Source organism: Mus caroli, unplaced genomic scaffold (assembly GCF_978045245.1).
Source record: "Mus caroli unplaced genomic scaffold, Mus_caroli_1 scaffold_2, whole genome shotgun sequence".
Taxonomy (NCBI): Eukaryota; Metazoa; Chordata; class Mammalia; order Rodentia; family Muridae; genus Mus; species Mus caroli.
Window position 1 is genome coordinate 5,335,886 of NW_028227257.1, and position 71,325 is coordinate 5,407,210.

General features: G+C 47.2%; 2 protein-coding genes across 5 annotated transcripts in view; both read right to left on the reverse strand.

The window, feature by feature from the left end:
- Npepl1 (aminopeptidase like 1) overlaps window positions 1–5,753 on the reverse strand; it is a 12,470-nt gene extending 6,717 nt beyond the window's left edge. The window contains exons 1-5 of the mRNA XM_021153411.2: window positions 5,521–5,753; window positions 4,827–5,012; window positions 4,306–4,476; window positions 1,987–2,076; window positions 1,500–1,581 (exon numbers count right to left, since the gene is read on the reverse strand). Coding sequence (XP_021009070.1) covers window positions 1,500–1,581; window positions 1,987–2,076; window positions 4,306–4,476; window positions 4,827–5,012; window positions 5,521–5,670 — 679 coding nt within the window. The 5' untranslated portion in view covers window positions 5,671–5,753. The remainder of the gene's footprint in view (window positions 1–1,499; window positions 1,582–1,986; window positions 2,077–4,305; window positions 4,477–4,826; window positions 5,013–5,520) is intronic.
- A 10,509-nt stretch (window positions 5,754–16,262) lies between these two features.
- Window positions 16,263–39,517, reverse strand: Stx16 (syntaxin 16). 4 transcript variants are annotated; one of them, XM_029473550.2, is made up of 9 exons: window positions 39,436–39,487; window positions 38,632–38,697; window positions 25,098–25,205; window positions 24,202–24,342; window positions 23,203–23,368; window positions 22,248–22,339; window positions 21,698–21,841; window positions 20,665–20,745; window positions 16,263–18,914 (listed from the first exon to the last, which is right to left on the reverse strand). In XM_029473550.2, the coding sequence occupies exons 3-9, from the start codon at window positions 25,188–25,190 to the stop codon at window positions 18,810–18,812; spliced, it is 822 nt and encodes a 273-aa protein (XP_029329410.1). In that variant the 5' UTR covers window positions 25,191–25,205; window positions 38,632–38,697; window positions 39,436–39,487; the 3' UTR covers window positions 16,263–18,809. The 4 variants fall into 4 exon arrangements, with proteins under 4 accessions (XP_029329410.1, XP_021009184.1, XP_021009199.1 ...); XM_021153525.3 differs by having other exon boundaries at window positions 38,632–39,517; XM_021153540.3 differs by having other exon boundaries at window positions 38,683–39,516.
- Between the last annotated feature and the right edge of the window lie 31,808 nt (window positions 39,518–71,325).

A 71,325-nucleotide genomic window follows, 5' to 3' on the forward strand; every position in this document is an offset into this window, starting at 1 on the left:
CTCTCCTGCATAGCAACCTCAATAGATCTCCCTTCCCACTCCTGCTAGGAGCCAGTGTGGGATGGGAGAACACAGATCCATTCCAACATCTATGACTGCAAAGAATTGTTAGGCAACAAAACTCGCTGAGGGGAAAAAATATGGCACGGTGCCTATGGGGAACAGAGGAGGTCTTACCCAGTGAAGCAATTAGTGGACGATGCTTCAAGGCCTCTCCCGCCCACAAGAGGCCCCTGCCCTTAGCTCAGAGCCTTCCTTCTCCTGCAGCTCCCATGGCCTTTGTCCCATCACTTCCCTCCCTTTTTGCTTACATGCTCCATCTTCCCAAAGAAAGAGGTGCCTGCCTGAGCACAGACGCTATGCATGCATCAAGGTGCCCTGCCCAACCACGAGGAGGGAGAAAATGCTTGTCTGACAAACTCTACTCATCCTGCCCAGGACTGCCACCTCCTCAGAGAAACGCCCCAACAAAAATGGCCGCTGCCATGGCGTGTTTTTCTGGTTAGTGTGTAGGGGGTTGGCATGGCTCTGACAGCTGTTCCAGGGATACAGTGATGAAAGTGCCCTTCCCATAATTCTCCTTCCCTTAATCGAGGAGCTCCTGCGAGGGTCTTATCTATAAAAGGACTTGGCACAAGTGACACGGCCTTCTGAAGACTAGATGAACATCTTGCTTAGTCATGCTTCCCAACTCTGTCCTCAGACACCTTACTCTGAGGTGGACATTGGCCACATACCATTGAGTTGTCTTTTGGAGAGGACCCACTGGAGGGACCCAGTCTGAGCAGGATTACCCCCGTCCCCAGCCCCAAGGCCAGGCAGCAGCCTACACAAGCTTCCTCCACCAGTCTTCACACTGCTGTGGCAGGTGAAAGCCCAAGTCAGCAGAGGGGTGTAAGACAGAGAGTGCTGTTGCCTGAGCCCAGAACCTTGGAAGGAACTTATTTCGTAATCACTGAAAACTGCGGCAGTGACCTTTGCCTGCTCAGTCTAGAAAGCGCCCGAGACAGCCCAGCTTCCCCCTCTAATTCCTAGTTATGTAGAGATCAGGGAAGGAGGTAGCTTTACGAGAGACATGTAGGCCAGGACAGCCCCCACTGCATGACTGTTACAGGAAACATGTTCGGTATGAGAACACTATCCACTGGGACCCTGAAAGTGGCCATGAACATGTGCAATCGAGGAATGGAAGGTCTCACTGAGCTGGCTCTGAGCAAGCGCATGGGAGGCCAGAGACAGAAGACGGGAAGGAGGTGGGTCCAGTGACTCCCAGGATCAGCAGCAGAACCTGGAAGGCTGCCCCTGCCTCCCCCAGGGATGCTCTGTCTCCTAAGCTCTGGTCTTGGCCTGGGACCCAGGCTGATTCCATTCCCTTCACATCCCCAGCAGGACGAGACTGAGGACCCTGTGCCAAACGCTCCCAAAGCTCCCCCTGCCGCTCGGGTTCCCCCTGCCGCTCCTGACAGTGAGAACTGTGGCGGGGAGGAAGCTCTACACACCTCCAAATCCTTTGGTCTTTAGCTGCTCATCGCGGATGATGGTGGGGGTGATACCCAGCTCCTTTCCAACTTGGATAATCTCCTGGACAGATTCATGGAAAAATCAACAGCACGAGACACGTGAAAAAGGCTTGACTCAAGGCGAGGCTGGGCTTCACGCCAAAGATGAGTCTATCCATGGCTTCATGGTGGGAAAGGAACTACCTTGGGGCCAGTGGCTGTGCCTCCCATGATTAAGCCCGGGGGCAGGGGGGAAGGCTGGTCCTGCAAACTCAGCTTCCTGCAGCTGGTCTCAGTGAGGACCCATCCCACCCATGCCCTCAGCTAAGGATGCTGATCTTCTGGAATAAAACGGACACCAGGATTTGATGAACACAGCCTTGGGACTTCCAGGCCAGAAAAGGTACAGAAAAACCGTAAGGCTTTCTTGCCGTCTCTGTGATCTGCAAACCATCCCACCTCAGCTTATCAGGATAAGGCCACGAACCTCAAGGAAGACGTCTGTGTTCATCTCATTGCATGGCGTGTCCACAATGCGAGCTGCTAGTCGGACACCTTCTGTAGCATTGGTTAAACACTAGAGAAGAAGAATCAAGTTCATCGCTGGGGCCCACAGGTGGGCAGGGTGGGAAGGGATGTTCTCGCCCCATCCCATCCAGTTCCCTGAGGACCACAGACATCAAAGATCTAACACTCTAGAAGAATGCTTCAGGCTGTTCACAGGTATGGGTATGGAAGGAGCAAGTGCTTTGAGGATCCCTCAAAACATCACCTACAATGTTGAGAAGGTTGCTTTCCATGAGCCCTCTGGAGGAACAGAGGTCTGTCACCCTGTCCTCCTGGTCACTGAATGGTCTACTAGGGCATTGCTGTAGAAGGAACGGGACCATGTTCTGTCTTAGAGAGCTCATTAGCCTCAGAGGACCCAGGAGAGGACAGGAGCTTGAGACAACAGACCCCACCAGACTCCTAGCTCTGTGGTAAGGACAACTTGGGGACAGCCCAATTGGGTCTGTAGATGCTAGATGTATCCAGAGACAGGTGGCTCCAGGTCTCTGCAGAGCCACCCCAGCCCTAGACTCCTGCCTATCCATCTTTCTCTGCTACAGGGCCTTCCTCATAGCTGACTTGAGCAGACCTCCACCTCCATTTAATCCCATCATGTGCCCAAAGTCTCAGAAGCCAGGGATAACTGGCTACGTCAGTGCCTCTGTGCTGGCCGGAAGAAACAGATATTAAGGGGCTTGCGGGGGCGCGGGGCTTTAGCTTGCAGTTCATCATCACCTCCCCCGGACTTGTATGTCAGGAGGGCAGGCGCAAGTCGATTCTGCCAGCCGGCCACCGCCCCCGCTGTCTGACCATCACAAGAGCTGCTGCCTGTCCCAGGTAATTAAACCTCGAAGGCTCTGCATGGAGACCAGGGAGCTGACAGCTCAGATATGAGCTGTGCTTGTGAGCCCCTGCCACCTGTCAGCAGCCGGTGGCCTGCGTGGGATGTGTGTTGGGCCGAGGACCGGCCTCAAGGGAGGCAGTCTAACCCCGCAGACCCTCCACCGACTTCTCACTAAGCAAAGGATGAGAGTGAAGAGAATTTCAACCTCGGTCTCACTGACAAGAGAAGAAATATCCACTCACTTCTTCCTCATGGGTTTATGTGAGGCTTGCTACATAGCAATGCGACGGACTCTCCGATAACTGGGAGAGATGTCAGTAGAGACAAGGACAAAGTCTACAGGACCCAGATAGAGCTCTAGGGGTGGGGATCGTGGGGATACCCTGGTGAGGAAAAAGAGGAAGCACTTATCACCACAGAGTGCCCAGACGTGAGCATGTCCGGCTAGTGCAAGGCTGTAGGGATTCATCCTGGGAGGACAGAAAGCTGTGCAGAAGGGATAGAAGTGGCCAGGGCTGGCCATATGTGGACAGAACGGAGGGCTACGCTCAGGTTTCCAAGCTGGCGGCTGGCAGGAGGTGAGGGGGAAGCCCAGCAGGGACCCCCGAGAATTAGCAGGCAGATATGGTCTTCAGTGCCCACTGTCAGATGAAGGCCACAAGTAGTGGAAACCTTGCAGAGTTAAGACACCAAGGCCAGAGAGTTTGGGAAGAGAATGTAAGAGGGTGGAGGGCAGTTGGGACAAGAGGCTTGAGAATTGGTGGGTATGCTTCAAGGAGAGATGGACACATCGTGGCCCTCAGAAAAAGAGAAGGGGCCCAAACTAGATCTGGGTGGGTTGGAAGAGAAAGGGGGTTAAAACCAGCAAAGCAACTAGACTGTTTTAAAAAAACAGAGAGCTGACACGAGATGGCAGACATGGAGGACCGCCCCCTTTTAACTCTATTGGGGAGACAGAGGACAAAGCCCTCAAGTAGGGGGCTTGCTTGAGGCTCAAGCAACAGCCTTCCTGAAGCCAAAGTGGAGGGAGAAGTTGGTCTCTGGCTGCTGGGTGGAAGCCGGGTCAAGGCAGCGGAAGGCAACCTAGGTCAGGCACCTCCCTTGCCTGACAGGCTGGCAATGGTTTTCAGCCTGCATGAGTTTCCTCTGAGGCTCCAGTGAGACGAAACACATAAAGGTGCTCCCCCACCTAACACATAAAGGTGCTCCCACCGTCACACACAAAAGTGCTCCCCACTTAAGGGGACAACTATGCATAATCAAATCACAGCTGCACAGAACAGAGACCTGAAAATACAACACACGACCCTTTTTTGGGGATTCCCGAAAAGCACGGTAGCCCTTCCCTGGGGGAGAGAAGGGAAGAGCTCTCCACCTGCGCTCCCAGAAGGCATGTTGCCTCTAGACACCCACTTGCAAGGTGGACACTTCCACTGGGCCATTGTCTTGTCCCACCAGGAAGAACTCCACAATGACTGTCCTCTTCTCTGCGCGCCGGGACGCCCCTGAGCGGTGTGTGAAGAGTGGGAAGGCCCGTGCCAAGGCACAGGCAGAGGCAAAAACCTCAGTCTGTTCGCAGACCATCTGTAGTGAGAGAGAAGCAAGGTGGGGCTGAAGCCACAAAGGGATGCCACCAGGACTCTCCCAATAGCAGCTCTACAAACCCAGACGGCTGTGCCCCACAGTAACCTGAGGCTGCGTGAGAAAAATGTCTGCCACCAGATGTTGTCCACTCTTTCCCAGACAGATGAGCAGGGCACAGACATAAGCCCAGGCCTCAATAAATCTAGGCTGGCATCTCTGATTTGTCACGCAAACCGATCCGGTGTAAATCACTCGGTGGTTGAAGGGTTAGAATGGGAGATCACACGGGCCAGCCTGCTGTGCTTGAGGTGGGCCACGGGCTGGGATACACTCACGGGCCCAGCACTCACCAGGATACACCGGTGGGTTCCAGGAGGCAGGCAGGTTCTCACGAGCCTGGTGATGAAGTGGGCTGCGGACGGGCTGTTATGCCGGCTCACCCTAGAAGGCAGAGCTGCCACTGTGGCGCAGTTCAGGTACAGAGGACAGCTGTCTGTGGGGTTGGGGTTGAGCGTGGCCAGAGCTGCCTGCCAGAGCTGGATTAGAAAGGAGATATGAGACAGACCGGGCTTCAACACGTGTGCTGCCTGTGTGGCTAGATGCGCCCCGCGGGCCACGCCTGCTTGTCTAAGGCACCCTAGCCGCTGCCACCAGGCATGTGTGGCTCTCTGGCACCCTACCACCCTCGTGGGACTGCGCCTCGCGCTGGCAAGGCCTGTCTAGGGACCCTCTGCTTCAAACACTTGGAGGCCCGGCTCCTGGGCCCTGGCTAGTAGCCATGGAAGCGGGTCTCGAGGCCAGAGGCCACGCGGAAAGCCGCCACTGGGCCTTCTGCAGGGCCGGGCCCGGAGGCGCGGAAGCAGGTGGCTCGGCCCGGGCAGGCCGGCGACACAGGCCGGGCCTCGCTGCAGCCAGGGCCTTGGGGACAGACGGCTAGGCCTGTCGCAGGCCTGCGCTCTGGGCCCGGCGGGGCGCACGGGCGAGGCGGGGCCCGTGGCCCAGGGCCTGGGCTTGGCAGGCGCATGGCGGCCGCGGCCCGCTCACCTCCTCGGTGACCCGGGGCTGCAGCTTCCCGCGGACGTGGCTCCAGGGCACGCGGTGCAGGTGTTGCAGCTGGCCCAACAGCAGCAGGGGCCGGCTCTGGGGGTCCGCGTCCCCGGCGCTGGCCTGGAACTGCAGCCCCACGCTCGCCATCTTCCCCCCGCGACCCCGGCCGGGCCGCCCAGCACCCTGCGCCCTGCTCCGGCCCGGCTCGGCGCCGCCCCGGCCCGCCCGGCCTCGGCGCCCCGCCTTCCCCGCCGCCTCCGGGCCGCGCCGCCCTGCAGGGCCCACCCGGGGCGCGAGGGGGCGCCGGCGGAGGCGGGGCGCGGGCCGTACTGCGCCTTCCGGGCCTCCGTTGGGGGGCGAGTGGCGCGCGAGCCCCTGGAAGCGCTCCAGCTCTGGCTGCTGCCCTGGCCCGGCTGGCAGTAGGTTCCTGGACTCGAGGAAGCCTCACTTGCCAGGGACAGCCGTGGCTACTGCAGTGGCCTGACAATTAGGCACTCGGATCCCCCACTTTATTCAGCGTAGGCCGCCTCCTCGGCCTAATGCTCGCCCGAAAGGTCACCATTCAGCAGTGGAGCAAGCTGCCTCTGCACTTTGTCACCTGTGTTGGAGAGGAAAAGACAGAGGAAGTCATTTGAAAGGAGTCAGCTGCTACCCTACACTGCCCAGGTTTTGACAACTCCAGGCCTGGGGCTGGAGCTCAGTGACCTCCAGTCTTCTTCTTTTTTTTTTTTTTTTTTTGGTTTTTCGAGACAGGGTTTCTCTGTGTAGCCCTGGCTGTCCTGGAGCTCACTTTATAGACCAGGCTGGCCTCGAGCTCAGAAATCCGCCTGCCTCTGCCTTCCAAGTGCTGGGATTAAAGGGGTGCGCCACCACGCCCGGCTGTGACCTCCAGTCTTATATGTCACTTTTAATCTACATTTCTTCTCTGTTATCAGGCTTTAAAACTAGCAAAGCAAGATGGCTGAGCGAGAAAAGGCACTTATTGCAGCACCTGAGGACCAGAGTTCTAGTCCCATATCTGGAAGGTGCAAACCAGCATCCAAAACGTGTCCATTGACTAAGAGGTTGACTAAGAGGTACCCACTCACACCGACTTAAACACACACACACACACACACACACACACAGAGCGAGAGAGAGAATGAATTAAATAAAACATTTTTTTTAACCTACCAAAGCCAGTTTCATCACATAGCTCTCCATTCCACTGACCCTGCAGGCACCACCCACCTTATGTCCCCACCTACAAGCCATCTATGGTATGGATTTCTTCAGCTTTGAAGGTTCCATCGAACAGCCCAGAGCAGGCCAGCCCTGAAGACGGCAGTAGCTGAATGAGCAGAGCGGATTCCTTTGAAGCTCCGGCTTTCCTGACACAGAAGTCAACACTAATTGGATCTTATTTTCTTGAAAAAGAGTTTTTACAGCAACTGCATGTTTTCACACATTTGTAAAGGGTACTAAGTGTTCTATCCTGATTCTCTGGTGTTTGCAAATACAGTGTGAGGCACAAGGCACTCAGGAGGGGCCGCGACAACTTGCAATTTTCCTAGAGGGTGGCAGGCTTAAGCTGATCCCTGTGGGAGAAGTACTATGTTCCCAGTCCCCAGGCCAGTCCACAGCAAGATGTCATCTGAAGGAATGACACTGGGAGGTGGGGGAGGAGTGAACATGACGTAGCCTACAGCCTATGAGAGCAGGAGCTGGAGCTGCAGGTGCGCAGGTCTCTGCATATGCTACAGAGCACAGAGTATTTTGGAGGGCTTGGGGAGATGACTTGGGAGGTAAAATATTTGCAGCACAGGCCTGAAGATCCCAGCACCTGTAAAAAGATGGGCTGTATCCTAGCACTGGGGGGTGGGGGGGGGGGGTGGGACAAGCGTCCCTGGAGCTCCATGATCAGCCATTCTTACCCAGTTGGTTAGCTTCAGGTTCGGTGAGAGAGGCTGCCTCAAAAAACAAGGCGGGGCCTTTCAGATGTCTCTGGATAAAGGCACTTGTCCTCCGAGTTCAACTCCTAGTTCCCTCATGGGAAGAAGCAGACCAACTCTGGTAGGTTGTCATCAACCTACAGGTGAGTACTGTATTCTGCTCAAGCAAACACACAAACACAAAATGAATAAACAAGTAACTGTAAATGTCTACCAAAGAAACAAGGTGGAGATTCACTAAGGGAAGACCCCTAGGGCCAACCTTCAGCCTTTATATATATGTAAACTCACATGTGCATGTGCCCACACACATATGAACACATACGAACACAGGCATCACACACACACACACACACACACACACATTCATAGACAGTAGGGCCTGCCTATTCAACAGAATCCTCCCCTATAATGAAGGAAGTAACTTTTGTGAATCATAAACAAAGATGGCTGAGTTGGCTCAACTCAGCCAGCATTTATTAAATACTACATACAGAGCAAGAGGGACTGTGGGATGCTTTGTAATGAGCAAATATTCCTGATCCCTGGTTTCATGCCACCCCCAGACAGAAGAAATTGAAACCACACAGGACATTCCACTTTGGATGCCTGTCAATTTCCTCAAGGCAGAACGTGTGATGGATCTGAGAGGGTCTGAGGAAACTACTAACCCTCTCACGGCAAGCCTCATGGACACTAACGTAAATGAGACAGGGCGTCTTTGTTTAGTTAGATAGATTTTTATGAAGGTATTAACCCACAGCTCAGGCTACACCTCGCTGTCAAGGAAAAATTGAACTTAATTTTTTTTTTTTTGAAAAATGAAAGTTTAAAACAAATGGCCAGATCTTGCAACCCAAGCAGCAACTTACAACTGTGATGAACTGGAGCCAATTCCACACCGGACGAGGGTGTTGCTGCAGCTCAGAAGCAGCAGAAAGTTCAAAGGCTTCTGAAAGAAACCAGAGTAAAGTTCTCAGGAGTCATGAGGTCACATTCTGGGACACAGTTCTAAAACCCCACATGTCCCCTCAGGCTGTTTGCACTCACTGATCTGCAAGTTTCCTCAATGCTAAAGTATTTAGCCCAAGAAGACAAGTGTCACGGTTTATGGTATGTTCATCCAGTGGTCATATGTGCATTCATGTATTCATTTTGATGCGGGGACAGAGCCCCAGGATCTCATCTGGCTGGCCAAGTGCTCTGCCATGAATCATATCCCCATGTCTCTCTTCATTTTCTACTAGGCCAGTCTCAAGCTCATCTCTAGCTTAGTTGATAGGCTGATCTTGGACTTGCAATCCTCCTGCCTCAGCTTTCTTCAATCCAACCTAGTTACGTAGCAAACATCAGTTCTGAACAGCTCTAGACCCCTGATCTCTCCAAAGAGAGCAGCAGTGTATGAAAGCTGCTTAAATGTGTGAATGGGCAGAGTCACAGGCACAAATTCCAGACACCAGGTTTCTGGGAGAAGACCGAGGCAAGCGAGGCCCTGCAGACTGGGAGAGAGTTTTGACATGGGTCTTGAGGGATGAGTTGAAGTTTACTGGCAGCTAGATCATGAACTAGGGAACTAACCCCTCATAGGGTGCCCTGGGGTGCTAAAGGACACAGTCCACTTGGGACATCTGAACTCAGGTGACTAGGCCTAGCATCTATTTAGCCAGACTTTGTTCTTCCCTTGTACATGACTGAACACCAATCAGAAGTCCTTAAGACTTAGGGGAAATGAGCACTATGGACAGAAATTGAAAGACAGCTCTGGTCTGGTGATCCTTATTCTATGACACTTGGCTGAAGCTACCAACCTAGAAAAACATGACATGGCCTCTGTGTGTTCTGCCCCAGGCTGCGATATCTGTGCCTTACATCTCTGCACCATGTCCTGAGTTCCGTAAGGTGAGAAAATGCCTTGGCTACATTCTGTGTAACCAGAAGTACCAGATGGCTCACCTATGCTTACACCAGAGTCACCCAAAGTAAGAGGAGCTCACTGCTGTAGAAAAACAAACAAACAAAAACCACCTCCACCAACTATGGAAAATTGAAAACCTAGTACAATGAAGACACTTCTGTGCCCTTCAGCAAGACTGTGCATGTTTATAATCTATACATATTCATGTATACAGGTGTGTGAGCACATATTTCTTTCCTGCATTGTTTAAATCAGATTGCATACATTTATCCCTATGTACCTCAGGGTGTATCCTGGGAATGAGAATGCTGGTTGGACCACATCATCCCATTCAGACCCATGGGCAACTCACGATTCAAACAATACTATCCTCTAACACTGTTGACAGTGAGACATCCTCACTGTCCTCAGACATCCTCTGTGGCTTTTTCCTTTACCAGAAGCCACACAAGGATCAGACGTTCCATTTGGCTGTCAGGTTCTCTAGTCTCCCTGAATCCCGAATAATCCCTGCCTCTTTCTCACGATGAGGACATGTCACACAAAAGGCCTTGAAGTTTGAATTTGCCTGCTACTTTGAGATTAGATTTGGGTTGAAGGTGTTTGGCAAAAATCTATATTATGCTTTCCATTGTCCCTCATGAGGAGGTACAGGGTCTAAGTGTCCCTTACATTTGGTTTAAGAGGGATCTGAGAGATCCCTTCTGGTCAAAGTACAGGTTTTCTTTATAATCGATAGAAGTAGAAGCGATGCCTGCTTTACAGTCCAATAACCACCATTCCTACCATTTATATTTATTATTTATTGACCTATTTGTGGCAGGGATTCACGTTGCCCAAGATGTCCTTGAGCCTACCTGAGGTTGGCCCTGAACTTTTGACCCTCTTGCACCTGCCTCACAAAGGCTGGGCTTGCAGTTGTGCGTCATTATTGGCTGTGAATGACCTCAGAGTTTCATGAATGCTAGGCAAGCCCTCTACCAACTAACTGGGCCAAACTCCCAGCTCCCCACCTCCCTTGTTTAATAGATGCTTGGCAGCAAAGGGCTCTGGCTTGCACGGTTGGTCTTATTTTCTCAGGAGGGGCTAAAGAAACTGCTGCTATTTTGTTAATTTCCTGTTCAGACACCAGAGCAGATATTTGTTTTCATCTACTGTTAGGGAAGATCATCTTCCCTACTAGATAGAGCCTTTCTCTTTTCCTTATGGGGATGGACACTTTGGGGCTGCTAGGATGCCTTGGTGTTCAGTGTTTCTGTCCATGGTGACCCAGCTCTAGTACTATGTGCATATGAGGGCACCATGGCTACAACCTCTAGGCTGTAATTTCCAGCTTTTTCTGAATGGCTTCCTTCTTGCTTTCTGGGACTGGCTACATCATGTGAGAAGTCCAGTACAGAACAAGAAGGCAGAACTTCTGTCTCCAAAAGGAGCAAGTCAGGAAACTGAACCATGCATGAAGCCCTAGGGGCCCAGCGCCCTACCCCATGTCCTTATGAACACTCACACGTACTGCTTGTCTGACAGTACAGTTGCTCAGGCCAGTAGCAGTCCCCTTGGACGGGTTCGCATGTCCTAACACATTCTCAGTTTTGTGTTTTATTTAACGTGGCTAGCTTTATTAGTTCACTCTGTTCCTTCTTGTCCAGGAAGCTGTGGCTCTTGGGTGGCATTTGGGACCAGTTGGTTAAGTAGAGGCACACTACTAGGTCCCCAGTGACGATTGTCATGGGGTCTTTTCATTCATAGGCTTGCAGATGCCTTCCCTTGTGACCCCTCTGCAGGCTTCCTCCTGACAGGCAGCCACCCTCTCATGGATGCTCACTTGCTCTCCCCACCACAGACAGCAGCAGCTCCCAACCACACAGCTGCCCTTTCTTTATTCTTTTTGTGCTTGCGCTCATGCACTGCCACGTGAGGAGCTGGTTTCGTGGCTGCGTGGCTTCTCCGTGGCAGCCGCCTAGGTTCCTGCTTGTGTTCAGATGATGGCTGGCCTCCCCTTGCTTCTTGTTCCATTTTCTTTTCTGAATACGTGAAACATTTATCCATCTCAAAAAAACCCTAGCTGTGAAGAGGGATGCTCAAAAGGGGGTTCTTTCTGTCCCCACTTTCTATTCATTCCTCACACATCCCTCTTCACCCCCACAGGCAGCCATTTCTACTAGTTTCTGGTTTATCTTGCCTGCCTCTTTTAGAAAAATACAGCTACTACCTTCACGCATCTTACACAAAAGGTGTCACACAATCGTTTGCGCCTTGCTTGAAAAGCATGCCATACAATCTCATCTCTGTGACTGTCTTCAATCTCTGCCATCAGCAGAACAAGAGAGAACTCGTGAACAAAAATGTACTAGCAGAACCATTTATTAACAAGCTGAACCTGATCCTTTGGACACGGGGTCTTGGGAACTCCTGGAGAAGATGGAGGTCTGAACTAGTCCTTGAATGAACCTCCCAGCTTCAGGCAGCAATAACCCTCATGTCTCAGGAAGTAAATTCCTATTTACCTCCAAACACCAGCACAGTTATTTTTGTAGTTATGAAAGTTTTCGAGGGCATATTGAAGACCTGGAGCCTTGGGACTGGGGAGGATACAGGAAGGAAGAGAGCAACAGCTAGTTCAGTCCCACATTCCCTTAAGCAAACCCAACCTGTGAACATGTAGACTTACAGAAAAGCAAAATGGAGGAGAATGTTTATTCTGATCAAATCTTTTCCTGAGGAAAAACCTTTGCTGGCAGGATCCTGTTAGAAGCAGATCTCTCCAGTGTATTGAGATGACTCACTCCAACCCACGTCACATTCACCTCACAAACACCCTTGTGTTTATTACACGTCTATCTGTGCTATCCAACGCAGACCTTTCAAAAAGAATCATAAATCTGTTGTTGAGGATTTGGGCAACTGAGTGGTGTGAGGGGAGGGTGGGGGAGGCAAAAAGCTAATCTAAAATTCTTAGGCTTTTGTTGTCTGGAGTGATGAGCAACGAGAAGCAAATTCAATATTTTTTTCTCACTGAATCTGGAAGGTCCCCTTTTTTTTTTTTTTTCCAGGCTCGCTCAAAGTTATGGATGGAAAATTCTGGGTCTTTATTTCAGGCTGGTTCATAGTTACAGATGGAACATTCTAGAAGGGTCTTTATTCAAGGCTGGTTTATAGTTATGGATGCAACATTCTGGAAGGGCCCTTATTTCAAAGTGGTTCATAGTTGTAAATGGAAAGTTCTGGAAGGGCCCTTATTTCAGGCTGGCTCATGGTTATGGATGGAAAGTTCTAGAAGGTCTCTTATTTCAGGCTGCTTTGGTTATGGATGGAGCATACTGAAAAGCCTTCCTTATATTACAGTGCAGGGTGAAATGCCAGGTCTCAGCCATTTATAAAACGAGAATGACACTCTAACCCAAGCAGAGAATGAAACATTTTCCTCAGACTCATGATTTTCCCAACATCTTCATAATATAGTAACCCTTAAGACATTAAGAAGCCTAGAAAGGTATTTTGAAGCCTTCCTCTCCCTGTGCCAGGTACGCTCAGCAGCGAGCTGTACAGTGCTGTTTTTAAACCAGGATTTATTTGTTGCCTTAAAGTCAGCAGCACATGAACCCAGATGGTACAGCGTCTTCGCATGAGAGGCCACTTTCCATCGCGAGGACTCTCAGGGCTATAGAAAAGAGGGCAGCTGGATGCTGGCACCCACACTCTCAAGGTGGCCCGGGAATCCCAACAGAAGGCATAGTGGGGTCAGTGCTGCTGGGGTCTCAGAAAGCCTGGGTCCCTGCTTGGCTGGTTTGTCTGCACTAGGACTTGGGGGCTTGGACAGCTCAGAGTTGTGCAAACAGAAAACATATGTCTCCATAACGCAGACACGAGGGCTGGAGTTCTGTGTAAATCTAATTATTAGCATGAACCGAAGGCCCTGTCACTGTTTAACTCACCCGACCTTTTAAATGGATGACCAACCTTGAGGCTTAATTGGATTTAAAAAAAAAATCAATTTCTAGCCATCGCATAGTGTTGAAATGAAGTGCCGCACTCTCAGGCAATTGTAAAATCAGGTCTGCCCGAGACTATTTTTTATTATTTACAACTTTAAAATGACATTATCCATCTCGGCGAGCATTTTATGTACGCATATACCTTTGGTAAACAACTGCGAGCTCACATGTACGCACACCCGGTCGCGTCACCACACACTCATTATTTTTCTGTTCAGCGGCAGGCTGATTCATCAGCAGCAATCTCTTCACACCAATTACACAAAAAACTGAGCTGGGGTAATGGTTCACGGCTGCCTGCAAATCTCTCGGAGCTGCAGCCCGGTCTCATCTTTGTAATAAGAAAAAACACCCTTGAGGAAGCTTTTTACCAAATCACATCTTGACCATTAAATCTTTCTTGAAGAAGGTCATTTAATTTTATGGAAAGAAATGAACAATTAAAATGGAATAAGCAGAGAGAAGTGCTGGTCTAGAGATGAGGAAAGTGACAATTCCAGTTCGATCCTGTGCTACACCTGGGCATGGGTCTCGGTTTCCCCATCTGGAGAAGGGGCAGCTCAGTGTGGGAGGGGTTTTTCCTCCCCACAGTGAATAAACCAAAGCTCTACTGTGATACCCTGGGTCAGAATGCCAAGCCAGAGAACAGGCATTTGGTTCCCTCAGCACTTCCTGGGAAAATGAGACCAAATGACATAAACCGGGGCCCTCGGCCTCTACCACATCTGTAAATGAGAGATAGTGATTACTAATGGTGGAATTTGGATGATTAGCCTAAAGCAATTATAGAATTATAGTTGACAAACAGAAAATGCAAACCCCAGTGGTCTGTTGTAACGAAGCCTGATTGGAATGTGCATTGTCAAATGGAGCCTTGTTTAAATAGCCCATTTTTGCCAGATTATGGGATGAAAGTGGAGGACCACACAATTATCTCAGCATTCAGGACAGTCCAGGGAGCTCATTTGCACGATTGGACAAATGATTATTTTCTTTTGCCTCAATTGACCAGATAATTGTGCACAAGTCTCTGCCATTTGGCTCTGTGGAATGTCCCTTGACGTAGTAAGAAAACCCAGCATAGATAGGTTTAGTCTGTCTGAGGATGGCGATTCTGAGCCCGATGGGAAACACTTTTACATGAGCTGTCTACATGTCCACCGGTGCCCCCATTAGCTTGTTCTGACAGTCATCAACTTGCAGGGGCTGCTTTCCTTCAGTTTCAAAACAACTAAACAGAAACATCAGACACAAGGTTAAAGGTGCTGTGTGGGTGGTCAAGAGAATTCAAAGGGCCAATAAACACAGGAAAACACAACTGAGGCAGACCCATACTTAGAGGCACTGAGCATAACTAAGCCCCCAACACTCACCAGATGGATCGGAGCTGCTTCCTTAGAAGAAATAAAATCCTACCGTGTAACTAGTCCCGGATGCTGCTGGCCCAGGTCACCATGAAAGGTGTCTTCACATGGTCCCCATATGGCTGACATAGAAGGGACCCCGATGATCAAGTGCCCTGGCTCATAGTCGGCCTGCTCTGCTCCACTGCCGTTCACATGCATGTTTGGGTAGGTGGTTAGGACCTCACTCGGCAGAGGAGGAAGGTGGCTCTAACTTCATAGACCACGTTCACAATTAGCAGAGGTTCACACTCAGCCTATTGTCTGATTCTCAGGATGAGAATGAGAATCAAACACCTCAGCTGGTCACCAACTCTGACCCAGTACCCAATTCTCAAAGCACTCTGCTTATTGACAATGCCCAATTGTGAGTATACACTCCTGTGTGACCATTAGAAACTCAGATCACCACAGGCTCCACTGCAAAGATGACTCTACTGTTTAGCCACCCACTGCCCTGCATGGTAGCACTTGTCTGTCTATAATCTCAGCAGTTGGAAGGTAAAGATGGGGTCGCAAGTTCAAGGGCAACCTGAGCTACATAGACCTGTCTAAAATGACCCACCTTCCTCCCCTATTCACAGGCCTTCCCACCTTAAGCCACATCAGGATATAGGCTTGAATGTAGCTACCACTGGACTCAACATTCTAGCCTTAGGAAAATGGGTTGTTCCCTGGAAGTGACTGACTGATGAGAAGGAAGGGAATCATACATTGGACAAGGACAACAGAGTACAGGAAGCAAGAGACTAGTCAGTGGTTCAGCAAGCTCCTTGGAGAGCTCTCACGACTGATGACCTGTCTGCCAGGACCCAGCCGCTATGACAGCCACCCACGCTCGGGTCCTGCATCCATTCCCCAGTACCTCTCCTCTCTCCCAGGTATGCATGTACACAAACATCGGTACTCTGATCTGGCCTCCTAGCAAATACTGTCCCTCGACTCTGTCACACCACACTGGAGGACAACATTTCCCTCCCAGTGGCAGGTCCCAGAGCCTGCACACTGCAAACCACTTTGGACATGATCTGAAGATTACCAAACAGGCTCTAGTGCTCGAGTAAAGCACGTTTCCATAACGAAAAATAATTATCTGTCTTTTATGTGGTTTCTTTTTGTATATTGGATAGCAAATTGATTGGTCCCTTTGCAGGCCTCCATTAGATAGACAAATCGACTTTCAGACTCTGAGGCAGAGGCCTCAGGCATAAAATAAATAGCCACGGCCCCAAAGATCCCAGACATGGTCAGGCCCTCTGCTAACACAAACACATTTGAAGAAAATATGACCCCCATTGTTAAAATTAATACTAGGAATGCTGGATGCTCTTCAATCTGTGAGATCGCTTTATTGTACAAAAAGTTTCCAGTAACAGTAAATTAGCTTTTTTTTTTTTAAAAAAAAAAAAAAAGGACAAAAAAAAGTCATTTTGGATTGAAGCATTTCACTACTTGCTTTATTTAAGCATACAAGGAAAAAGTCTTATCTGACCAATTAGGTTGAAGGGCTTTATTACCTTTAAGAAGCCATTAGCTGGGATGAAACACTGCACGCACTTGTGTCAAAACAAATAAAGAATGCTCTCTCAATCAGCAGAGAAAATGGTACATCCGTTAAATTAGACACACATTGCTTCACACAGTGGCCCAGCCAGCACCCCAATGTCCCTCCACCCCCAACAAACAGAATGACAGACAGCAATTTTATGCTAGTCTTAGGAAAGATCGGGGGCCCCGAAGGACCAACAGTTCTTTCCCTCTCCCCTTCCACCCCAATTCTACAAGAGCCAGCAGGGCAGCAGCGGGAGGTGGTGTCCAGAGGCCGGGCTTCTTTCCCAAGGTGCTTCCCAGGCACAGGGAGAGGTGGGTCTGTGTGATTGTCGCCTCCATGGCCAGACTGAAGGGAAGGATGGACGCACAGACAGCGGCTGTCAGCAGGTACAAGAGTCCTCTTCCAAAAGCCATTACCATGAAGGACCTAGCAGGACATGGGTACTAACTTCTCCTCTTTCCCCCAGAACAGGCTCAACGGCAAAGGGCAGTGGGGCCCCAGAGATCGAGTGCACAGAGCTCTGGAGCTCGGTACAGCCGAGTATCCAAGCCCTTCCGGACCCCCACCAGGGTGGCTTGGGCCCAGACCAGCACCACACTGCCTCCAGGCAGAAGGGGACAGTCCCTCTCCCCATAGGTCCTTGGGACAGTTTCTAACCAGATGGATGGGGGGGGGGGGAACCAACGCCCCCACCAAAATAAAATCTATTCAGGGAAATAAATTATAAATAAATAGTGACCCTTTCTTAAAAGGTCACCTTTTTTCAAGGCTTTCACAATTACTCATCATGATCTCCACAGACTGCTTGAAGCCGTTTCCCTAATTCGGCCAGTCTACCCAGGAACAGCTTGTCTAACCTCAGAGGCTGAGAGACTGTAGAGCCCCTTCCCCAATTCTGAAGTGGTGGGGCAGGTGCTGCCTCCTCTTTTCTAACCCTCTCTACTAACACTGCCAACGAACCCAGAAAACCTTTACATCTCATTATTCCGTGGCCCAGGCAGGGAGGGTAAGTTCAGGATGGGTCTACAGGAGTCCATTTCTAGGTCTGAGCTGGAGTTTTGAGACACCCTTCAGTTGAGTCCCAGAGAGGAATTTCATATGCCTGGTCTAAATAAAAATATAACACACTTAACAGGGCCACGCTGTTTAAATAATTTAAGAGACACAGAGAGTTTTTTCAAGCCATCAACAGTTACACAACAATCACTGTAATTCCAGCAGTGTTGATGCAAACAGAGCGAGTGAGATACGCACACTCTCAAAGCTCCATCAGTCTGGTCCGCATCGCTCTAGTTCTGCAGAGCACACCAGCACCATAGAGTTAACAGGTAGTAAACAGAGCCCTACTTGGCCATCTGATAATATATGATATGCTCACACACAGATGCAAAACAAAACAACAACAAAACCCTCAGAACACACACACACACACACACACACAGGGTTTCCCTAGCTGACGTTCTCACTGTCCTCAGGAATACACCCGTTTTCTGGGCATTGCTAAGTGGCAAGAGTCGATAAATCAAATCATGTGTAGAATATTTTACTTTGAAATGGAGTGATGTTTGGTTAATAATTTGAGATCCACTAATCCTAAATGGGGTGACCCATTTAAAATGGCCTCTGTGTAAATTCACAGTTCATCAAACGGAGTCAGGTTTGGACAGGTCATTACGTAGCTAGAATGTAAGTAATGGACTGAGGAAGGATGGCTGGGGACACACTGTCAAGCTTTCTTGTGATGTGAGGTTGGTTCAAATGACCAAGTTTCTGATTCAGGGGGTTTTGCTTAGTAACCCCTCTTGGTTTACAGTAGAAAATGCAGGGCAAAAATTCTGAATGAGGAATATGCTATTTACAATTGATTTAAACGCATGAAGCTGGTTTAACTGGCCCGTCTAAATGTGTTAATTAACATCAATGATGGTTTCTTATTTTTCACACTTTGTTACTCTGATCGTTAACAGTGATGGAAAGCTAAATTAAGTTAATGGGAACAGATTATAAATCCTTGAAGGACTTCTTGCTTTGTTTTCAGCTGGGAAGATGAAGAGGCACTGCCTCTACACTCATAAATTTTTGGTACCAAACTTCTTAAAAACCAGATGGTTAAAAAAAAATTTTCCCAAAAATTATTTAACATGCTGCTCAGACATTAGTGCTAAAAATGAGCATGCACACACGACACGGAGCTTTGGCAGTGCCTGTAAACCTTCCACTCCTTTCACTAAAGCACGCATTCACACGACAGCTCATCATAGGCCAGTCTCTTCGGCAACAGCATCAAGTCCTTAGACTCTGGACAGAGATGGAAAACATGGCCGTGCCTACACGCCAGCCCACTGGTTAGAAGGCGTCCACGGGAAGGTCCGCTGCCCACTGCTGGACCAGTGGGCTGTGCTCTCTACACAGTACAGCACAGCGGTGAGGCACCAGCCAAGTCCTAACACCAATAATCCACGCAGTAGCACTCTCAGGAACCTGGTGCCACTAGCGAGACTTTACGGCGATGAGGGCCACGAGGAGGACTATGATGACGGCCACCAGGATCACGATCACAAGCATCTTCCGGTTCTTCTTCTGGTACTGCTCAGCCTACAAAACAGGGGGAAGTGTTACTGCCTCAGAGCCCTCACCCAAGCCTTAGGTCTGCAAGCCAAACCTCACTGGAGACTCCTGCAGTGTGATATCAACCACCAACCCTGATCCACACTGGGATCTAGTGTGGAGACAGAGGCCAAGAGACACCAAGTTACACTGGGCCTACTACTTCCTACTCTGGATTCTCAAGAAGGCCCCTGCACCTGGGACAAATGTAAGCGTGCATTGTCTTTCTTCCCTGTAGGAAAGGCTGAAAGCATGGAACCAGTGGCCCCAAGAGGCCCTGTGGTCACTTCCTCTGAACGTGGAAACAGAACACTTCATTGTTTGAGGAAGAAATGGACAGTGGTGTGAGTTTATATACCACCCCCACCCCTGGACTAATGGCACACAGAGGGGCTTCCAAAGACCCATCTGCTTACCTCCCCTACATGTGGCACTAACACATACCACTCACCTGCACCACTCTCTCCTACAGAAGCACACACACGTAAATGTGTGGTGGTATGGAAACACAGACCCCTCAAAGGAGGAGAACATGCGCAGACACTGCTGGCACTAGGAGCTGACCATGCTTAGGGAATCCATCAGCCACCCAGAAAATGTCCTCCCCACCTAGAAACAGGATAGGAGCCACTCCCAAGTCTCAACTGCCTTCCCACAGTGTGAACTGGGGCAGCACCATTCCTCATAGCAACCCCAACACTCTGGGCAAACTCTCAAATAACTCCAGACCCAAACCAGTCTTAGCTTGTGTGCGATCCAGTCTCTCCCACAGAGACCCTCCCCCCTCTGCCCCCGGTCTGCATCACAACACAAAGCATGTTTCCCAGTTGTGACTTAAACTTCAGAGCCTATGGGTAATTTAGCAGCAGCTCGAACCTTCTATAGAGAAGCTGGGGCAGCTTTAGCTTGTGAGACACAGGCTGGCTTCTCCATTACTCTAAACACTCTAAGCAAGACTTGTCCCTGCTCTGAGGCAAACAGCACAGGGATGGGAAGGGTCTCTGGCCAGTGGCTGCAGCAGGGCTAGGACCATGGTAAAGTAAGATGGAGGGACTGTTCGTGACTTAGGAAAATGCTCATTCCCTGGCCAGAAGCACCAGTGGGCTTCAGTGACAAGGAGGTGCACAGGTCTGACTGAATGTATCAAGCACACCAGCTCCGTTCCCTTCACAGGAGTCACGTGCCCAACCACACGTGGATACCACCACCCTCGGTATCCATAAGCCCATTTCTCATAAACAATTACAGGATTTCTAAAATGACTTCTCCCAACTTTTTAAAAACAAAAACAAAAATAAGCATGCAACCCCATGAAAGAGGGGGCGCAACAGGAGCACAATCCACCTCACCTCCACCAACTTCTCTACATGTGACAGAGTGAGGAACAATTACATATTTTAGCCTTGTTCAGAGTTTTCCACCAGTAACTTGTCAGAGGTGAACCCCCACACCCAAAGTTAGCAGCACTAAGCAGTAAACCTCCAAACAAAACAAAGTGTCTCTAACAGGCAAGAAACCCAGGCTCCTCACAAGAAGTGCCCAGCTGTGTCTGACCTCAAGGTGTGGTCTGTCTGACACCAGGTTACAGCTCAAAAGCAAGCTCATAGCTGCTCCCAAGGAGACAGCGGAGTCCATTTCTGTCTACCTTGTGTGTCTGATTGAAGCTGTGTGACAGGGGAAGAAACCCTCCTAGGAGGGATAGAGGTTCCTAAAGACCCACCAAGGAGAACGGTAGTACCTTGTGAAGCTGTTTCAAGCCATCTTCGGTCTTGACACAGGACTGTTCAACATTATAGTCAATTCTATCAAGGACCGTTCCCTGAGTAATGAGAGACAGTACAGAAGGTCAATAATTACAGCTGGAGAACTGAACTGCCAACCCCGAGACATGCATATCACAGACCTCAGGACCCACACCAGGATAGTGTCAGACAGTTTAGGGCATTCTGCACAAAGTAAAATACTGTGTCAGTGGCACCAAGAATCAAAACCAGGTTTTGATTTGATTTAGCCTCTACTGATAGAGATATACCACCTTCGGATGTACGAGGGCTTAGAAACCTGTCCTGGGGAGCAAAGAACCCTGGCTTTTCATTTCCTGCTGATTAAATACTTGGATCTGGCAGACAGAGGATACCAGCTAGTTTCTACCACCATGGTCAGGTTACTCTAATCAATGTCTAAAATGACAACTTGGGACTCAAGGATAGGTGATTAAACTGTCTAGTCTCTTGGGTTCTACATGAAGTATGGAGGATGGGCCAGGAAAGATGGCAATTCATTGGGAAACATGGCAGTTAACCAGCCAACTCTGATGATGCCTCAACACTCTGTAGTTGGTTTCATGGGACCAGGACCCAAACAAATCCCTGCTGGCAAGGTAATAAAAAGCCCTAATCAGATTGTAGCAATGAATAACGATTTAATTCTACTTAAAAGCTGGTGTTCCAACAGCCATTACACAACAATCTACCACTGTCAGAAGGGAATTGTACACTGGCAAAATCAGGCCAGGCTTGGTCAGTCCGCCAGGCCTCCAAAGGATACATGTACACGAGCATTAGAATTCCTCTCTCCCTCCCCAGATTTAAAAAAAAAAAATATTTCAGTGTTTTCACAGGGAATGACAGTAGCCCACATTACCTGTAAACACTCACACATATTCAAACACATTAGGTATGAGAAGCACATGTTTAAACATTTTCCCAACTAGAGGACAGGATCTAAGGACCATGAAGAAGGGTGGGCACAACACCCTGCAGGGTACACACCTGCTCCACAATCATGGCTCCCAAGTCCCTGAAGATTTCATTGAGGTCTGAAATGGACTGCACAATCTGACGGATCTCTCGCTCCCTCTCCTCCACCATCAGTGTGTTTTGCTCTACCAGCACCAGCTGGTCATCCGTGAAGCCCTGGCCAAACAAGAGGCTCCCAGTTAGCAAAGCTGTGGCCGGCCAGTTTACACAGCATTCAGAGAAAACAAATTTTGAGAATATTTTTTATAAAATATTTGGCAACAGGTAACTTATTTCCTAGACAGGAAGCATGGACCCCCCTCCCACCCCCCAACAGCATGGTACATAAGATAGTAGCTGAAGTGGGGGACCAGAAAGAAGCCATATCTGCAGCCACACTGGGCTCCAGGATGGCTTTGTGCATGCTGCAGGCCTCTGTGATGACTAGGAGGGAGGTCCAGCATGGCTGCTCTGCTACAGCAAGGACTACTTGGCAGGCATAAGACAACAGTTACCCACCATGCACTGCACAGGGACAAGGAGCTTAGGGAAAGAGGCAGAAGACACCTGCCCCATTGCATACCTGACCATACAGAGTAGCATCATCTCCATCATCCATTAGTGGTACTGGGGTGTCGAAGAAATGCTGCGATCTCTCCTCTCGGTTTTTCATGCCTAGCAAACAGGAGGAGCCCACTTTACTTGAACGAGTATGGCTACTGTTCTACCATGAAAAAGGCTAAGAGTAAAACCCAATAGCAAGGGGAGGCCCCTAAACAGTCTAAAGAGACCACCTCCAGAGGGGAGCCTTGCTTGCGTTAAAGCATTGCAACATCATGCAAGTGTTCAGGGTACTCAGGGCAGCCACTCTCTAAATGCCCAATTCACAGGATGCCAAGACAGACAGGACACAACCATCTGAGACTTCTCTAAGTGAAACAGAAACAGTTATTCTAACTGCTGTTATAAGACATTAACACAACATCCATCTCTCTCTTCTGGAGACTCTCTAGTAAGCATCCCGATCACAGTCTGGAGGAATGAAATGACAGCAGATATGGGAAAGGGATCAGGGTTACAGGAGGAAGTGGGTTCTATCCCTTACAACGACACACAGGAAAACCCACAGTCAGCTGATGCAAGACTGTTCGCACCCTGCTTTCAGGTACCCAGGGCCATGCAGATGTCACTATGTGGAGGAACTGGCTCTAATACATGTCATCAAAACCTACAGAGCCCAACGTCACATCAACAAGGCTTCTATAGCAACACTGTGACTTTCAAAGTCTATGCACAGCTAGGGCTGAGTGCTATTCACCTGGACAGGAACCTGTCTGTACCACTGCACCAGGAGCCAGGCCTTCTCTCCTCAGCAAAGATTCCCTAGGGAGGCAGCTTCCTCTTGCTCAAAAGGTGTGAATGTGCCTAACTAGCTGTTAACAATGAAAGGCAGGTGCTGAAGAGAGAAACTGCCCCAGAGGAGGACAGAAAACACAATGCTTCTTACTTAAAAGTCCCTCCACCAGGCCTGCACTCACGTTTCAGGTAGTCAGACTGTGCATGCCGGAAGCTGGTGGACAGCTCCTGCAGGGCCTGTGCCAAGGAGGCCACCACGTTCCGCAGTAGCCGCTCTTCCTGCTCCGAGCAGGCCCTTCGTGCCCGGCTGGGCAGGGCCTGCACAGCACGCTGGCACCTATGGAAGAGCTGAGAGAATAGCTCTGGCTTACATCAAAAGCCTCTCCTAGACAAGATCTCTGCCAGGAGGCACCCTGTCCTGCAGGCTGGTATAGAAAAGTCAGGTTGGACATGTGTGTGTGTGTGCGCACGCATACACACACATATATGTATGTGTATGTGTGTATTGCAGGGGTGAAAGAGGGTGACTAGAGGTTTCATACACACACACTGAAGACCTACCTAAACTTCACCTTATCTATACAGTGTCTATCCTGTCCCCGATACTGCTCACTTCATGCCCTGTTACTGTATGTTTGACTATTTGACTTCCTACATGAGGCAGGTACTAGACTAGTGTGACTTTTATGCCCATTTTACAGATGAGAAGGTAGGATCAGAGACTGAAATAGAAACATTTAATGGCTACTCAGCTACAAAGCTGGCTTCAGACATTTGGATGTCTACTCTCAAAGTAAATATAAAGGAGACTCAAACACACAAACAATATAAAGCTTAAAGAAGTGTTTCCCAGTCATATCACCTAAAGATTGGTTCAAGCAGGTTTCCATTAAAATGCCCACCCTATCTTCTTATGGACCTGTGTTTAGCATGAACTTCCAAGTCCTAGTATATGACAGCAATTACACATTTTAACATCAACAGTGGTGTCTACCAACAACTGAAAAATAGTACCTAACCTCCAAGAAAACCACACACTCTGAAAATCACTCATAGACCTTGGGTTTTTCCAAGGTCCCCTGAGACTTTTAAGACATTATAAGCAGCGTTTAGAGTGGGGCAAAGGCTGGGGTGGGGGTTGGGAGAATCAGCACCTCCCGGGACTAGCGCTGTGTTCTTACCTGTGTGACCTCCTGAGTGGTGATCTCGATGGCATGTTCCTCCTCGCTGCTGTCATCCAGGGTGGGTCTGTTCAAATGCTTATCATGAAGGCTGGCTAACTCTTTCATCTTCTGTTTAATGCGGCCAACATCATACTGTATCTAAACAAATGAACTCACTAAAATCCCTCTCATGCCTGGCAGCTATCCATCTGTATTCAAGACAATTAGCTACACCAGAATCTGCACTCAGTTGAATTCAGTGGCTTACTGCTGACACACAAGTAACTTTGAAATTCAAGTTATAAAGGAAAAAACAAAGAGCACAAAGGCTGGAGAGACTGCTTGCAGTCAAGAGCCACTTGTTGCTGTTAGAGAAGACTGGGCTCCATTCCCAACACCTCCATGTTCTAATGCTCCTTTATGATCCCCTCAGGCACACACACCTCAGACAAAGATAGACCTGTAGGCAAAACACTATTACACATAAAGTAAAATAAGCCAATAGGTGGTGTTACACGCCTTCAATCCTAGCACTGGGAAGGCAGAGGCAGGTAGATCTCTTGAGTTTGAAGCCAGCCTGGGTTACACAGAGAAACCCTGCCCGGAGAAACCAAACATAATATAAATAAACCTAAAACAAAGAAGCACACACCCTTCCTTATTCCATAGTTTTTCATTTCTTTCTATAATTCAAGTCGTTGTTGCTAACACTAAGTCCACATCATGCAGGCAGCCATCCAGACCCATTCTTGCTTTACTGTGTGGTAGATAAATGAGCAAACTTGCACATGGGTGTGTCTGAGGACACAGCTTTCACTGGAGCCATACTGGCTCATATGACAGATTCTCAATCAACCGTGTTGTCATCCAAACTTAAAAGACAAACCCACAAAAGGAAGCATGCAGAAACTTACTTCGTCCACGCCATCCACCCACTTGGGAGGCGACCGCTTTGTCACGCCAATTGCTGCTTCTGGATCTAGGCTGATGCCTGATACTAGCGCCATGCGGTCATCAGCAAGCTACAGGGGATAACGGGCATCAAGAGGTGATCAGAGGTCAGTGTGGATGTGGAAAGGCAAGGGGAATGCACGTGCCTATGTTACACGCTTGTCTCTGACACACTAGGGTCTCAACTCCATTCCCATCTTTTCATGCACCACTTCTGAACTTTCTTGGACATTCTTGTGGACACAACTTTGACTTGACTTGGCTACAGAAATGTAATGAAAATGTCAGAGACCAGCAGTTCCTTAAGGAAAGGTCTCTCAGCAGCAGAACTGAGGTAGGGCAGCAGGAAGCAGAGGGTGAGTGTGCTGGGCGCTGCTGTGCTACAGGTGTAATGACTGCAGCAGGCCTGCTGTGGACATCAAGTTAGTCCAGTTACCTCAGCAGACTGTTAACTACATGTTAAAATAAGTCCAAGAACTGCTTAGAAGGACTGGCAAGACTGTGCATGGGCCACGACCATCTTTGGGTTAGTGTTGGCCACCCCGCCATCAGCACACCACCCCACCTGGGTCGTTGCTTCAGCTACTGGTCCACTGGCTCAACTTCCCTTACTTTGAAATGACAGACAGTTTTTGTTTTCAAAATTTGCAATATATATTGCCTTTGAAATTTCTGAGAGTGGGAGGGAAGTCACAAGGACTAGCCTGGTTATTTATTTATTTTGCCTGGAGGCAAAGAATGGATCTGAAAGGATCTATAAGTCCTCCGAAACACAGGATTTTTAAATGCTAATTTCAAAAGACCCAAATGATACCCACACTAAAATGGGTGGTGGTCTACAGACATCTACATAGACAATGCTTTGTGAGCGAGCAATGTCCATCCCTTCCTTCCTTGTAATCATCTACATTTATTTTTTATTCATTTGACAAATTCATATTTGCTTACCTAACAATAAAGAGGCAAATCTAAAATTCTCACAAATGAAAACTATCACACACGAAAATAAAAAAAAAAACTTAAAAACTCTTCAAATAACAACCCCTACAATACTGAGAGCTCACACTCCAACTCCAACTGTTATCTTCAGCAACATCCCCACACCCCCACACCTATACCCATTTCCTGTAGTCTGACCTCCACCTGCCCCAGCATCCATCAAGGACAACAATGATGGGAATGGACCCAAGGTCTGGAGTAGTGACCACATCCACCACTGTCCACCTCACCACTGCCGGCCCATGTTCCTTCTATTCCTTGATTAACGGTGTGTCCTTTAAGAATCTACCACCAGGAACTGCAAGGCCTGGCAATTCCACAGCCTTCACTAACAGTAAGTCTTACTTTTATCCTCATAAAAACCAGGTGAACTGAAGAATATTATTTCAATTTATAAATAAAGAAATTCAGAAGTAAAGCAACCTGCCTTAAGCCACCACGCTATTGGTGATGTGACATATTAAAACCTAGGCCAGCTGATTCCAGAATCCCCTGCCCAGCCCAGCCCACACGCTCACTCATAGCAACCCACGCAATGCAACTACAGCTCACTAAGCAAACAGACCTGGACAAGGGACTACTAAACAGAGAGCAAAAAAGACCCGGGGCTTCAGATCTTCCTGGAGCATCTACCTAGGCTGGAGAAGGTTCCAGCATTCAAGTGCCAGTCTGAGCAGGCTTGTCTTGACCACTGTGGAAACATATTCCCATCCCACAGCACAGCCACCAAGAATGTCCTGTGGGAAGTGTACTGACCAGAGGCAAGCCTGATGCTTAGCCCCAGCTCTGACGTGCTGTTTTCAGTAGAGCCCGACAGACTCATTGCTACAAGAGGTGGAACCTGAACTCAGGGCCAGAAAACCACACAAAGCACAGCTTTAACGTGCCACAGTAACAAGCCAGACACAGTAATTTTAATGGGCATTGGTTCTCGCTCGTGTTCCCACTGAGACCACATCAACTTGTTAACAAAACAGACAGTGCTACTTTCACTGGGAAATGTGCAGAGATGGCATCTTAAATCACGAGTACTCTCACGAGGAGTCCCGTGGTTACACATGAACATCCAGCTCAAGAGGGCTGCAGTGTTTTACGCAGCACTTCTGTTTATCTGAGACACCAAGACTCAAGTCAGGACACTCTCTCAGTGGGCCCCAGAGGACCTCAAGAGGGACGGGTGCCAGCCTGGACAGTCACTACTGCTTTCCTGAGCTGCACCAAGACTGAGGACTTGCATGTGGCCAATGATTTGTCCCTGATAAGAGTCTATGGCCATAGTTCATCATGACAGAAACCCCATGCTACTGAGAAGAAACATTCCATGTCTCTTTATCAGTGCAGGTTGGTAATGCGTATCACAGTGTGTACAACTGAAAAGGAACATGTGTTTTGAAGAAGGAAAACAACTGAAGATAACGTCAACCATTTGAAACTGGAACAAACAGGAACATGAAAATGTATCTTACTAGCAAAATAAATGCTCAGCCTCCCACCTTGCCGAAGCTCCGCCCCTCACAGCATGTTAGTGCTGTGCAGAGCACACATGAGTCTCCAGGCTGCTGGCCTCTCCCCAGAGCCCACAGCCATGCCTCTCCACATTATCCTTGCCTACTTTCAGCTCTCCCTACTCCCCAAACCCAACGTGAGTTAGGATTTTTTAAAATAAACTTGTACTTTTGAAATTAAAAAAGATCTTTGTATTTTTTTTTTAATAAGAAAAAAATGCTAAGTAAACTGCACATTAGCGAACTAAGAATTCAAGAATTCTTGTGTCCTTAACTTAGGGCTGTCTTCCAAGAACCATGGGTGACTGGCCTACCTCAGAGCCCTGTTCCTGTACAGAATGCAGACATGCAGAAGCCCCTGACTGTGTTCACAGCACAACTCATGCTTCCCTGTAGGTGTCTTATCACCCTGCCTCCACTCCAAATATAAGCATTTGTCTGAAACAAATTCCTGACCTATGGAAGAAACACATGCACCCTGCCATATAAATCCTGCTGTTGCAAACACACAGCCTTCCACTCATACAACATTCCCCTCACACACAGACAACTCCGTGAGATTTAAGGATGAGCACGGGGATCTAAGCCAAGTTTGACAATGGAACCAGAGCATCTCAGACGAGCAACTAGATAGACCACATGACTACTCAACACTTCAGTGTCCAGAAGCGATGCCACAAACCCCAGTCCGGCAACTCTGCAATGGGCCTATGTATCTTGAAGCCAAAGCCTGAGGATAGTCAGAATGCCGTAACAAGTCTCGAGGCTCAGGGACCCGTAAACAAGCAGTGGATATAGAAATGGAGATGTCACAGCCAAATTATCAATGAGACTAAAAATAATGCTATCTTCTCCTGACGAAATTACTGAAAGCACGTCCTAAACAGCACACGGAATAGAGAACACAAATCGTGGGAGTCTCACACACTATCTTGACAATCTTGCTAACTCGCCAACTTTCTTTCCTCCATGTACACAAGCTGAAAAACAAAGGGGGCACAGCAGCTCCTGCCTGCCAGCATGGCACTGAGCACGCTCACAGACCTGGACTCTCAGCTGAAGACACAATCCTCCTAAGGGCTTGCTCCTTCCTTCAGTGGGTGTTCAAACCTTTGGCATGGGCATCTGCTCAAGGCCACAAGGGCTGGATCACAGGTCTAGGTGAGTTGGTGACTCACATTCATACCTTCTAATTTGTTAATAGCACCCATCTTCTGGAAGATTACCTCTCAAGGCCAGGCACAGATGACAGGAGAGAATAGATGCTGCCCTGACAACAATGTGGATGGAGAATGGCCTCCTCCTCAGCCCAAACTCTACAGCACACACTTCCTGAGTAAGAGAGAAAGCAGAGTCTCCAGGGCTCAGCTTGAGCAGGAAAAGAGCTAACACATCTGTCTATCTGCCTGCAGGGCTACCTGAAGGGAGTAGGGGGCTCTCAGACCCATGGCTTCATGCCAGGATCCCCAAGTGGCAGATGTTTACTACTTCCAGAAGACACTACCTTGAAGCCCTAATTCCTCCCCAACACCCCCCCTTGTGAACCGAGCCTCTGGACACCTTTCCCAACAACATCCCTAGTTCCTCATTCAGCACCTGGCACTTCACAGTAATGAACACACAATTATAATTAGCTGAATGAGTCAACAGTAAATGGGTGGAATGAATGGATGAGGTAAATAAAGTATGTCGCATATAATTGTGGAAGCTACACTTCATGAACAACATAATGGTGCTGGACAAGGGCAGGAAGTGAAGCCTGCAGAGCCAAGAGCACACGTCAGAGACGCTCAGCCACTGCACCGCACTTCCGCCGGGTACTGCTCACACAGGCCAGGCACAAGAGAGGCAAACAGGGGCCAAACATGGTAGTATAGATCTGTGACCCTAATACCTGGGCTGCTGAGGAAGCAGGACTGTCAAGAGCTGGAGACCAGCTTGGGCCACATGGGGTGAGAATCCAACTCAAAAACCATGAAGAAATACAAAACAGTCTTCCAGCTCCTCTCACACAAGGCTAGTTTCTAGAACCTGCCCCAACAGAAGGGAGAAAGATTGGAAGCAAGCCCCTGACGAGGCTGACTGTTATCCCACAACCACACCTCTTTCCTCAGCCCTCAAGGATGTTCTAAGCTTCAGTCTTCTCAGTGAAGAGGACAACCTCACACCCTGATGTCTTCACTGTTGCACATCTACCAGAATCTCTGTGTCAGGCTTAACCTAGCAGGAGTTTCTCTAGCAAACTCACCTTCATCGGCTGTGCCCCAAGAGTCTCCTAGCTTCATTCTTCCTCAGCCCAGGCCTAAGGGCCTAGGCTGCTGGTACTGAGGACCTTGGGTGGGAACTGGAAGGTCTAGCCTTGGCACCTACCTAAGCAGTAAGCTTTAAACTAGAGTGTGTTTTAATATAGAAGTGACACCTGCCAGTGATTACATGTTATGTGTGCAGTAAGAACAGGCTCAAAATTGAAGCTTTCCCTCCCAGTCTCAGGAGGGACCTACTGGTAATGGCGTTCCATACATCTTTTCAGACCACACAAATATGGGTCATTCTTCTTAAACCGAAAAGGGGAGCAGGGGTCTGTCCCCTTTGTATGTATGTGGTACCCGTCTCCGTTGACCGAGAGCCAACCCCATTGGGCTCATTCTCCACTAGCTCTCACAGGTACAGCATGCAGCAGGCTTGAGGATTGGAGCTCCCAGGGATGGCGAGTGAGTGGTGCGGAGTGCTGCCATCACCAACTGCAAATGTAGGCACCTCGAATGTTTGCTAGAGCAAACCCAGGAGCTGGAGCCTGCCAGTTTATAAAGGGAAATGGTCCTGCTCTCCTGATCTGCCTTTCTAGATAAACTTCTTCCCTCAGTAGGCCCTCAGAATAACCCTTGCTACCCCTTCATCACTGAGACACAAAGAGCCACTAATGTGGTCAGCAGCCGTGTCACTTCCCTGTCCTCAGCCCTGTCAACAGGGCTATAAACAACAACAGCAAAAGCAAAACAAAAACCCCAAGGGATATAGACTCACTCTCCACCTTCCTGGTGAGCTGCTGCTGCTAGGAAGGGGCTGAAGGGGGCTTCTGCAGGAGCAGCTGAACCACAGAGCACCCCTTACTTCATCCTGAGCTCAAGGCACTAGTGGCAGCACAGCTCCATTGCTACCTGCCTGAGACTTCCATCAGACGGCCTGTCCCCCTTTTCTCCACCTCAACCACTCGATACTCTTTATCTCGGAAATCGGGCGTCCCAAGTCTTCAACCTACATGCAGGTAGCTTGCTTCCCACCCAAGCAACTCTCATACAGGACTGCTTCCCAAACAGGAAACATGGCCCCTTCTAAGTCACTTCACATGGTGTGAACATAGATGAAGTATGAAGTCAAGGCACTCCACAGTGATTCAAACCAACTCTAAATGTATGTAGGGCTAGTGTCACATATCTGAACCAAGACTGCAGGAAAACAGTTATTTTATAAACTAAAATCACCCAACACACAAAAATACCCAAAGCACTGTACCTCGTCCAGCTCCTGTGGTTGTGGCGTTGCCGTCGGGCCGTCCGGACAGGAAGAGCAGAAGAAAGGCATGGGCAGACAGACACACAAGGCCATCAGGTGAGGAGACAAGTGTCCAGCTACTCAAAGTGACTACAAACGCAGTACTTAAAAGGCTGTCCTAGCGTCTTTTTCCTTATGAAATGCTACACCAACATGTGCTTCACTCACTGTGGCTCTTTTGGTAAAGGAGGTGGCAGCCAATAAACAGCTGTAAAAATTAAAGCACACTGCGGACAAGCAAAATATGCTTGGTTTCTTTCACTAAATTATAGTCGTAATCTTTTTAGTAAGCATCAATTATCACTTGTAATTTCACTTCTTAACCTCCTTAGGAAGGTAAAATGCTAAAATATGTTACTGTGTCATAAAAATGCATATTTTAACACATCAATCAGCTCAGAGAATTCAACAAAATTAAAATATAAACAACCCACAAAGTGTCCTCCAGTGGCTACATTCAAATAATCCTGCAGTAACCCCCTCTCCCTAAGAACTGTACATACCACATGCTACAGCCGCAGTTTCCCCCTAGTCATGGAGGCACAGGTAGGAAGAGGAAGTAACACTCCTGCATTAGCTAGCCATGCACTGTGATAGCCAGGCGCAGCTATAGAGAGTGCTATACAGCACTGCAAACTAAAGAGACAAAGCAGCAGGTAAAAAGGATCCAGTTTTAACCAGTATAGGGATGGAACACTGGGCATTTGAGGGTTAAATTTTGGTTGAAAATTAAAGATTCCTTTTGAGATCAGCGTGGAACTCTATCTTCTGAGGAGACAGTTACTAATGACCAATAATCTAAACAAGGTCCTTTTTTTCTACAGTATTGATCATGGAAATAATTAGTGGTAAATTTCAATAAACAACTGTGCTGATTTTTTTTTGTTTAGCAGTAAATTTAAAAAATAACATAATTTTCTTATTTAAAGATTAGTAGTGCAAATGAAGCTTGATTATTGATACCAAAGTAGTGTCACACAATGCTAGCATAACAACACAACAACAACAACAACAAAACCAAACACAGACTGATCACACACTAATGCCTCAGTCTCAAAATCTACGGAGAGAGCCTCTGGGAGTGGAGAGCCTCCGTGCCCTGCACTTCCCCCGCTGGTACGAAGATGTATCACACAAGCGTGCTGCTAGGGTTGAGGCTGAGGAAACTATGGCATGGAAATAGCTCATCTTATCTCATCTCATTTTGCTATAAAAGAAAACAAAGTATGTATTTTTTTAAAGCTTAGCAGATCCAGAAAGAGAACACGGACATCTTTTTTATTAATAAACTAGATGCAAGATGAAGGCCACAGTGGAGCTTGAACCTAGGTCCCTTTGAAGGTCCTCCCAGGGCTTCATCTTGGGAAGCGGCACAGCAGGCACAGCAAGCCGCTGTCTGAGCAGCCTTGCACCTGAGCCCCTGCAGTGCCGTGGGTTATTAGCTGGCCACACACATTCTCTTCTTCTCATCCCTACAATTACTAGGCACTAAGAGGTGAAATTACAATCACGAGACTAGGAATAAAAGCAACACTTACAAATGCTCAAAGCTACACTTCAAAATGTCACAGTATCTGCTGCGGCTGCTGCCGGGGAGGATGGGGGCAGCCCAGGTGCACCAAGCCTTTCTGCATCCCACCCTCCAGCCTCTATTTTTATTAATAATTCCTGGAATTACTTGCATATCAGGAATAAATTCAGCACACCACCTTTTCAAAGACCACCTTCATTTTATTCCTTAAAAAACAGGAGGTTTTCAAAACCCTCACCACAAAATTACCAGGAAATGTAGTCAAGACCTGAGTTAAAACCTAAGAATCACCATCAGGAAAGAGCATAGTCTAGTCCAATAAAAACAGCTTACTACCCATCACCACCTTCTAAGCCTTTACATTGTCTAAACCAAGGCTTGGGACCTGACCATGGCATCCAATCAAGCAAACACTGAAAAATTCCAAATAGCATTTGGAATTTATAGTCTAAAGGACTTTCTACATAAAACTGAGAAGTGGAAACCCATCTGTGTTTGCTCAGGGGTCTGGAGGAGTTGAGCAAAGCGAGCTGGAAGCACAGGTCTGTGCTATACTGGTGTTTACTTTATTCCCATTGCTGCCAAAATAAAAGTTTGCTTCACTCTCATCCAGCAAAGCACGCTCATTTGCAAGTCAGTCTCCTGCTCACACAGAATCTTTACACACAGAAAAGCAAACACATCTAAAGAGAAATATACAGTGATTTCATACTTGGAGCCTACCGACAGAAACATGATTTTCCAGCAGACTGAGACCCTTCAATGAGCAAGTTAAACTGACTGTGGATGGCTGTAAAAAGGAGAGAGAAAAAACAAAAAACAAAAACAACAACAACAACAACAACAAAACCCAACCCAGGCTAGCCGACTGCAAGAAGAAAAAAAAATGTCATTAATCAACTACGTCCTTCCATACCCATTGGGCATCAGCCAGGGCCAGTGTGGCAAGGGCTTTACGCACATTGACAAATTCATGAGGTGGGTGACTAGGGTCATATCCTAACTCCACTACCCCATCATTCTGCTCAGGTGAACCACCTAAGCATCAACTTCACCCAGTATGACACAAGGTTACTCATGGAACAGGCTGAGCCTTGCCAGGCACACACAGTAAGCACTCAATAAATCTTCACTAATATTACAGTCAAGACTAAGGACCTTGGGTTCCCTATAACCGTAGTTAATCCTTAGGTTTTCCCTACCACCAAACACAGATTTTATTAAAAATAATGTGCTAGTTTCAAACTAATCTAGGAGCAATTAACTCTAGCTTCCATGTATAGATTATGCATGCTTTTACAGCAGAGTATAGGTCAGCAGTCAACACTAACCAAGAACTCCCACTCCTGGCTCAGACTCCCAAGAACCAAGAAAACAAGAGCAACACAGCATCTCAACCAGCTGGCACAGCCTTGCCCTTTCAGGCACCCCACGATTTAAAAAAATAATAATAATAAAAATTATACACACACACACACACACACACACACACACGTATATTAATTTAACTTCATAAATCCATTCAGGTTCCTGAAGCTAACTGCTTGCAATCGCCTACAAGAGGCACTGCCTGTTCTTGGCAGACATGATGTCAAAAAGTTACTTCTGCAATGTGCTGGAGCTACTTCTAGGTATTTTTCATTAGTAACCTTGAGCTGACAGCCACACACTGTTGTTGACTATGGATTTCTCCTTTTCAATTTAAAGGTAAGGTTGTGTGCTTTGGTCAGGAGAAACAAGTATTAAAGCAGAACTGCAGAAAACACTGCTGAATTGATGGGGCCACCAGAGATCACCTCACTCAAAATCCTCAATTTAGCAACGAGACAAAAGATGTCCAAAAAGATTACATCCACAGCAGAGCAGGGCTTAGACTAAATTCCCAGACTCACATCCATCACTCTCCCTTTATCATATGCTGCCCGAGGGATAACGTGATGGATGCCCCAAACCCAAGACAGAACACAGCTCCTGAAAATTACCAACAAGTGCCTGTGGCTTGGACACAAAAACCAACCCCCAGTCTGTTTCTAATGTTAACTTTGCTAATATGAACACAAAACATAAATGAGTAGAAACCTGGATAGATGTTGTGCTGAATTTTAAAAAGAATAGAGAAAAATCAGCCCTCAATCCCAGAGAAGAAACAAACTATGCGTCCGACCCGGGATGGCTGAACCTAGAAAAACCCTCCAGGGAACAAGGCAGCTGTGGGGTCCACAAGCAGGAAGAATTAGTGTCCTCTGCTGCAAACATCAGGGACAGACTACCGAGTGAGTGGGAGACAGGATAATTGCTGGCATTGATAAAGAAAAACACATTTCAGAAGTAAAAAGTGACAGCTGCGGACTGTCTTGCCCATCACAGAAGTGTCCAGCAGAGAAACATGACGGTTCCACAAAAAGGGACATTGGGCCAAGGCCTTTAGGTCCAGTCTGGCCCTTGGGACTTTCTGTTGCTTGTTTTGCTGCTGCAAATCCTCCTGAAATCCATCCTTGTTTGCAGCAAGTCTACCTGCACCTAGCTGTAAGTCTACATTGCATGCACGGTCTCCTACAGCAACCATCACCAACAAACTTACAGCTTTTTCTTCAAACTACTATTTAAAAAATATGGGCTTAATGCTTTTACAAGTTCAGGCTTCCACTGTGGTTTGTTTTGAGTTGTGTGAGATAGGCACATACACAAACCTCCCAGCAAGCCATTTCTGTAGTACTGTTTACATATAAGGACATAAAAGCTTGATATTAAAAATTTAAATAATCTATTATTTTAGATACTTACATTTGGTTATACATGAGACAGCACACACACCAAAATCAATGTCTACAGTTTGTTCTTCTAATTAGAAATTTAAATTTCCAGGTAATGTATTTTAAAAATCAAATTCTCTGGTTTGGTTACTTCCTTTTTAATTATCTAAGTTTAAATATGCATCTACAAATTGTCTCTTTTGTCTTATGTGACTAAGTCAAGTTTATACTTTTAAGTTTTTATTTGTAATTTTTCCAAGCTGAAAAATCTGCTGGAAAAAAGAAAATAGAAAAGTAATATGGTTAAAGTCCCTGAGGTAAGCTGCATCTCTGGATCTCACAGTCAGAGGTGCTCAGCTTTCCTGCTCCGTTTATCTTTGAAAGCAGAATATATAAAATGAGCACTCCTTTAGTATTAAGCATTTCAAGATACCTAGTACAATTAACAAATCTAATTACAATTTCTAATATCTTGTCCATATTCAAAGCTGAGCAATAAACTTTTGATTTACTACATGATTTTGAAATCTGTAAGTCAAAAATGTGGTTCTCAAATTTGTTCTGAGCTAGAAGCACTGTATGAATGATGTTGTAGTTTTCAAAAACTGTCTTAAGCATATCTTTTCTTTTTACAAAATATTTATAATGCTTTTTTGACTTCCAAAAGAATTATTAAAAACTGTAATCTCTATCCTGTTAATATCTTCGTATTCTTGATTATTTTGTGTGCAGAAATAATTTGTGGAAAAACCTTATGAAGAAATTGAAAAATAACAGTCGGAAACACAGAGAAAAATGCAGAAATATGAAAATGCACTTTTGTTTTTTAAATTGTAATTTAGGTAGACTATTTTTGTTGGACTGAAAAAAAGCTGGGTTTTTTGTTTGTTTGTTTGTTTGTTTTTGATGGGGGAGGCAATCTAAACTGAACACACAGGTATTTCCACGGACTTGAGTCCTTTTTAGTTATCTAAGAAAAATTCCAGAAGCACAGGCTAATAAAAGCATCCAGTATTTTCAGTAGTGTGACATATGAAAATATTTTTAATGTTCTTGACTTCAACATGAATTTTAGCTGTACTTATAAATCACTTTCAAAAAAAACTGTCTGAATTTGTTAAATATAGCTGTATATTTCTTAACATTGCCTGCTTTTCCAAACCATATATTATAACTAAACATTTTAAATTATTTTATTCCACATATATATATATATAGATAGATAGATAGATATACAAACAGATATGCTCAAATTGTCTAATTTAGAAAAATATTTAAAGAGTAATTGGACACAGCAACGTGTTTTTGAAAAGGTGCCGGTCCAAGATACTGTATTTTAAACTCTCTGAATCAAGGGTCAAATTTTTTCTCTCAGGTAATCTAAAAACTCAAGCTACTTAGAACTTTACAGAATTAAATTTTAAAAACCAAACAGTATCTTTTTCATCAATTAAAACAGAGAACCTGGAAGCTTTAGCGTGGGTTTGGCTCTGTTTTGTTTTGTTTTGTTTGTTTTCCCCCATGAGGTAGCATAAAATTAAGTCATAAAGAACAGGAGACCTTTATTTAACATAACTGAAGGCCCACAGATTATATTCATTCACTATTTCTCCGGTTTATTTCTGGAGACTCTTTTCAAAAACCACATTAGAATGAACACATTTCCATGCTAAGATTTGTTTCCTACTTATTTCTATGTAATATTATTTCTTTCAGTCTAAAAATGTAAAAATCCTTCCAATGTAAATGTAAACAAAAGCCCCAACACACTCCGAGCTAGTTTTCTATGCCTTGGGACCGAAGTTAACATCCTGCATCCTTTTATCCTTAAAACTGCTTGCACAGATTAAAAACTCCCTTTTCTGTGAATAATATGGTCAAACATATTTTCCACCGTGACCTAAACAGGGACAACTGTCCTGGCAAGACAGTGCCAATCATGATACACAGCTTAGTTTTTCATTAGCACTTCCATAAATGATAAAAGGAAAAAAATTAAAAGGCAACAGTGTTTAAAAGGCGGGAAAGCTGCAGCGTTTCACGAACTATGTTTCAAATGCAGCCCCTAAGGTCGTGGGGTGACCGTGCATTCCCCCATGTTTCAAGGCTGCTTCCATTCAAACCTTCCCTTTTCAATTAAAGGTATTATTATTACAAAGCTAACAATATTCATCTGGCTGCACCATTCAGACCCGCCCCCTATCTGAGAGAGCAGGAAACTGAGGCTCTGGAAGCCAAAGCCTCCATCAAAAACAAACCAAATACAGCAATCATTCTGGAACATTGCTTTGAAAAAGAACAACAACAATAACAAAAACCCTACACTGCTAGGCGAAGTGAAGTTGTGGTCAATAAAATCAAAAGCCATGTGCTATTTTGGGGGGGTTAATTTTCACATCCGCATCATGTTGGTTCTTTTTTGTCTTGTTTTGTTTTTTTAAAAAAAAGTTCGAATGGAGAAGCTTAATTTCCTGTGTGGGAAATGGAAAATGAAGCGCCTAGCACCTTGCAGTCTCACCAACATGAGCCCTCGGAGGGGGGGTGGGGGGGCAGCAAAGCAATTACTCCTAGTGTTCATGGCCACACCGAGAACTAGGGCCATTGGAAGAAAAATAGTGGGAAAGAAAATGAGCTGAGCAGACCACACACACACACACACACACTCTCTCTCCTTCCTGGGGGGTGGGGAGGAGGGTTGTTCTGCAAGGATTTGAGTCAACTAATCACCCACCTGGCCCACAGAACCAAAGTGAGGAGGCCATTGCAGGGGGGCGGGGGGGGGGTGCCAAACAGAACAGAACAAAACAAAAAGAAGGTTGGAGAAAGGCCTAGGTTCCAAGGCCTCGTGTTAAAACAGATGTAAATCGAGGCTGCCCGACGGATGGTGGGGGAGGAGGACCAGGAGGTCCAGGAAGTGAGAAGGCAGGGCAGGGGTTGATACTGTGGTCCCCATTGGGGGTTGCAGGTGCCCCATAAGCCATGGCCGTGCTCCACTCCCTTCTGTATCACACTCCTAGTCGTCGTCGCCTTGTTATTGTTGTTGTTCTTTTTTTTTTTTTTTTCCTTTTTAGACAGAGAGACAGACAAGAGACAGACAGACAGGCTGAGCCGCAGTGCACACGGTGTGTGTGTCTGGAGAGGCCGCCAGGAGACTCACCGCAGCAATGCTACGTGAATGCAGAGGGCTGGAGGTGGTGTGACTACTCACTTGCTCGGCTAACAGCTGCCGGGTTTGGATGGAATTATTCCGCAACAACAAGAAAGCGTCGGTTAAACGCCTGGTGGCCATGTCTCCCCCTTTGTGACCCCCCCTCTCAGGGTCTCCCACCCCCCTTGTAGTCCTGATTTGTTCACTTTCTCTCTCTTGGTCTGGCCTAGCTGATTCCACTCTTGCACAGAAATCTCTCTTGACAAAGCCTTAGGCTTTTCACGGCGCGATTTTGCGCTCCGCCTAAGCGCGGAGACCCCTCCCCAAATAACCACCTCGCCTTTTCCAACTGCCTGACTCCCCCTACCCCAAGGCTGGCTCGGATCTCAAAGCACTCGAATCCCCCCAATCCTTGCGTCGAAATCGAACGTCCTGGAGACCCCTCCCCAATCCCAGCTCGGATCCACAAGCGCCAGACGCGCCAATCCGGCTCGGGGATGGGAGAGACCCCTACCCACTCACTTCCTAAGACCTCCCCAAAGGTGCTGGCGCCCTAACCCTAACTCAGAGCGCCTGCGTGCCCGGCATGTGGCTCTAACTCCGAGTTTGGGTTAACTCTCCTCACAAAAGGCCTGCTCCAAACAGGCCAAGCCCACGACAAAGGAGCGTCTACAGCTCCCATAGAGTCGCCTGAGCCTACTGAGGCTCAGCCCGACCTGACCCCTCTCTTTCCTGTGCGGCCTGCTTCTCCACTGCCAGCAGGCTGCGGGCCTCCACTTGGACCTCACGGCCTGCCTCCCCCAGCCTCCTCACTCCTCTTCACCGGCACCCTCCATCCCGGGATCTGGCTGCAACCCTGCCCAAGGCCGCTTCCGTGCAGTGGTCCCGGGCTCTAGCATTCCCCCAGCCCTCTTCCTGTCCGTTCCTCGCGGGTGCCCCCCTGCGACATTCATGAGATTGCTTGCAACGTTCCGGGAGCGGGAGCTCCCTTATTGCCCTGCCCCGGGATGGGAGTGCTCCGCCCTCTCTGGGATAGTTCCCGGGGCGCCTTCTTCCCCTTTTCCTAAGAGTGTGCAGGCTCTGGGGCAGGCGTCCTGGCCCCAAAAAACGGCTTCAAAACCTTGGCCCTGGAGCCGAAGACCACCACTGGGGTCCAGGCAATTGTAAACTTCGAGTAGGATTGTCAGGCAGGCAGAAATGTGGAAACGTGGCTCTTTCAGAGCCTAGTCCTGCGCGGGGGCGGAGGAAAAGTGGAAGAAGGCTGCCTCTGCAGGCCAGGCACGCTCCACTGCAGGCGCCTGGCGCTGCTGAGATGGCCTTACCTTTTATTTTTTTATTTTTATTTTTTTAAACTGTGAGAGAGAAAAAAAAATACCCGAAAAACAACCAGGCCAGGGTGGGGGGAAAAAGCTGTGGGCAATAAAGAGTGGTCAGGCATCTACACTTGGGCACTACAAAGTTGTGGGAAAAGGTTCCTAAACTTAGAGACAACCCCTCAGTCCAACTCCTCCAAAAAGAACTTTGTGTTGAGGTTATGCCCACGTTCCCTCGAGCTGGGGTTTCTGGTCGCCTCCCAGTCTCTGGAACCACGCATCCCACTCGTTGCTACCCTGGCTTGGGGGGTGGGGGGGTGGGAGCGTCTCCCAGGGGCCCCCAGGGCTGCAGCTGCCGCACTCAATGAACAGAGCAGCTCCGGAGGCCGGGGTCACCGGCAAGCCTGGATGACAGACCAATATCTGCAGAGCGACTTTATGGGGTGTCTTGCCCTCAATCTTGCTCTCAGCTTTGGGGTCTGATTGGGAACAGTTTGGCCTGACTTGAGGGTCCCCTGCGTCTCCCAGGTGCCAGGAGGCAGACGTGGGAGCCGCGCGTAGGGCCAGGCTCGTGAGCCCCAGGTGCTTTTGCTTTTAAGAGCGCGTGTTCCTGTGCTTGTGTGCAACAGTATCCGTGTGAAAAGTATCTTTGAGACACATAACACAATGAATGCATGGAGGAATCGAGGCCCGGAGAGCAGCGGTGCGAGCTGATAGAGAAGAGCTGATTCGGATGCCGAGCTCCTTAAAGACAGGGGCGCCCACTCCCCCCGCAGCGGTTGACGATCAGCGGGGGCTGCTCGGGAGGTGACAAGCAGCCCAGACCCCGCTGGGGCCATAGAACCAAGCACTGCTGCTCCAAAACCACAGGCCCCGGGTTAATTTCGTGGAGGGAAATAAGAGGAACCCTGTGTGCAGACCCCAGGGGATATTTGTGCAGTGAGGGAAGAGTTCCGGCAGCCCACCCTGCTGGTGAGAGCTGACCCCAGTCACGTGGCAAAGCCCACTCCTCCTCCTCCTCCTCCTCCTCCTCCTCCTCCTCCTCCTCCTCCTCCTCCACCTTCTTCTTTCTGTGCTTACGGCGTTAGTAAACAACCGCCGAGCCGGTCTCCCGCAGGAACATTGGATTAGAGCTGTGGGCCTGTTCTCCTCCATTCTCAAGAGCACACATCGGCCTCCCCCCAACCCCCCTGCAAAGCAGGGGCTTGTTTACTTCTGGCTAGAGCCTGATCTCCCTCCTACGCTGGACTGGACGGCTGTGTTTTAGTCATCTTTGTACCCACTGCCATCTCATCTGGCTTGTAACAAGCTCCGAATAAATGGTTTTAAAATATATGCACGAATATTGGAGACCTAAGATTTACGTTCCCAAATGTCTGTCCTCCATCCAGTGTCTCTAAAGCCTTTAGAGCCTTCTAATGTATATATTTTAAACACATCTATATGTCCAGTTTACATAATCTTTGCAATCAGTTGGCCTGTCCACCTCTCTAAGGTTATTGTGCAGATCAAATACAAGCACTTTGTATTTGATGTCAGATTCTGGGACAAATATTATATAGAATGGTAATTTATTCATTTTCTGCATTCAGCAAGCTTAGCAGAGTTATTCCTGGTGTTGTGTTCCAGCCCATGATGACGACCCTTCCTGGTGAATCTTAAATATTTATTGTTGGACATTTAGGAAACCAACCAAGCTTGCATCTCTTTGAGAGAAATGAACAGCGTTCGCACATATGAAGAATAGAACAAGAATCCTCTTATTCTCAAAACAGGCACCTCAAGCAACTCCAGAGCTCAGTAACAGGGAGATAAACCAGGAGCTGAGCACAGGAGCCAGCCAGAAGGAAGGCAGCCGGGAGCAGCTGAGCCCTAGCCCCGTGGAAGCACAGGATTCTGGGCATGAACTAGTGTCAAGAGCTGGGGAGAAGGCATGTCTGTCTGCTCATTTGTGGTCATGCCCATGTAGATTCTGACCCACATTACAGGAGAATATTCCAATGTTCTTAGCTGTTTTATTTTTCTGTCGAGTAGCTTCAGATTTTTTTTTAAGCATTCCCTCTTAGCCAAGTATGTGTTACCCTGAAACTGAAATCTAGGTTGATGGTTTTATATTTTAAAAGCTTTCACTGTGACTCACTCTTGGCCCGGGGTAGGATTCTACAATACTCCCTAAGCTTACAGAGCCTTGGTGTCTTGTTTCTTGGGCTTCAGACCCACTCTCTAATGTTTTGCCAGTGGGTCCAAGAAGTCTCTTTTGGGAACAAGTGTTCCAGTGTCTACTCATCCTTCTAATCAGTGCCCGAAGGGGGCCGTAAACATAGACTTACTGTGAAGCCAGGCTGCCAGCAGGAGCAGGCTCTTAAGAACAGGTTAGTGGCTTGACAAGATGGGTTCCTAGCACTGTGAGATTCACACAGTTTTTAGGAAAGAAATGTAAAGGAGATGCTGCGGCTGGGAAAGCCCTTAATCCCAGCTCAACCCAGCGAGCATGATGGGAATCTGTTCCTGCAGCAGTCCAGCCATCTGAAAGCACTGGTTTGGTTCCACGCTCCCAAAGAGGAAGGCATAGTTATGGGAACTGAACGCTATCCAAGCACATGTTGGGGATTCTTGTTTAATGGTTTGGGAATCCAGATGCGTCTGTAACGTTCCTTCATAGGAAGGGAGTTTAGCTAGTCCCAATGGACACCACTGACTTTTGACCTTTTAAAAAGGCAGGTGGCCGTTCTCTCACCCACATGAGCAGCAAACATTCCTAAGCTCCCTATGCCTAGGAAATGGCTTCCTTGCACAGATCTGACAGGCAGGCCAGGCAGACTCAGGAAACAGTAGCTTTGTATTCTGTCCACCTAAATTGTTGCTCACAACCTCAAGGGTTTCTGACCCCCAGAAAGCACCGCAGCTCTGCCTTCAGCTCTGATGCTCATCCCACTGCGGAGAATGGTAAGAGGCATAGGTTTGGTTTCATACAGACTCCATTAGCCTTCTGTCCTAGACAATTCAATTCTATAAGCGTTTCTCAAATCCTGCTGGTGGCAGGGGCTAGCTGTTGGTCAAAGGGGACAAACTGACCCAAACTCTTGCCCTCAAGGGATTTTTTCCCTTTCCACTTCAAGTGCCCAAATTCTAACTTCCATCACGTGGACATTTCCAGCAGCCCCATGACAACCACACGTCTCTTCTTCCCCTTCATCCATCCTCCACAGTGCAGCCACTGTGACCTTTCCCTTCCAGAGCACAAATCTGATCATGTCACTGCCTGATCGAGGCCCTGAGACAGCTCCCTCTGGCCACAGCAGCCTCTTCAACCAGACTGCACAAAGCAGGTGCTTTCTCAGCTGAGCTATTGCTAATATTAAGTACAGACAGTCTCGGCTGGCAGAAAAATTAAGCTAATGGATGGACTAGTCTCCTTCTTGAGTATTTTCTCTCCTCATTTTCTCTTCAAAGTGTCGGTCCCTGCTATCGCATGGCTGTATTAGAATATAGTGTGGGAGCTGATCTGATTTATTCCAGGAACATTCATTTAATCACCGGCCCATCCCCCACCTGCCATGGCCCCATCTTTCCTGATATTGGGCTTGCAGAGTCTCCATTGTGTTCCTCAGCAGAGAGCCCCTGGGATGGAGGGCCAGCATCCAAAGCCCTTTCTAACCTGCCCCACAGTGGAAGTCCACCCCACGGCTTCATTTAAGAGTCTTTCTTGGCAAGAGTGGCCTCTTCCTAATCGGCTTGGAAAACATGTCCTTCCAGATTGAGCGCCCCCTACAGTCTGGTGCAGTAAAGGTCTGGGGAATGGATGGAAAGGTTAGGTAGATGGGAAGATGGATGGATTCCTAGATGAAAAGATGAAACTGAATGCATTAAGTAGCAGAAATCTCCATAAAGACAAGATACCAAGTGGGTGATGTGAACAGAGAGAATGGAAGTTGAGTCTACATCCAGTGCCATTTTTCAGCCTCGCCAGCATCTTCCTCGCCCAGGCTGGGCCTTTCTAGAAATGGTTTCTTTATGCAACCTGGATCCCCTCGATCTAAAGCCACCTTTTTATTGTATCCTTATGGGGAGTGGACTTGCCTTTTTCAGAACCCACATTTGGTCAACCTCAGGACTCACATAATATCTAACATCCTGGCTTTTGGTCTCCGTGGCCAACCAAGCAAGGGGCCTCTTTGGAACGGCACGTAGCAGCAAAGCATATCCGCATTTCTTTGGCTGGGATGATGTTAACACATGTGGCCTCAAATAAATCAGTTCCCATCATAACCATCACCCTTGGCAGGAGCATGAAGCTGCTGTGCCTCATATGTGTGACTCACTCCTGGTGATAGAAAGGAAACCGTTGTCCTTTTGTACTGATGAGTACTGAGAGACAGCCAGCTTGTCAAGTTCTAGTGTTTGGGTTTGTTTTGTCGTTGTTGTTTGTTTGTTTGCTTGTTTGTTTGGTATAACCACTGACCTGCTCTGGCAATTTGTTTAATGTGCAAGTGCAGAGCTGGATGTTGGCCTTCTCCGTGATGCCACTTCATTACCAGGAGCTTCTCATTAGCTGTGGGGTCAGCACTCTTCAAATCAGACTGGCTTAAGTTTAAAAGCACATCCCGTTGGTTCAAGTAAACAAAAACCCTAGGTGTGTCAGGATCTAGAGGGCGAGCAGTGTGTCCATTCTCCTCCTCGGTCCTTGGTTTTCATTCTCAGGCCAGCCCTCCCGAGAGGTGACAAATTGGTATCTTGAAAGCTCTGTACTGGTGGCCTATAATATCACAGCCCCAGCAGGAAGCAGAACACTTGTCTTCTCAATGGTTTTAACAAGTCTTATAGTTGATTCTCATGGACAAGTCTTAGGTCACATCCTTAGCCCTACACCCTGAACTGGTAAGAAATAGTGATCACCCACTGTTTCAGCCTTATGACCTCTTAAAATAACTTAGGAAGGTAAAGGGTCTGGAGTTAGACCCCATCAACTAGCGTGTTAGAACCAAGAGTATGGGTGTCTGATGTTTTAAGTGCAACAGACTTGTGGCTCTAGCCAGTTTTCTATCCACTGTGTGGTCTACATGTTTGCCATCTGTCTTTTCCTAGAACTCACTGCTGATTCTCCTTCCTTGTTGGGATCTTTCTCTGGTCCAGCCCTATGTTTTAACCCATTACTTTCATTTCTGGGGTCACCTGCCCATGGGCTATCTCCATAAACTCTAGAAACACCCTTCACTTTCCCTCTGTGGCCAGCTGCCAGAGTTCCTGGAACATCCTGCAGGCACCCTCATGAGCTACTGGGTTTCTCTCTGGAATGCATCCTGCCTCCTGAATTCTTGATATGAAGTGGTGGCCCCATAGTGTTCTTACTAGCTTCATTCTCTGGTTCTGACAACAGCTGGCATACCATCCATGACCAGAGTTCAAAGAAACTGCATCTAAATGGCCAATCACCTTCTGCTGTCCAGTCCTTCCCCACAACCCCCGGACTGATCCTGTCCTCTTTAGTCTGGAAAATCACATCAATAACTAATCTAGCTAGACTCCATGACCCACAATAGGGGTCAGCTAGATTCCATGACCCCTATTGTGGGGCATTTCCTAAACCATCTCCTTTCTAGAAAGATCAGTCTGTCCACATGTCACTACTGATGATGTTTTTGTTTTGTCTTCCTCCTGCCTGTAGAAGAAATGGATTTAGACTGCCTTAATAAACCGGAAGTGTCTCTGTCCTCCCTACCACACCCACTTCTAATCTTGCCACACTGCTGTTTCTGTCCATTTTATCTTTGATATCCTCTCCCATGAATGCCTGTCTCCACACCATCCCCTTCTACAAATTTTCTGTTTATTTTCAAGGTAGAACTCTGGTGTCACCAAGAGCCCCCATCCTCCATCCCTACCCCAGCTATGACTTCAGCCTCTTTTCTGAGGGCAAATACTGCTGTCTTTCATGGCTTGCAGAACACACTGCCCCTCTTGTATTGGTGTGCTTTTGTGTTGTCTACTCCACCGGATGTGAAAGGGGTAGAGGATAGGCCCTGTCTGACTTGCCCCCAAGCTCTACTTCCTCTGGGGATTGAGCAATGAATGTGCTAAGAGCCTCCTACTTGTCAGCAAGCAACATCTCTAAGCCACAAGGGAACTGTGTGTTAATGAGAAGGTTGTATGAACCTGAGTAGTGATTTTGTGTCTTCAACCAGAACATCTCCTCCTTCTGAATGGCTGACTCATCCTTAGCTGGCAGTCTAAATCAATGCTCACCTCTAGCTTGGACTGTCTGAAGTAAACACATACCACTGTCTCCATCTTTTTCTCTTCCCTTCTCAAGTTCAGTTCTAAAACAAGTTTAGTGTTTCCTTTGGCCATATCAGCTGTGGCATCACTGCCATATCAGGACGGGATGGCAGATTCACGTCAAGACTTCTGATTGAAATAAAGGTCAATGGAGAAGGACTCTTACCAAATTATGTCTGGAAACGCATCTAGACTTCAGACAGGTTCTGAGCAAATTCACTCTGGGTTCTCTGTTTCTCCTCCTCCTCCTCCTCCTCCTCCTCTTCCTCCTCCTCCTCCTCCTCCTCCTCCTCTTCCTCCTCCTCCTCCTCCTCCTCCTCCTCCTCCTCCTCCTCCTCCTCCATCTCCATCTCCTCCTCCTTCTCCCCCTCCTCCTTCTCATTCTCCTCCATCTCCATCTCCATATCCTTCTCCTTCTCCTTCTTCTTCTCCTTTTCCTTCTCCTTCTCTTTCTTCTCTTCCTCCTGAGGTATGGGTGATTATGGGAGCTGGAGTGGAAGGTGCAGACTGTGCTGTCTTCTGAAGGATGGAGGAACTTCAGCCAGGACCTTGGTGAATCCCAAGCTCACACTTTAAAGTGTTTTGAAAGAGCTAGCTTAGGTAGTGGTAGTTGGCTACACCACTTTGGCTCCCAGCAGGTCACATGCATACACCCACCCAGAAGCTATCTGTATTCGAGAATGAAACACACACACACACACACACACACACACACACACACACACACACACACACACACACAAACGTCAGTTAATTTTAATATGCCTTGACTTGCTCAAAGGCTGGGCAGTTCTAATCCTCTGCTCAGCTAGCACACATTTCTCTCTAGTACTCCTGCCTCAACACCTCCTAAATCTGTGTTTTATCTTTGGTGCCCTAATTCCTTCCGGGAAGCCCCCTAGTCTTGGCTGCCTAAGATGCTTCTAGGCAACTTTTTGGAGGGCCGCATTCCTTTTCACCTACATTTCAGATGATTTTCCTTCTGCAGCTCTAAATCCGATCTGTCTCCCTTCGAATCACGGTGATCCTCTGTCTTCTTTTATCCCAGTTCCTAGCCCATGCAAATCCAAAGGTCCTATCTCAGTTTGCCTGTCCAGCCATTGGCTGTTGGCTCTTTATTGATTGATCAAAAAACAACTGGAGACAAGGATCTTCAGCATTTGGACCCACAGGTTCCCAATACTGGGGGCCAGATTAATTCAAATCATTGGAACCAATCCCCAACAGGATAACATGGGAGTTCTCTATGTGACTTGTATTTGCTGCTGTGACAGGAGAACTGTCCCTTTCTCCACTTCCCTGATTCCCCAGGGAGAACATCCAGCAATCAGTATTGGAATCTGACCCAATCAATGGAGGAACCAATTGCTCTATTGAACCACTGAACAGCTTCTGTAAGTCCTGCATTGTGGGAAATGCTCTAGTATCACAGAGTCAGTTACACTCTCAAAGAACACACAGTCTAGCCCAGGGACACAAAACCAACAGACGGGAAACAATTAGCAGGCAATGGAGCTTGGAAAACTATGCTGAAGTGACTGCTCAGGCGGCAGCAGGGTGGAAAGGATGAGATGCAATTCAGCGAAAGCTTTCTTGACAGAGCAGGTGAGGGAAGACCTAAGTGTGAATGATGGGAAAGGGCTTCCAGAGCGAAGAATACTACCAGCAGGGATACTGGTGAAGCTAACAGAACTAACAACAATAGTGTTCTGGTATGACTGGGACTGAGAGTGGGTGTATGATGTGACTCAGCCACTCTCTCAAGTCTGCTGTCTATTGAACTCACAAAGCCCTTGAGTTGACTAATGTAAACATTGCTAAGACTCAGGAAGAACAGACAGGCCAATCTTTTGAGGTGGTAACTTTTTAAGGTTCAAGATGTTTGGAGGAAAGGAGAATCATTTCAATCTGTAGGGAAGTTCTTTAGGACACAGAAAATAAACAACTGAATCATTTCAGGAAGTTCCTGAAACCAACCCAATACCAGCCTCCTCCTTCCCCAAGCTTATATAACATCAAGAGCTGCAGGGAGACACTCTTGGACAAGCTGAGATGTTGTCTTCATTAGGGGTTTATTGCTGTGAACAGATACCATGACCAAGTCAACTCTTATAAAAACAACATTTAGCCTGGTGTGGTGGCACATGCCTTTAATCCCAGCACTCGGGAGGCAGAGGCAGGCGGATTTCTGAATTTGAGGCCAGCCTGGTCTACAAAGTGAGTTCCAGGACAGCCGGGGCTATACAGAGAAACCCTGTCTTGAAAAACAAACAAACAAACAAACAAACAAACAAACAGAACAACATTTAATTGGTACTGGCTTACAGGTTCAAATGTCTAGTCCATTATCATCAAAGTGGGAACATGGCAGCATCCAGACAGGAATTATGCAGGAGGAGTTGAGAGTTCTACATCTTCATCTGAAGGCTGCTAGCAGAATACTGACTTCAAGCCAGCTAGGATGAGAGTCTTAAAGCCCACACCCACCGTGACAAACCTACTACAAGGCCATCTCTACTCCACCAGGGCCATACATTCTAATAGTGCCATTTCCTGGGACAAGCATATACAAATCATCACATTCCACTCCCTGGCCCCCATAGGCTTGTTCAAACATATGAATCTATGGACGCCATACCTAAGCACAGCATAATGTTTAGTCCAACTTTAAAAGTCCCCATAGTCTTAGTGAGCAGGGGAAGGGGGGATGGGATAGTGGGGTTTTCAGATGGGGAAATGAGAAGGGGGGGGGTAAAATTTGAAATGTAAATAAAGAAAATATCTAATAAAAATGAAAAGAAAAGTCTCCATAGTCTATAGCAGTCTCAACAATGTTAAAAGTTCAAAGTTCAAAGTCTCTTCTGAAATTCATCTGATTACTTAACTGTACTCCCCAAAGCAAGGCAGACAGGAATCCAGCCACACAAACTCCAAACTCTGCATCTCCGTGTCTGATTTCAAGGTGGTCTTCAGATCTCCAACTCCTTTTTTATCTTTGTTGACTGCAACAAACTTCTTTTTCCTGAGTTGGTTCCACTCCCTGTTAGCAACTTTCCTCAGCAGATAGCCCATGGCTCTGGCATCTCGAATATCTTGGGGGTCTCCAAGGCAATTTCAATGTTGCAGCTTCTTGTTTCAGTGTCTGGGATTCCACTCTTTTGGGTTCCTCCTAAGGGCTGGCATTACTTCTCCAGCTCTGCCCTCTGTAGCACTTGAAGCTCAGGTGGATTCACTCTACTGCTGCTGCTGTTCTTGGTGATCGTCCCATGGTACCGGCATCTTCAATACACTGGGGTCTTTTGCTGCAACTAGGCTTCACCACTAGCCTCTCATGATAGTGCCAAGCCTCAAATCCTTTGCACAAGTCCTTCAGTCCTGGGCCATCAACTGCAACTGAGGCTGTACCTTCAATAATGGCCTTCTCTGGACTCTCACAGTGCCAAGCCTCAGCTGCTCATGACCCCTTCATGTCATCAAAATCAGTACCACCTGGGTGACTCTTATACATTACCAAGTACAGCTGCAGCTCGAGGTACAACCTTGGCTGCCTCTGGAACATAGCTTCGTTGTGCTCTCAGAAAACACTTCCTAGAAGATTTCACCTCAGTGATGCTGGTCTCTTCTTAATCATCACTAATTTCTTAGCTCCAGCTAACCAGCATCAATTGTCCCAGTAGTCCCTTCTATTCTGGACTCTAAAGCCTGAGCCACATGGGCACAACTATAGAGTTCCACAGCTTGCAGGAGCTGAAACATGGCCCCCTTGTTCTAGTGCATCATCACTGACTTACTGATTTCCAACTCCTTCCCTGCCTAAGCTTGGCTGTCCTGGATCTTGCTCTGTAGATTGGCCTTGAACTCACATCTGCATGCCTGTGTCCTGAGATTAAAGGTATGTATCACCACACCTGGACTTAAGCTTTTCTTTACTTGCTCTATCCCAGAGATCTGCTTGGACTTAGCTCCTGGGATTAAAGGTGTATACCACCATGCCTGGACCTAAGCTGGCCTCAAACTCAGACATCTGCCTGCCTCTGCCTCCCAAGTGCTGGAATTAAAGGCATGTACATTCCCATAATCTGTTATCTCTAGAACATAGATTCAACTCCATTCTACTTCCGGGTGCCTCTTTAGTACTTAACCATATATTTTGTATTTTTCCTTTCTCAGCTTGCTCCTTTTCATTAAAACACCCTTCATAAGAGTGAAATTTAGTAACCACACAACAAAACGGATACTAGACTGTTTTAGACTTCTTCTTTCAAAGCAATTAATCTAAATCTCTTCACCGAAGCCTCAGGCAGACTCCTCAGACAAGGGCAAAAAGCCCTGTTCTTCACTAAAATACTACAAAAACAGTCTCTAAGCCACATACTGGAGCTCTTCTCCACTGAAACCTCTTGGGCAAGGTCTGCAGAGTTCAAATCACTCTCAGCAACAAAGTTTTCCTACTTAATTCCTACTAGGATGGCTCATTAAGTCCCACTTAAAACATTCCATGGCTTTCCAAACCCAAAGTCCCCAAATCCAGATTCTTCCAAACAAAAAAATGGTCAGGCCTTTCAGAGCAATTCTGCAGTTCCTGGTACCAACTTCTGTCTTAGGGTTTTACTATTGTGAACAGATACCATGATCAAGGCAACTCTTATAAGGACAACATTTAGTTGGGGCTGGCTTACAGGTTCAGAGGATCAGTCCATTATCACCAAGGTGGGAACATGGCAGCATCTAGGCAGGCATGGTGTAGGAGGAGTTGAGAGTTCTACATCTTCATCTGAGGGCTACTAGCAGACTACTGACTAACAGTAGCTAGGGTGAGGGTCTTAAAGCCCACACCCACAGTGACATACCTACTCTAACCTTCTCATTCCCTGGGGCAAGCATATACAAGCCATTACAGATGCCTAGATGAGACTCAAATAGGCTAGGCCTCCTGGAAGAAGTTGAGTGCAGCAGAGCTACCTGGGAGAGGCTCAGACCAGCTGAGCTGTACAGAGGAGACACTCTCTGACCTGTTGAGCTGCCTGCAGGCTGTGCAGTGAGTGCCAGCGTCCCAGCTTTCATGAGCTGTCACCCATGCTGGGGTGGCCTTTGGTGATACAGTTGTCTTTCAGTCATTTCTGCTCCTAGAAGCAACCCCTCACCTCACCCATACACCTGTAAACAGCCCCAGTGAAATCCATTGGCTCTCCTAGTTGGACTTTCATGGTCTCCTTATTGTCTGGGATAAGTCGGTGTTTAACATTTCCCCAGAAATCGTGCCATGCAGCAGTTTTTCACTATGGACCTGGCAGCTGAAGGAGAGAGGCCGACCTTCGTGAGCCACCTTTCTGTTGCTATGCCAAAACAGCTGGAAACGGCCGACTTAGAGGGAAGAAATGCTGCTCGTTCCTCACACTTTCATAGGGTCAGTGAATGGTCATTTAGCGCTGTTGTTTCAGGGCCTGTATTGAAGGAGAATGTCATGGGAAGGAGTGTGTGCTGGAGGAGAAGGAGACTGATGACCTCTTGGTGGACAGAAAGTAGAAAGAGCAGCAGGAGGAACTGGACCTCAATATCCTATACAAGAGCTTCCCTTCAGGGACCTCACTGCCCCTAGGCCTTGCCTCCTAGACTGTCACCATCTTTCAATAGCGCCACAAAATGCAGATCAAGGTTTTCTCTTATGGACCATTAAGAGACAAAGGACCAAACCAAATTCAAACCTAACGTTTAATGGTTTAGGTGGGCTTTCTGAAAGAGGGGACATTTCTTTTTTTTTTTTTTTTTTTATATTTTTATTACATATTTTCCTCAATTACATTTCCAATGCTATCCCAAAAGTCCCCCATAGCGCCCCCCACTTCCCTACCCACCCATTCCCATTCTTTTGGCCCTGGCATTCCCCTATATTGGGGCATATAAAGTTTGCAAGTCCAATGGGCCTCTCTTTCCATTGATGGCCGACTAGGCCATCTTTCGATACATATGCAGCTAGAGACAAGAGCTCCAGGGTTCTGGTTAGTACATCATGTTGTTCCAAAAATAGGGTTGCAGATCCCTTTAGCTCCTTGGGTACTTTCTCTAGCTTCTCCATTGGGAGCCCTGTGATACATCCAATAGCTGACTGTGAACATCCACTCCTGTGTTTGCTAGGCCCCGGCATCGTCTCACAAGAGAAAGCTATATTTGGGTCCTTTCAGCAAGATCTTACTAGTGTATGCAATGGTGTCAGCGTTTAGAAGCTGATTATGGGACGGATCCCTGGATACAGCAGTCTCTAAATGGTCCATCCTTTCATCACAGCTACGAACTTTGTCTCTGTAACTCCTTCCCTGGGTGTTTTGTTCCCAATTCTAAGAAGGTGCACAATGTCCACACTTTGGTCTTCATTCTTCTTGAGTTTCATGCGTTTATCAAATTGTATCTTATATCTTGGGTATCCTAAGTTTTGGGCTAATATCCACTTATCAATGAATACATATTGTGTGAGTTCTTTTGTGATTGTGTTACTTCACTCAAGATGATGCCCTCCAGGTCCATCCATTTGGCTAGGAATTTCATAAATTCATTCTTTTTAATAGCTGAGTAGTACTCCATTGTGTAAATGTACCATAATTTCTGTATCCATTCCTCTGTTGAGGGACATCTGGGTTCTTTCCAGCTTCTGGCTATTATAAATAGGGCTGCTATGAACATAGTGGAGCATGTGTCCTTTTTACCGGTTGGGACATCTTCTGGATATATGCCCAGGAGAGGTATTGCTGGATCCTCCGGTAGTACTATGTCCAATTTTCTGAGGAACCGCCAGACTGATTTCCAGAGTGGTTGTACAAGCTTGCAATCCCACCAACAATGGAGGAGTGTTCCACTTTCTCCACATCCTCGCCAGCATCTGCTGTCACCTGAATTTTTGATCTTAGCCATTTTGACTGGTGTGAGGTGGAATCTCAGGGTTGTTTTGATTTGCATTTCCCTGATGATTAAGGATGTTGAACATTTTTTCAGGTGCTTCTCTGCCATTCGGTATTCCTCAGGTGAGAATTCTTTGTTCAGTTCTGAGCCCCATTTTTTAATGGGGTTATTTGACTTTCTGGAGTCCACCTTCTTGAGTTCTTTATATATATTGGATATTAGTCCCTTATCTGATTTAGGATAGGTGAAGATCCTTTCCCAATCTGTTGGTGGTTTTTTTGTCTTATTGATGGTGTCTTTAGCCTTGCAGAAGCTTTGCAGTTTCATGAGGTCCCACTTGTCAATTCTCGATCTTACAGCACAAGCCATTACTGTTCTATTCAGGAATTTTTCCCCTGTGCCCATATCTTCAAGGCTTTTCCCCACTTTCTCCTCTATAAGTTTCAGTGTCTCTGGTTTTATGTGAAGTTCCTTGATCCACTTAGACTTGACCTTAGTACAAGGAGATAGGAATGGATCGATTCGCATTCTTCTACATGTTAACAACCAGTTGTGCCAGCACCATTTGTTGAAAATGCTGTCTTTCTTCCACTGGATGTTTTTAGCTCCCTTGTCGAAGATCAAGTGACCATAGGTGTGTGGATTCATTTCTGGGTCTTCAATTCTATTCCATTGGTCTATTTGTCTGTCACTATACCAGTACCATGCAGTTTTTATCACAATTGCTCTGTAGTAGAGCTTTAGGTCCGGCATGGTGATTCCACCAGAGGTTCTTTTATCCTTGAGGAGAGTTTTTGCTATCCTAGGTTTTTTGTTATTCCAGATGAATTTGCAGATTGCACTTTCTAATTCGTTGAAGAATTGATTTGGAATTTTGATGGGGATTGCATTGAATCTGTAGATTGCTTTTGGCAAGATAGCCATTTTTACAATGTTGATCCTGCCAATCCATGAGCATGGGAGATCTTTCCATCTTCTGAGATCTTCTATAATTTCTTTCTTCAGAGACTTGAAGTTTTTATTATACAGATCTTTCACTTCCTTAGTTAGAGTCACGCCAAGATATTTTATATTATTTGTGACTATTGAGAAGGGTGTTGTTTCCCTAATTTCTTTCTCAGCCTGTTTATTCTTTGTGTAGAGAAAGGCCATTGATTTGTTTGAGTTAATTTTATATCCAGCTACTTCACCGAAGCTGTTTATCAGGCTTAGGAGTTCTCTGGTGGAATTTTTAGGGTCACTTATATATACTATCATATCATCTGCAAAAAGTGATATTTTGACTTCCTCTTTTCCAATTTGTATCCCTTTGATCTCCTTTTGTTGTCGAATTGCTCTGGCTAGGACTTCCAGTACAATGTTGAATAGGTATGGAGAAAGTGGACAGCCTTGTCTAGTCCCTGATTTTAGAGGGATTGCTTCAAGCTTCTCACCATTTACTTTGATGTTGGCTACTGGTTTGCTGTAGATTGCTTTTATCATGTTTAGGTATGGGCCTTGAATTCCTGATCTTTCCAAGACTTTTATCATGAATGGGTGTTGGATCTTGTCAAATGCTTTTTCCGCATCTAAGGAGATGACCATGTGGTTTTTGTCTTTGAGTTTGTTTATATACTGGATTACGTTGATGGATTTCTGTATATTGAACCATCCCTGCATCCCTGGGATGAAACCTACTTGGTCAGGATGGATGATTGTTTTGATGTGTTCTTGGATTCGGTTAGCAAGAACTTTATTGAGGATTTTTGCATCAATATTCATAAGGGATATTGGTCTGAAGTTTTCTATCTTTGTTGGGTTTTTTTGTGGTTTAGGTATCAGAGTAATTGTGGCTTCATAGAATGAGTTGGGTAGAGTACCTTCTGTTTCTATTTTGTGGAATAGTTTGTGAAGAACTGGGATTAGATCTTCTTTGAAGGTCTGATAGAACTCTGCACTAAACCCATCTGGTCCTGGGCTTTTTTTAGTTGGGAGACTATTAATGACTGCTTCTATTTCTTTGGGGGATATAGGGCTGTTTAGATCATTAACCTGATCTTGATTCAACTTTGGTACCTGGTATCTGTCTAGGAACTTCTCCATTTCATCCAGGTTCTCCATTTTTGTTGAGTATAGCCTTTGGTAGAAGGATCTGATGGTGTTTTGGATGTCTTCAGGATCTGTTGTTATGTCTCCTTTTTCATTTCTGATTTTGTTAATTAGGATGCTTTCCCTGTGCCCTCTAGTGAGTCTGGCTAAGGGTTTATCTATCTTGTTGATTTTCTCAAAGAACCAGCTCCTTGATTGGTTGATTCTTTGAATAGTTTTTCTTGTTTCCACTTGGTTGATTTCACCCCTGAGTTTGATTATTTCCTGCCGTCTACTCCTCTTGGGTGAATTTGCTTCCTTTTGTTCTAGTGCTTTTAGGTGTGTTGTCAAGCTGCTAATGTGTGCTCTCTCTAGTTTCCTTTTGGAGGCACTCAGAGCTATGAGTTTTCCTCTTAGAAATGCTTTCATTGCGTCCCATAAGTTTGGGTATGTTGTGGCTTCATTTTCATTGAACTCTAAAAAGTCCTTAATTTCTTTCTTTATTCCTTCCTTGACCAAGGTATCATTGAGAAGAGTGTTGTTCAGTTTCCACGTGAAGGTTGGCTTTCTATTATTTATTTTGTTATTGAAGATCAGCCTTAGTCCATGGTGATCTGATAGGATGCATGGGACAATTTCAATATTTTTATATCTGTTGAGGCCTGTTTTGTGACCAATTATGTGGTCAATTTTGGAGAAGGTACCATGAGGTGCTGAGAAGAAGGTATATCCTTTTGTTTTAGGATAGAATGTTCTGTAGATATCTGCCAGATCCATTTGATTCATAATTTCTCTTAGTTTCACTGTGTCCCTGTTTAGTTTCTGTTTCCATGATCTGTCCATTGGTGAAAGTGGTGTGTTGAAGTCTCCCACTATTATTGTATGAGGTGCAATGTGTGCTTTGAGCTTTACTAAAGTTTCTTTAATGAATGTGGCTGCCTTTGTATTTGGAGCATAGATATTCAGGACTGATAGTTCCTCTTGGAGGATTTTACCTTTGATGAGTATGAAGTGTCCCTCCCTGTCTTTTTTAATGACTTTGGGTTGGAAGTCAATCTTATCAGATATTAGAATGGCTACTCCAGCTTGTTTCTTCATGCCATTTGCTTGGAAAATTGTTTTCCAGCCTTTCATTCTGAGGTAGTGTCTATCCTTTTCTCTGAGATGAGTTTCCTGTAAGCAGCAAAATGTTGGGTCTTGTTTGTGTAGCCAGTTTGTTAGTCTATGTCTTTTTATCGGGGAGTTGAGTCCATTGATATTAAGAGATATTAAGGAAAAGTAATTGTTGTTTCCTGTTATTTTTGATGTTAAAGTTGGCATTTTGTTCTTGTGGCTGTCTTCTTTTAGGTTTGTTGAGGGATTACCTTCTTGTTGTTTCTAGGGCGTGGTTCCTGTCCTTGTATTGGTTTTTTTCTGTTATTATCCTTTGAAGGGCTGGATTCATGGAGAGATAATGTGTGAATTTGGTTTTGTCGTGGAATACTTTGGTTTCTCCATCTATGTTAATTGAGAGTTTGGCTGGGTATAGTAGCCTGGGCTGGAATTTGTGTTCTTTTAGTGTCTGTATAACATCCGTCCAGGATCTTCTGGCTTTCATAGTCTCTGGTGAAAAGTCTGGTGTAATTCTGATAGGCTTGCCTTTATATGTTACTTGGCCTTTTTCTCTTACTGCTTTTAGTATTCTATCTTTATTTAGAGCATTTGTTGCTCTGATTATTATGTGTCGGGAGGTATTTCTTTTCTGGTCCAGTCTATTTGGAGTTCTGTAGGCTTCTTGTATGTTCATGGGCATCTCTTTCTTTAGATTTGGGAAGTTTTCTTCTATAATTTTGTTGAAGATGTTTGCTGGTCCTTTGAGTTGAAAATCTTCATTCTCATCCACTCCTATTATCCGTAGGTTTGGTCTTCTCATTATGTCCTGTATTTCTTGGATGTTTTGAGTTAGGATCTTTTTGCATTTTACATTTTCCTTGATTGTTGTGCCGATGTTCTCTATGGAATCTTCTGCACCTGAGATTCTCTCTTCCATCTCTTGTATTCTGTTGCTGATGCTCGTATCTATGGTTCCAGATTTCTTTCCTAGGGTTTCTATCTCCAGTGTTGCCTCATTTTGGGTTTTCTTTATTGTGTCTACTTCCCTTTTTAGGTCTAGTATGGTTTTGTTCATTTCCATTATCTGTTTGGATGTGTTTTCCTGTTTTTCTGTAAGGACTTCTACCTGTTTGATTAAGTTATCATGTTTTTCTTTAAGGATTTGTAACTCTTTAGCAGTGTTCTCCTGCAATTCTTTAAGGGATTTTTGTGCTTCCTCTTTATTGTCTTCTGCCTTTTTATCAGTGTTCTCCTGCATTTCTTTAAGTGTGTTATTAAAGTCCTTCTTGAAGTCCTCTATCATCATCAGGAGATATGCTTTTAAATCCGTGTCTAGCTTTTCCGGTGTGTTGGGGTGCCCTGGACTGGGCGAAGTGGGGGTGCTGGGTTCTGATGATGGTGAGTGGTCTTGGTTCCTGTTAGTAAGATTATTACGTTTACCTTTCGCCATCTGGTAATCTCTGGGGTTAGTTGTTATCGTTGTCACTATTTAAAGATTGGAGCAGAAGCTGTGTTCCACTCACCAGCAGTCTCTAAATCCTGCGGCGGGGGTCGTGGGTAGCTGACGGTACCCCGGTGCTGGTCCAGCCGGAAGAGGCCTGTGGTCCTACTCAGGCCGTTTTTCTGCTTCCCTAACTAATGCAGTCTCTGGTCCCGCGTGCAATTGGATTGGAGCAGAAGCTGTGTTCCACTCTCCAGAAGTCTTAAGATCCTGTGGTGGGTGTTGTGGGTAGCTGGTGAGTGTCAGCTGACCCTGCGCCCCAGCTGCCCAGGTGCTTTTCTGACCGGAAGAGGGTTGTGGCCCTATGTAGGCCGGATTTCTCTCTCCCCAACCAGAGCAGTCTCAGGTCCCGCGTGATTGGACTGGAGCAGAAGCTGTGTTCCACTCACCAGCAGTCCCAAAATCCTGCGGCGGGGGTCTTGGGTAGCTGGCGGGTGTCAGGCAACCCTGCGCTCCCGCTACCCTGGCGCTGATCCGGCCGGGTGAGGCCTGTGGCCCTACTCAGGCCAGTTTCTGCTTCCCTAACTAATGCAGTCTCAGGTCCCGCGCAATTGGATTGGAGCAGAAGCTGTGTTCCACTCACCAGCAGACCCAAAATCCTGCGGCGGGGGTCGTGGGTAGCTGGCGGGTGTCAGGCAACCCTGCGCTCCCGCTACCCCGGCGCTGATCCAGCCGGATGAGGCCTGTGGTCCTACTCAGGCCGGTTTCTGCTTCCCTAACTAATGCAGTCTCAGGTCCCGCGCAATTGGATTGGAGCAGAAGCTGTGCTCCACTCACCAGAAGTCTTAAGATCCTGTGGCGGGTGTTGTGGGTAGCTGGCGAGTGTCAGCAGACCCTGCGCCCCAGCTGCCCCGGTGCTTTTCTGACCGGAAGAGGGTTGTGGCCCTATGTAGGCCGGATTTCTCTCTCCCCAACCAGAGCAGTCTCAGGTCCCGCGTGATTGGACTGGAGCAGAAGCTGTGTTCCACTCACCAGCAGTCCCAAAATCCTGCGGCGGGGGTCGTGGGTAGCTGGCGGGTGTCAGGCAACCCTGCGCTCCCGCTACCCCGGCGCTGATCCAGCCGGATGAGGCCTGTGGTCCTACTCAGGCCGGTTTCTGCTTCCCTAACTAATGCAGTCTCAGGTCCCGCGCAATTGGATTGGAGCAGAAGCTGTGTTCCACTCACCAGCAGTCCCAAGATCCTGCGGCGGGGGTCGTGGGTAGCTGGCGGGTGTCAGGCAACCCTGCGCTCCCGCTACCCCGGCGCTGATCCGGCCGGATGAGCGAGGGGACATTTCTATTGAGCCCCAAGGAGCACCAGAAGTCAGCCATGGGTGGCAGGTGCAGAAACACAACCCAGGATGTGTAAGAGGGATCTGTTCTTGCGAAAATGGAAATTTTCTGAGTGTCCAACAGAAAGCAATAAGGTAAACTAGCCAATATCCATCTCTATATAACCCCATGCAGCCATTAGAAGAAAGTGGATCTGTGTGTTTCTACTTGGAAGGAGCTCTGAGATACGGTATTAGGAGAATACCCTATGTAGGCAGGATGACTTGGCAGATGCAGGCATTGTAGCATCAACCTGAGGACCTGGCTCCAAACCTCAAAACTTACATGGTGGAAGGAGGCCACTAACTCCTGGAGGTTGAAGCCGGGCGTGGTGGCGCACGCCTTTAATCCCAGCACTCGGGAGGCAGAGGCAGGTGGATTTCTGAGTTCAAGGCCAGCCTGGTCTACAAAGTGAGTTCCAGGACAGCCAGGGCTACACAGAGAAACCCTGTCTCGAAAAAAACCAAAAAAAAAAAAAAAAAAAAAAAAAAAAAAAAAAACTCCTGGAGGTTGACCTCTGACCTCCACATGTCCCCCTTCCCCAGTAATGTAAAAATATTTTAAAATGAAAAATAGGCGATGAAACCCCCCAAATGCAGAATTTTATCTGAGAAAATAAGAGCTGCATATTTTGACTATGGGGGTGCCCAAGTGGGATAATAGCAGTCCTTCCAGAGATTGGAACCAAGAAATGTATGCAAGCTCCCAGTCAATGATGACAGTCAGCCTCAGTGTGGACTGTCTTCTACGAGGTGACATGTAAAGCTGGGCTCATTGGGGCTCAGACTCTGGAAAGAGGGAACAGCCCAACAGGCCTGCAGATGTTGGAGTGGGGCTGGGAGGTGGCAGAAGAAACTGGACCACCCGGGGGCTCTGATATACCTGTCTCTGGGGGTCACAGAGGAGTGCAAAGCTCTCTCTCACTCCATCCATCAATCAGGGCTGCTATAGACCTATGTGGGCTTGGGGAATGTGTTCCTTTGGCTGCTGCAGCTGCGTTTCCCGGAATTCTCTTTCTGGTATGTTTATAGTTCAATGGGTCACCAGGGACACGCTTGCAAGATGTGAAAGGAAAGGGAGGTGGCGGCCATTTTCATAACCAGCAAGCGTTGTGTAGCCAACTCCACTGGCTGAAAAGTCGTGTGCAACCCAACAACATTCGTGTCTGGGAACTGACTGCTGTCCAAGTTTGCACATCTCAGCTGCTCAGCCCACAGCTGGGGACAATGATGACAGCTTGGTTGTGCTGGGCTCTTCCCAGGCTGCTCTGGCTCTCCCAGCTTCAAATCTGCCTTCCTCCCGGTGGCCTGTGCTATGGACCTCAGGCATCTACAGAAGTCTTGAAACATATTCTTAAACAGGTTCTCTAGCCAGCTTCTGGAACGGGCCAGTCACCTCTATAAACCTTAGCACATTCATTGCACACAGCTCTTCTTTCTGCTTTCCTGGCAGACACACCACACCCATTATGGTCCAGGCCTGGCTCCCAGTTCACAGAATATGAACCCGCCAGAGGAGCAGCCCTACTTTACAATCTTTTTCTAAGGGAAGGAACCAGAAAGTAGGCAGCAAATAATGAGCCCTCTGAGAGGAGCAACAGCCAGGAGAAATCCAGGCTGTGCTGTGCAGACCTCTGTAGTCCAGGAGACTTTTCTGAGCAGAGAGTCCTGAAGGAAGGAGAGTGTGGATGCGCAAAGGCCACCAAGACAGAAAGCACTTTGAGGGTGAGGTTATGTGGTGGCGTGGGCGGGGTGTCTTCGAGGAACAGGAAGGAGTCCAGCAGGCGAGAGCAGGGTGGAGGAGTGTAAGCAGCAGCGGGAGTTGGGAACCCAAGGCTGGCTCCGGATTTGTTGGGCTTGGAAGACACAGAAGGGAGTTTGAACCTCACTCTGAAAACACGCCCGAGGAAAGGCATCTTTCAAATTGGGCCAGAAAAGCCACATAGACTTCCCTTTGAAGAGTGAGGGTAAAATAGAGTCTGTCTCTGTCTTTCTCTTATCCGCAGGTGTTAGAAAGAGATGGCGGGAGTTGAGTGTTTTTCTGGGCTTGACTTAAAGAAGTTTGTGCCCACCCCTGTTAGGAGCTGCTCCCTTGTTGGCCTCTTCATCTTTCCATGAGGCACAGACTTCCTCCCACATAGGAGCTCTTTTCAAATAATATTTTTCCCCCTCTGATAAAGTACCATGTGAATCTGGATCATCTGTGAGTCTTTCCATGTCATTTTCCTAGTGCTTTCTAAGCCGTGGTAACAGGAGGGAAGACTCATCCCACATAGGCTAGGAACCCAGACTGAACGTCACAGCAATACCCAAGGACTTGGGTCTTTATTTGAGGCAGTGTCCTGTCCTGCTCTGCCCAGAAGCAAAGGAAAAAACTGGGGGGAAAGCACTGCTGAGCAGTTGCGTTGAGAACCATCGCAGGGTTTGAAGCTCCACAGCAGGTGGCCATCTTCCCAGGTCACCAACCTGTCGACTCTTGCTCCTGTTCAGGTCTCCTTGCTGCTGTGTTCCTCTTTGGTTGATTTAGAACTTGATGGTGACTATTGGTTGTTAACTAGGAGATAAAACACCAGATATATCTCGTAGGAAGCTCCTAACCTGGGGTAACTGAGGAGTGAAGGCCTATGCTGAGCATGGGTGGCACCATCCCATAGGCTTCCTCAGTCAAGACCTTCCTCCCTTAAGTTGTTTCTGTCACAGCATCAAGAAATGTAGCTAATACATAGAAATAGTACATTTATCAGACAATACCTGAAGACTGTAGAGTCCAGGAAAAAGAAGCTACTTGCCCAGGATCACACTGTGGCTTGGGAACAGTTTGAACTTGAAGTCAAGTTTCTGGAAGCCAACCAAGAGCAGCCCTGAGGACATCTCAGAGAATCATTTCCTTATTATCTTTTTGTGTCCTTGTGAAGGCCAGCATCTCACTGCTTTGCTGTCTGAACAACTTATCTCCCCTTCTCTTCTTTTTGTTATTATTATAATTATTATTGTTGTTGGTGGTGATTCTGTTGTTATTTTGTCAAGGTATCCCAATGTAGCCCACAATAGCTTAAAATCACAATCCTCCTGCCTCAGTCCCTACAAATGGCCCCATTGGTGTTAACTTTTCACTCTGGGGTAAATCACGGAGACATAGAGTAGTTCAAAAGTGAAGGCAGGTTGGAGGGAGTACCCTACTCAGCGGGAGAACTTGAGCCCACTGGGTACACACCATGTCTTTATCTAACACTGGACAGTTGATCAGCAGATAATCTGTGGCCACACATAGACACTGGCTGTGCTCTCTTCTCTCTGGTTCTGTCCAGATAGGAAGCCCCACCTTTAGGGCACCTTCCTGGACCAATGGCTAATGGGAGAATTCCTTGGCAAGTTACACTGGTAACTTCTGGCATTACTAGATTCATGGATCATCCCTAAAATGGTACCAAAATGAAATAAAAACTCAGATCACACACACACACCCCAACCTTGACAGGTCACCAGCAGGCCACTGAGCCTTCCCTGGCCTTATTTAGTTTATCTGCTAACAAGCCATCTAACACTGCCCAGACCACCCCCAACACACACAAACACTGTGTGAGAACAGGGGCTGGTAGCACTTTCCTAGGGAAAATCAGGGTATTGTTAGCAGCCTACCCCAGCTGCTGAAAAGAATAACGGGCCCCACAATGAGTTGCTAACACAGATTTTCTTATCTCCCCTCTGGCACCATGGAGAGCTGTGAGATTGTGTGTGCCTAATTCATTTCTGTTCTGTCCTTACTCAGGGCAAGGGCTGGGTAAATATTTGTTGAGTGAATGAAGGAATAAATGAATAGTGAACGGATGGCTGAACCTCCTGAGAGATAAAAGCAGTCCTCACCGTGGGGAGAAAGCCACCACCCAACTGAGTGTCACAGGGTGCCACTGTGGGTGCTACATCTGACATGATTGGCTTATTTGGCAGTCCCGGGGACCCAGATTGTTAGGACAACAACAGGGTAGGGGGGCAGCAGGCAATTGTCACATCTCAAACTATGACCTCCTAAACTGGAAGATGGAGGACAGACAAGTAGGCTCAGGACACAATGAACTGTGATGTAGGGCATGCTTCTGTCAGACATGGTAATCCAGGTTGATGGACCATAGGTTTAGGGAACTTTTGAGGCATCAGGTGGATCTGGGATAACAGGAGAGTCATGAACACAATCAAGTCCTTTGCCATTAGGAAGCCAATACCCATCCACCCAGAGTGGAGGGTGAAGAGGCAATTCTTCTGAGTTGATATTGGATTGTCAAAGGCCAGCAAGACATGGGAGAGATGGGAGGCCACCATTTTGGTTTCTCTCTATATATTCCCTATATTAGGCCTAGCCAGCAGAGTGTTATACATATGTTGATGGTGTCAGAACTAAGGATATTTTGGTTTTCAAAACAGGAGGCCCTAGCAGACCATCTTTACAGAGGGTAGGGTAGTGGAGGGGCCAAGGACACAACCTGAAGGTAGAAGGTTCTCAGCTCTCCTTTGCCATAGCTCCTTGGTAGTTTCAGATGGCAGGCCAATGTGATGTGGAAGAAGTTGATGAGAAAGAAATATCCTAGGCTCTTAGTTCATGTTAAAAACAAGCAAACAAACACAACACAGGACTTTCCAGGAAGCTGTCCAACTGTGCCTCTCCCTGCTGGGTGCTCCTTAGGGGATGCAGCAACTTCAGAGAGTTCCTGTGGCTCTCCCTCACTTCTCAGTGATGTCATTAGGAGAAGTGCTCGTGATGTGCACAGTGGCCTTACACATCAGCCCACAAAGGTAGGAAGACAACCAAGCATCAAGAGGCTGGCAGAACGGCTGCTGGGGAACATGGCCAGCAAGGCACAAAGCCTCTGTCTCAAGCACACAATAGGCATAAAAGAAGGATGTTCAAAAAAGGCCTCTAGAGGAGGTGGTGTTGAGGGAGAGACCAAGGAACTGTCCAGGGAATGAGTGTTGCACAGAGAGGGAACAGGGAGGAAGGGGATTTTAAAAATGAAAAAGACAATGACTGACAGAGATCAAAGGGTGAGGGACCAGCAAGACCATTGGGGTGACTTGCCTGTAGTAAGTATAATCCGGCTTGTGCCAGTTCCTACAGGTGTGGGGATCAGAGGGCAACTTGTGTGGCCAGTTCTCTCCTTCCACTATGTGTGTCCCAAGCATCAAACTGAAACTCAGCAGCAAACACCTTTCCCCACTGAGCCTTCTCACAGGCCTCCCTCCGCCTCTGGTTTTGAAATGCTCATAGCCCTGAGGTAGACAGAAGCAGGAACTCAGGCTTTCCCAGCTACAGTGTTCTGGGGCGGACTTTCTTTGCAGAGCTTGGCTGGTAGGTTCCCATCTGCTGGGTGGTCTCCTTCCCACATCCCTATGATCGGTTGCCCACACTGTTTCTCCAGATGGAAAGACTGCAAAGCCGTTCTCAGAAGATTCTACAGAACATCTAGACAGCCGCATGCGAGCCAAACCTGAAGGCCAGAAGAGAAGACTCAGCAGGGACTCCTCTTCTCCAGCTTCCCCTCCTCCCTCGTTCCTTACCGCCCATCTTGATATGCATTTTTGTCTTTGATTGGTGCATTGTCAAGTGACTTCACTCTCTCCTCCACCAGAATGATAGCAGGAAAGACTGTGTCCTCTCTTACAACTCGATTTTGTCATTAAGGCACACCAGGCTGAACGTGGAGGGATAAAATAGGACTTTCAGTGAGGAAGAAAGGTAATGGGGCTCCTTTGGCCAGTTTGTGCTGTGGGTGGGTGTGGACATTTCTGGAGTCCTAGGGAATTTAGTGGGGGATGCTGGGGAGAAAGCAGGCCAGAAGAGCATCTCTGTAGTTCAGGGTGTCCCATGCCAGGGGCTGGTGGCTCTTGAGACCACCACAGCATCTCAGCCCTTGACCATTGAATCTCTACTGCATGATCTACACATTGTGCAGCCCCAAAGGCTCCAGATGTTGCAGATGGCTCCTGGAGGCAAAACCACCCCACTGACAACATGAGTGTCTTGCTGCTGGCTGCTTCCAATAAGAAGCTCTTGTCATCTCAAGGCTGGAAGCACCTCCACACTGTGGGGAGCATGCCACTGGACCCACTGACCACTGAGACTTACTCACTGCAAGGCCATGGCACACATATGTTCACCCCAGGCCTTTTTTGATCACCTAGAAAAATGGTGATAGTAGGAAAGACTCCAAAAACACATGGCTCTGTGTAGATGCTGTGTAGGAGAAAGAGGTAGAGACTTTGAGAGAGACAGGGGTTCTGGCATTTCTATATCAGTTTCCACCAGAGACAAATTTGGAGAAGATCCCCTGGGAGACCCCCCCCCCCCTGTGACTTGGAGAGGAGAAAAGAATTCACAGTAACCAGAGGAATCCTGGCCAATAACAGGCAAGTAAATCAAGCCCACATGTGTGCATTGGCAGGCAGGGAACTTTCCATTCTGAGAAAAAAGCTGAAACTCTGCACAGTCTGACACATGAAGGAGAAGCCTTTGTACTGCTTGCTACGGGCACACGTCCAGGGCACCGGGACTTACCTTTGCCTGCTCTACTGTATGGTGGTTAATTTGTCAACTTGACACAATCAAGAATCACTGGGAAGGACAGTCTCAATGAAGGACTGTCTCGACTAGCTTAGCCTGCGGGCATGTGTAGAGGGGGATTGTCTTGGTTATGTCCATTGCAGTATGAAGCCCTGCCCGCTGTGGGTGGCACAATTCCCTGAGTCTCAGGCTTGTATTTAAAAAGGTAGAAAGTGAGTTGAGCACAGACCAGAATTCATTGGCTTCTTCTTGCTCTTGTGTGTGGACGGGATATAAGCAGCTGTTTTAAGATCCTCCTGCCCTGACTTCCCTTCGAGGGTGGACTGTGACCGAGAACCATGAGCTAAAATGAACCTGTTCTCTCTTAAATTGCTTCTGTCAGAGGATTTTTCAATGGTGACAGAAATGAAACTAGGATAAAGATTGGTACAGAGAAGCAGCATAGTGCTGAGATAAACCTGGCCATGTGGTGGTTAAGCCTTTGGAATGTGGGAGGGGGAGGAGTGGAACAGTTTGGAACTTTGGACTAAAAAAGTTGTTGCATGTTGTGAACAGAGCTCTATGGGGGTGTTATGTAGGAGCTTGGAAGAGAACACGGAGAGAGACATGAACAATGGAAGCTCAACTCATAAGTCTCAGAGGGGAACAAGGACTCAAGGAGGAGATTAGGCTACAGGCATTTGTGTGACATTTTGCCGAAGAGTCTGGCTTCATTTTGTTTTGTCCTGGGAGCTTCAAGAGGCTTAAGTTTGAAGATGATCAACCGACTTGTTTGCCAGGGGACATTTCAAGGCAAGACGGTACTTGGGGTGCTGCTGAGGAGGCAGCTGCAATCGACAGACAGATCCATCTGCACCATTGTGGAGGCGCTCCCTGTTCTTCACTGGGACAATGTGAAGACATTTTCTCAAGGTCAGCACAGAAGGAAATGGAGCTGTGCTTGAAGAGGGAAAGGATACACCTCTCCTTGTTAGCAGAACTTGTCAATGGCATAAGCATTGTCCGCTTAGCATTGGGTTTTAAGGCAAAGATAGAAGATTGAGGGGATTTGTATAGCTCAGCCAAGGCCAAGTACTGCTGATAGGGTTTGAGTTGTTGCAAAGAGGCTCCTAAAAGTTATTGTGTGAAGCTCTGAGGGTGAAGCTTTGGTTATGATAGAGACCCCAGGATACTGGACTTGCCAAAATTATAGGATATCTGCTAAGAAGAACTGTAGGTGTAGAGTAGAGAAGGCTGATATCTAAAGGACAGGCTGTGTGTGCAGTGGCAGAACTGGGATGGGGTGATCCAAGTCCTCTGGAGCCCGGAAGATTATGTTACAAGCCCATGATGCTGGATATGGAGCTGCAACAGTCAGAGTCTCCTTGTTGCTCATTACTAATGCCCTGATACTTCCTGTCTTAGTGTTTGTTCTATTGCTGTGAAGAGACACCATGGCCATAGCCACTATTATGAAAGAAAGCATTTAACTGGGGCTTACTTACAGTTTCAGAGGTTTAGTCCATTATGATCAAGGCTGGAAGCATGGTGGCACACAGACAAACATGGTGCTGGAGAGGAAACTGAGAGTTCTACATCTGGATCTGCAGGCATCTGGAAGAGAGAGATTGACTGGGTCTGGCCTGGGTGTTTGAAAGCCTAAAATCTTGCCTCAGTGACACACTTCCTCCAGCAAGGCCACAAAATAGTGCCACTCCATGGTAACCAAACATTTCAGTCTATGTGCTGTTATATGGTAGGAGTGTATAACCTGCTTATTTAAGTTTATAAGAGCGCACAGGAAAGAAACTTTGGACTTTACAAACATTGAAATTGTTACTTATTGGGACTTTAAAGTTTAGATTGTATTGTGGCTATATGTTTTAAAGGATATATTAATATATATATACATATATATATATATATATATATATAATAAAGCAATGATATATTGGAAAGCTATGGTTTAAAATGATATAGTATGTGTTGTGTATCGAGTTGACAAGGGATGGAGAAATGTGGTTAGTTTTAATTGTTAACTTGACCCGATCTAGAATCACTTAGGGAGAAGATCTCAATGAGGGATCCTCTGAATCAGGTTGGTTTATGGGCATGTCTGTGGGAAATTGTATTGGTTACATTGATTGAAGTGGGAGGATCTGCCCATTGTGGGTGACACCATTCCCCTGGCTTTGAGAATAAAATCAGGAAAAGGCAATCTGAGCCGAGGTATGAGTGGATTAGCTTCTTTCTGGGCTTACATGTGGATATGATGTGACTGGATGCTTCAGGAGCTTCCTGCCTTGACTTACCTGCAGTGATGATGCAGCCAAGGCTGGTAAGCTGACATGAACTTTGTTCCCTATGCAAGAGAAACTAAGCACGCTGGGAGGTGGAAGCTCTGAGCCCTCCTTTGAGGGAGGCCAGCAAGGCATGCAGGAAAAGGTTCATGAGTCTAAAAGTGACAATCCAGGCTGAGGGCAGAGCCAAGGTAGAGTGCTTGCCTTTTAAGGAGAGACCTGAGGTTAATCTCCTTTCAGGGGCAAAGGGAAGGGCCCTGGTTTATGTCCATAATCCCCACAGTCAGAAAACTAAGATAGGAAGTTTACCCCAAGTTTGGGAGCTGGTTAGTTAGTTCCAGGCTACCCTGGGCTTTGGTGCTAGAGTACTCAAAAGAGAACAAAAGGCTGGATGTGGTGATGTGTATCTGTTATGCCAGCGATGGAATGTGGATGCCGGAGAAGGGACTTGTGGTGGTTGGAGTGAGAATGGCTCCTCACAGAATCATATGTTTGAAAGTATGGTTCCCCAGATGGTAGAACTGTTTGGAATGAGAGGCGTGGCCTTCTGGGAAGATGTGCAGGGTCTCCAGCCTCCTCCCATCCCCCATGTACGCGCAGTTTCCTGCTTGCTATTCCAGATATGAGCTCTCAGTTGTTGCTCGAGTCACATGCTTCCGCCAACTTCTGCTCCACCATCATGGACTCAAAAACCTCTGGAACCACAAGTCCCAGGTGAGTTCTTTCTTCTATGCGTTGCCTTGGTTACAGCGTCCTATCACAGCAATAGAAAAGTAATTATGGTGAAGCCCTGGCTACATAGGAACTTTGAGGTCAGCCTAGGCTACATCAAACCCTGTCTCAGGCCTTATCCCCCAGCCCTGGTACCATGCATATAAAGCAATATCCTTTGCTTTGATTTGTGCGATGGTTGGCCTTCCTCTGAGGGCCATTTCATCTGCTGTGTAGCAGTCACCTGATCCCACACCTCCACTCTCTCGCTCTCCTCATCCAGTCTCTACAATACCAGCAGAATAGAGAACCAGTCCATTAACCTGCGTCTTTAAGTGTCCATCATGTATGTCACTGGCCTAGGGTTTGGGCAGGAGAACAAGGTCTTCTCTGTGAAGGATGACCCTGCTCCACTACTCATCAACTGTCCCTTACCTCCCCAGGGAGATCCCCTAGCATGAGGAAGCTGTTACAGGAAGCCCAACTCCTCAGAGCTACTGTTCACCTCTACAAAGGTAGTCATGCGAGACCTCCAAGAGGTGGTGAAGGCCCTCCCTCTCTGGGGCATTTGTCCTCAGCTAAATAACAAGTTAGCAATACTGTTCGTCCCAGGGGCCCACAAGGCCTTCCTGTTATCCAGCCATTGTGGCCTCTACAACATCTCTGAAACGCTAACCACGGGGACGTGAGTTTTGATCCTAGTATCCAGGAGGCAGAGGCAGGCTGATCTTTGCGTGAATCCAGCCTGGTCTACAGAGTGAGTTCCAGGACTACGTAGAGAGACCCTGTCTCAAAACAAAAACAATTAAGTAAAAAAATAGGAGCAAATGTCTCTGGAGCTAGCCAAGTTGTTCTGTGCCTGGCCTTTGCATCCATTGCCCACTCTGCCTGGGACGTTATTCTTTATTGTCCAGGTTCCAACCTCCTCAGAAGTAACTCCAGCCATGCTCTCAGCAGATCTCCTTAGGAGGTCCTGGCACCTTGTTTATCTCTTGTAAGGCATAAACTGGCCTGGCCTGCTCTTCTTCCAGACACCACATTTAGCAGCTCTGTATAAACACGTGTCTGCGGAATGAAGGATAGATGAGGCTCTGGTGTATTTCTAGAAGGTTCTGGCAGTAAGCAAACCTTTCATTCCCACTGCCCTTGGAAACCAGCATTCCATGGAGCACTGGTCAGAGCTCTCACCTCTTCTTCCATGGAAAACTGCACGGAGAGGTGTGTCTCTAGCACAAGCTTGTGTCGTTGTTGAATCTGACTTCTGCACCACCCACACATCCACCCTGGGGGGCTCATTTTCTTCAGGTGAGCAGTATAGTCAAGTATGAGGTGGCTACCTTGGCGCTGGCAATCTTGGAAGCAACTGAGAAACTTCACGCTTCTTTGACATGGGGCAGCATCATCAGGAATGCATATGTGACCATGATCAGTTCTGGACCAGAGGTCTGGGTGTGTGGCTCTACTCGAAGGCTGCAGGGGAGGCTCCCTTCTGCCTCAGCTAGTCTCTAGTGGCTTTTAGCATCCCTTGGCTGGTGGATGCAATCCTTTAGTCTCTGTTCTATCATCACAAGACTCTCTGTGTTTTAAATTCTCCTCTCTTCTCACAAGGATCCTACCTTATTGGATATTGAGGTCTCCTGACTTCAGGATTATCTGAAGATCCTTAATTAACTCAACAACTGCCAAGAACCTATTTCCGAATAAGGTTATTGTATTAGTTAACTTTTCTTCTCGCTAGGACAAACACCTGACCAAGTGACTTAAGGAAGGAAAGGGTTGTCTCAGCTCACAGTTCAAGGGTGCAGCCTCTCCCGAGGCAGAAGACACAGAAGTAGGATACGAGGGAGCTGGACACACTCCACCCACCATTGCAAAGCAGAGAGAGGTCAGGCTGTTGCCAGGAGTGAAGCCCACAGAGTGGTGCTGGCCAAATTCAGGGTGGATCATCCTACCTCAGTTAAGCCTTTCTGGAAACATCTGTCGTGATCAGAATATGCTTCCCAGGAAGTTCTAAGTACCATCGTGTTGACAATGAAGATGGTTCATGGCGCATGCCTTGTGAGGTTCTGCTGGGCTGACCTCAGACGGACTGGGGTAAGCTCCCTGAAGTTCTGCCCACAGCCCTGGGTCTCCAGAATGGCCACACATTGTTCTCTCTTTTTGCAGGGCCAGACTGAGGTGAGGTCACCTTGAAGTCCCTCCCCATCAGCCATGTTTCCACTTCATTTTTCATGTGTATGTGTGTTTTTAAAATCTGTTTTATTTCCTAAACGTCTCACCAGGGCCAGGATAATGTCTTTAGGTTTTTGTAATACTCGCTACTGGCTGACAGCGGATCCATTGTCCCTGGCTGGTGGCCCTTGGGGAGATGTAGGTTTCTTTCCTTCTGGGGCCTGAGGCCGGTCTCAGCTGCCCCCAAATCAGGCTTTGGCTGAGAAGTGGGCTGTGGAATGGACCCCGGGAGAGGCATAAAGCTCGGGCAGGAGTGACGCATGGTTTGAATGTTCACATTTGAATGGGATGATCTGCAGCCTAGGAAAGATCAACATCTCCTCTACTTTCAGGGTCTGGCTGGCTGCAAGCTCCAAAATAGGGTTTCTCTAAAGCCTTTCAACCCTGGCAGGGGCGCAGTGACTCACAGCCTACCTGTGCTCTGGTGCATTTCAGGCTCTGTCCTTATGATGCTCTGCAGCACACAGAGGAACA

Excerpts from the sequence above, each read along its gene's own strand:
- Stx16 (XM_021153525.3), bottom strand. The coding sequence starts at position 38,763 with ATGGCCACCAGGCGTTTAACCGACGCTTTCTTGTTGTTGCGGAATAAT. Across the intron at positions 23,369-24,201 it reads CCACTCAGGAGGTCACACAG|CTCTTCCATAGGTGCCAGCG; the intron begins GTAAGAACACAG and ends CTATTCTCTCAG. Across the intron at positions 21,842-22,247 it reads ATGCTACTCTGTATGGTCAG|GGCTTCACGGATGACCAGCT; the intron begins GTATGCAATGGG and ends TTGTTTGGCCAG.